Source organism: Lactuca sativa, chromosome 5 (genome assembly GCF_002870075.4).
Source record: "Lactuca sativa cultivar Salinas chromosome 5, Lsat_Salinas_v11, whole genome shotgun sequence".
Lineage (NCBI taxonomy): Eukaryota > Viridiplantae > Streptophyta > Magnoliopsida > Asterales > Asteraceae > Lactuca > Lactuca sativa.
In genome coordinates, this window is record NC_056627.2 from 134624996 (window position 1) to 134697084 (window position 72089).

The 72089-nt window shown below is 38.3% G+C and overlaps 1 protein-coding gene across 1 annotated transcript; it reads left to right on the top strand.

Annotated features, from left to right (window-relative positions):
- Positions 1-20088: 20088 nt before the first annotated feature.
- Positions 20089-45482, top strand: LOC111886727 (wall-associated receptor kinase 2). Its single transcript, XM_052764302.1, has 3 exons — positions 20089-21002; positions 21171-21347; positions 43937-45482. The coding sequence occupies exons 1-3, from the start codon at positions 20111-20113 to the stop codon at positions 45145-45147; spliced, it is 2280 nt and encodes a 759-aa protein (XP_052620262.1). The 5' UTR covers positions 20089-20110; the 3' UTR covers positions 45148-45482.
- Positions 45483-72089: the final 26607 nt, after the last annotated feature.

Consider the following 72089-nt stretch of genomic DNA (forward strand, 5'->3'; position numbering starts at 1 on the left):
GGACAGAATAAGGATGTGTTTGTGGAAAACTGATCCTTTTGTCATCATACCTAAAATAGGTCTGACACAAGGTTTTAGAAAAAGAGAATGTGACAGTTTCTTCAAAGAATGTTTTTATTTAATGTTTTATTTAATGAATGATCATTAAATAGCACACTATGTTTTTTTTAAAAAAATATTTTTTTTATAAAAGAAATGAACAATCTGAAAAACAATTAATGTGACTGCGGATGGACACATCATTGCGGATGGATCCTTTGCCATTGTGGATGACTATAGTGGAAGAAACCGAGAAGAGCACTTGTAAAATAGGTTAGTAATAACAAACAAGAGGGACCAATAAAAGATAAATATAATATATGGTTCCGGTACATGGACCGCTGTACACAGGATATGCCAAAATCATTTATTATAAATAACTTTTAGTTAGGACCGTAATGGAGACCATGGATGGTCTGCGGTACCTATCAATTCAAGAAGAATTGAGGGTCCGAATTCATCATTCCTAACATTTGTAAGAATGCGTTGAGTTTGGTAGAGTCAAGTCCTTTTGTAAATACATCAGCAATCTCTTCATGAGTAGGGACAAAGATGAGTTCAATGTTACCTTTCAGCATGTGGTCTTTGATGAAATGATATCGTAGTTCTATATGCTTGGTCTTCGAGTGATGGATAGGATTGTAGGAAATCGCTATAGCACTTTCAGAGTCATAGTAAATTGGTATCCGCATCATTTTGTATCCGTAGTCTAACAGTTGTGTTTTCATCCATACAACTTGAGAGCAACAGCTGGCTGCGGCCACATATTCAGCTTCTGCGGTAGACAATGAAACACAACTTTGTTTTCTTGAGGACCAACTGACGAGTCTTCCTCCCAGAAATTGACATCCACCAGAGGTACTCTTTCGATCAAGTTTGCATGCGGCATTATCCGCATCGGTAAACGCTTGAAGACTAAAATCGTTGCCTGCTGGATACCATAGGCCAAGAGACTTGCTTCCTTTCAGGTACCGTAGAATTTGTTTAGCTACGGTCATATGAGATATGTAAGGTCAAACCTTATAATATGATGATGTTTGAAACTTATCCATCAGCGTCAGCATCAGAATCAGCATCAGCATAAAAGTTGTTCAGTGTATATATTATCTTTTACGTAACAGATCTTGTATTTATCTTGTTTCCTTAGATAACATAGTTTAGTTAGCTGTATATCCCTGATTTGTAGGGATTGTCTAGAATAATAGTATATATTCTTTTGTATCGATTTGTGTAGTGTTACGCATCTTCACAAACCCTAATAGCCGCTTTGTGCATACGATAATCTCTTTGTGAGATTATCATTCTTAGTCAAAAGTTTTCTTTGTGAATCTTATCGTTCTTATTTTCTTTCATTGTTTGATAAGTTGTTTGATCTTTGGGTCGTTCAATTGGTATCAGAGCAGGTTTCTTTTATCAAACAAATGGCTTCATCTTCTTCTTCGTCAAACTCATCAAATCATCCTTTCGCTAAAATTCCTCCTTTTGATGAAACAAATTTTGCTATGTGGAAAATAAAGGCTCTATATGCTTTAGAGTCGGTAGATGAAGACATGTTGGACATCGTCGAAAAGGGTCCATATGTTCCGATGTATCAGCCTCTGAAAAACAACGTTCCTGATGGTGCCATGAAGAAAACACCTAGAGAAAACTGGACGGCAGATGACAAAAGAAAAAAATGGTCTAGATGTTCGTGCTCGGGCTGCAATCAGCTACGCTTTGCCATACAATATCTTTGGGCTGGTTCGGAATTGCATCTCAGCAAAAGAGATGATGGATACACTGACTGTATCTTTTGAAGGCACTGAAGAAGTCAAGGCTACAGAAATAAATGACCTAAACAGAAGGTATGAACATTTTTTTGCAAAGAAAGGTGAAACCTTGACTCAAACCTTTAACATGTTTAATACTCTTGTTAATGATATGCGGAGACTAGATCAGTTGAAGCATCGAACTGTTCTAGTGCAGAAGTTTTTGGATTCTCTGCGAGCAGGTTGGGAGAACCATGTTGATGTGCTGAAAAATAGTGAGAAGATCAATACTATGGACTTACAAAGTCTCTATGGAAACCTACGATACTACGAGGAATCCAAGCTTCAGAGAAAGGAGCTGATGAAGGATTCTTAGCGTGAGTCATTAGTAGCTTTATTCTCAAACAAAAAACAAGTTTCAGAGTCAGACACTGAAAACCATTCAGACACTGATTCTGCTAAAAGTTACACTGATGATCTCGAAAAGGTTGTGGCTAGTGCGGCTTTGATTGTGAAGACTTTTGAGAAATCAGGCTGTAATTTCTCAAAGTTTCAGAAGAAGATGAAAGGGAAATCTTTCAAAAGGTCAGATGCTGACAAGAAATCTACTACTGAAAAGAAAGGGAAAGCTCAGTGCTTTAACTGTGGTAGCACTGACCATTTTGCGAAAGAATGCAAGCAAAGAGCCCAAAGCTCGGACGAGTACTGGAAGCAGAAGTACAACAAGTTGGTTGAAAAACAGAAAGCAGAGAACTTGGAACATAAAGTTCTTGTTGCTGAAGAAGAAAAATGGAAGACTGATGAGGAGTCATCAGATGATGAAGTTAAATGTCTGATGGCTAAAACAAAAGATGTTGATGAATGTGAAAACAACACAAGTACATTTGATGTTGATATGTCTGATGCAGTTGAAAATTCCAGGAAGCACAACACTGACTCTCCTTCAACTCGTCGAGTCCGCTCACATCCTCAGAAGTCTCGTGAAGGTCCTACTCAGCTCGTCGAGTTGACACCCAACTCGTCGAGCTATCGCATGATCAAGCTCATCGAGACAAACCCTCACTGACTTGTCGAGTCAACCCATGGAATCGGCGGGTCCCCTCGGTTTGATTCCTCATTCAGACGTCCAAAGTCAGATCTATCATTCCAAACCATAGATCTAGCCCTTTAAGACACAAGAGATACATAAAGTCTAGACCTTTTTGATCATGCATGGCATAAATGCCTCAAAATGCCAATACAAATCCCCTATTAAGGTGTTAAGCACAACAAACCTTATATATAAAGTAGGGACCTTTGGACTCTAGGGACCTCACAAGGTCTAGATTTGAGGTCTAGGCTGCTAGTTAATCCATTTTGCTCAAAGTCCCAAACCAAAGGTGGTAAAAGTCCTAGAACTCCAAACACATGAGATCTAACCAATATAATGGGAAAGGTGCAGACTTTTTACCTTCCTTAGAAGATCTGGACGATCTATCACTGGATCCAACAACCCCCCTTTCTTGTTCCTTGCTTGATCTCCTTCTCTTCTTCTCAAATGATGCACTAAGAATCCCAAGATAGCTTCTCTATCACTTTCTAGCTCAAATGGTGGTTAGGGTATGCTCTCAGTGGTGTAGGGTGACGGTTGAGGCGTAAATGAGGGCATAAGTTCCCTTAAATAGGCCCCCAACCCCGGGAAATTAGGGTTTCTCTACCCAGCACCAACTCGACGAGTCTGCCTCCCGACTAGTCGAGTCCGTTCATTAAATCCCACACGCCACACTATGATCATTAACTCATGCCATGCAGACCAACCATAGATAGGTGCACACACACCCATCCAAAAATAAGCATCACTACTCCTGACAACAATTGACATGACAAACTCCTTTTCTTACTGTAATCCTTATTCTTAAATAATCTCGTTTAGCATCAATTAGCCGAAGTGCTCCCTCTGGAACCATAGATACTTGCTACACCACCTGCTAGCTCTCAACTCAAAACTCAAATTAATCTTGAAATAAGGACATCATACCCGGATACCTCGGTACACCCACATAGAATCTCATGATATTTTGCCCAAGCCACTGATCTCATAACCATGTCACCATACTTAAGTACCGCATTTCCCTTTCAGAATCTCTCAACCGATCTTCCTCTCTCATACCACTTGTGACCTCAGAGTATTCCAACTCCCAGTTAGAAACACAGAGGCATCGTCAATGGCTCAAAATACGTTGGCGAAGGCCCGAAGCTCCCCCTCTACTGATCGCTACCCATACGGAACTACTCATATCGTCCCTGAAAATGGTCGACATATTAACTGCTGCCCTTCCAGGGGTATAGATCACAATCTATACCTTCACTTAAAATCTCAGCTATTGCATCCGTAATTCAGCGACCTGTTCGCACTCGAACTCGACACATGCTAACCCCGAAAATCACATGCCACAATGAATTTTCCAATCCACGGTCACCTGCCGTGGATCCATTCATCCTTTCTTAAACACAAACTCTTACATCTTCCCATCTGGCACCTCGTCTCATCCTCGGGCTCATGCGTCCGCACCGCCAATTCCCATAATCGTTTCTCTGACCGCTCATGAATGGATCACTGATCCCCTAACTGGAAAACCAGTTCTCCCCCACACAGGGTTCGAACAATCACCAAATATCCCGTTCCTGACAAAATATTGGAATCCTCCCCACATGACTGTATCTAGTCACCTTGAAGCCTCAGACAGACACACCGCCGGAAACCCCTCTGTTCCGAATCCAATCTGTCTCTAATCCGGAAGTAGTGCCCTGACACACACTTCAACTCTAACTCCTCGACCCGCCTCCCAATCAGGAATAATCATAAAAACACAGACCTCATTCTCATTGTTGATACACAGTGTAGACCACGAGGGCCACTGCCCCGATATACTCCTTTTTAACCACCAGAAACTACAATAAAAGTACATTTTCTCCAACAAGGCACCTCTTTGTTCTCATCCATCTTAGTCCCACTAATGACTCTTTCCTGGTATAAGAATACCTCGCAGCCAACATACTGTCCAAATATTATGGTGAAAAAGTCACCACGCTTGCTACCCCACAGGGTTTACCGTCACTTCTGAAACAGAAACTCAATATCTCTCCTGCTTCCCGCAGAAAAATGAAATAGCACCTACTCAGGTTACAGAGAGTGACATCTCCACTATCAGCCGGTCGCTCAGCCCAGACCGTATTCTCCCATAACGCACCATCCCTACTCATCCCTGAGTCTTGCTACTCCAACTGGCATCTCACCGACAATCCCTTAGAGCTAACTCAATTCCCCTCTCAAGGGATGCTCCATTGAAACTCGTTCATCATGGCCCTATGGCCCCATACTCTTTCACATCCTATCTCAGTCTAGACAATCACCATAGAATAACCGGTAAAACCAGAAGCACTAACTCCACGTGTCATGCTACTCGAACCATGTCCTCTTCCTTCAATCCGCTACGAGTCATGATACTCGAACCATGAAATCACCTCTCGATCTGCTACTGATCATGGTGCTCGAACCATGTTCTCTCTTCTCGATTTGCTACGAACCATGGTACTCGAACCATGTTCTCTCTTCTCAATCCGCTACGAATCATCGTACTCGAACCATGACATCACCTCTCAATCTGCTACTTAGCATGGTACTCGAACCATGACATCATCTGTTAATCTGCTACTTAGCATGGTACTCGAACCATGACATCCCTGCATCGAGTATGGGTCCTCTGCTTTCAGTAGTATGGGCCTATACTACCTGCCGCATTTACCCATACTTTCTACGCGGATCATCCCAGAGCTCCTAAGTAGCTGCTCAACCTTCTCAATCACCAATCCTATCACACGTGCGCGCTCCCCATCGAAATTCTCTACTCTGTCAGCACACTCATCTGACCATGGTCACCCCCTAGGCTCCTCCTAGGTCCTCACACTTCTCCGCCATCAGCTGCTGAAGATCTCCTAATGATGCCAACCATCTACCTCCTGAATATCGTCATATTCACTTGGTAGCTGACTCCCATCATCGAGAGTTCCACAAAGCACGAAGCAAGCAACATTCGGGCATCGAATAATCTCTACTAGCACGTAAAACCCCTCTAGGCTATTATCCTACTTGCTTTCCTCATACTCGTAGGATATCACCGAACTCAAGCAACTTCAGCCAACGCGGGCATCTGACTACCCTCTCAGTAGAATCCACAAATGATCATATAGGTATCTCTCCTAGATTACTCCTCTACTCAAATCCTTCTCTAAGAAGCATTCCTGCTGGATACTCTTACTTAACACATACTCGAAAGCACATCACGGATAACAGCAACTCTTAGGCTAAGGCATCACAAATCAGGCCACTCTAGTCCTAAATATGAAATACCTAGCCTATCTCCAGCATGCATAATATCTCATAAATATTTCATAATACAAAAGTAAGGGTATTTTGGGAAATCATCGTTCGGGCTTTGGCTGATTGTACACACTGCTCATTCTCGTTTTCTCTTAGAAACTCTTGTTCGCTTTAGAAAAAATCATTTCTTAGAATTTTTTTCTCAAATCCTCAGAAGTCCAGATTTACCCGAAGGTGCATCCGAATCCTTCAAACCAAGGCTCTGATACCAACTTGTAACACCGTAAAATTTTCAAAACAAATTTTCATTTTTAATCATAAAATCTTCATAACACATTTCATAAAACATCATTTATCTAATTTACCAAACATAACTCCATGTTTAAAGAATCAATAATCCAGGATCCTCTAAACATAATTCTTTCTCTGGTGTGTACGATCAAGCCGGTGCCGTCCCACGATCCTGAGGAAAACCTGAAACACATAACACATAACACGGTAAGCACGAAGCTTAGTGAGTTCCCTAAAATACCACACACAACAAATTCGCCACTCGAGGCTATACTCTGTAAGGCCCTCTGGTCAATGTGTCTCAGCAGGACCCTCTAGTCCAGTAGCTCATTGGACCCTCTAGTCCGGTCTAGCTCGTTGGACCCTCTGGTCCGGTCTGGTTGAGGACCCTTTGGCCCCGTAAATCGTTGGACCCTCCGGTCCGGTCAGAATAGCACATAGCATACATAAATCAAAATACACATAATCTCAAGCAAACACGTATGACCTTCCGGTTCACACATAGATACCACCCTAGGTAATGTATAGTGAGAAGACTCACTCGACAAGCAGCAAGTAAATAACCTCGCACCCGAATCTTGAACTAGTCTCCGCCTAGCACAAAAGATGAACATCTCTAATCAATACTCTTTTACACGAACCTAATATTTGAGGGCTATTCTTTTCTCTCTCTAACTCTTGAATTGGGTAAAAGACCATTTTGCCCCTCCATGGTCTCCATTAGTCATGTTGACCAAACCCCAGAGTGAACAGAGGTTAAACTCGAGTCAACAGTCCATGTTTAACCCAACTCGTCGAGTGCACTCATGCAAATCGTCGAGTCCACTCACATCCTCAAAAGTCTCGTGAAGGTCCAGCTCAGCTCATCGAGTTGATCCCAAACTTGTCGAGTCAACCCATGGACTCGGCGAGTCCCCTCGGTTTGATTCCTCATTCAGAGTTTCAGACGTCCAAAGTCAGATCTATCATTCCAAACCCTACATCTAGCCCTTTAAGACACAAGAGATACATAAAGTCTCGACCTTTTTGATCATGCATGGCATAAATGCCTCAAAATGCCCATATAAAGCCCTTATTAAGGTGTTAAGCACAACAACCCTTATATGGATGGATAAAGTTGGGACCTTTGGACTCTAGGGACCTCACAAGGTCCAGATCTGAGGTCTAGGTTGTAACATCCCCCTCCGGCACGTATCACAACACTGTCCGCTTTGGGCCACTCGACACGAGGACTTCCCAAGGGGTCACCCATCCTGGTATTACTCCTGCCCGAGCACGCTTAATTGCAGAGTTCTTATGGGATCTGCTGCCCTCACGAATTTAAAACGCGTTGTGACAAGGATGGGTCACCCATCAGGCGTAGCTCACTACTCCCGCCCGAGCACAATACCTAGTTTTATTACCACTAGAATTTAGTCTATTATTCACCGAGACTAATTAATAGTCTAGCTATTATTACTATTATATAAGCGTTGAACAATACTTATATAAACCATAATAATAGCCTAAGTACTTATTATAAGTTCCTAATAATGTTACTATAATTAAATAAAAGCTATATTAAAAATAGTGTAGGCGTAACTCACTTACAAAGAGTTTTTATTAAAAACCGGGCTTCGCTGGAGCAATGTTTCTGAGCCGAAAGCTTTTCTCCTTAGAGCCTTCGGGCGCTCCGGGGCTTCCTTCTCGTGCTAGGGAGGTTCCCTAGGCTTTTCGGGGGCTTTCGGGGCTAGAGAGAGGTTCTAGAGAGAGGGAGTAAATAGAAGAAAGAATGGGAAAGATGTGAAGAAAATGAGGGTAGGAGAGGTTCTATTTATAGGGTGAAATATGGTTGAACTTGGTGCCACATGTCATGTAACGCCCCAATTATGGTGTAACAACGTAAAATTTTCAATTTAATTTTTCATTTTTAAACCAAAAAATGTATATCATTACATAGTCTCAAATCCATAACAACTGTGTTTTCAAAACAAATCCCAAGATCTTCCAAAGTAGACTCCATCGGTGTGTGTGTGTACGAGTCAAGCCGTCGCCTTCCCACGGTCCTTGCTGGTACCTGAGACATCAAACACAACAACTGTAAGCATAAATGCTTAGTGAGTTCCCCAAAATACCACATGCCACAAATGTGCCACTCAAGGCTAAACCCGACCCTCCGGTCAAGATGTCTCGGTGGGACCCTCCAGTCCCGCAGCTCGTCGGACCCTCCGGTCCAGTCATAGCTCATTAGGCCCTCAGGCTTGGTCTAAATCGTTGGACCCTCCGGTCCAGTCTACACAGTCATACAACATACATATAACACATAGCACGTAATCTTATACATAGCATATAATCTCATACACGGCTCATAAGACCCTCTGGTCAACTCATAATACCACTCAAGGTAACGTATAGTGAGAAGACTCACCTCGTGTATCGCAGTAACTCGTAAATCTCAGAAATCACTAGTGCTCGATCTCCCGAGCTATAGTCCTCCTACAACACGATACATCTCTAATTAACACTTTCCCAACTAAGGTTGACTAACCCTATTAAGTCAACACTGGTTAACTCTGGTCAACGGTCAACTAGACTCGCCGAGTCCGACGTGGACTCACCGAGTCTCTACGGGGACTCGATTCCTCTGAATCCCCGGGATCCTCTCTTGACACGTCGAGTATTTTCCTAACTCGACGACTTCCACCTGGAAGGAGTTGCGGGGCCACCACGACTCAACTCGCCGAGTCTCAAGAACAACTCCGCGAGTTCCAGTTTGACTCAGTCCACCCCTTGACTCTCCCTGACTCGCTGAGTCGACCCTGCAACTCGGCAAAACCACTCGCTGAGTGTCTACGGACAACCTTCATGCTACTCGCCGAGTCTGTTCTTCAGACTCGGCGAGTCCATGCCATGCATAAACTCAAACTCGCTTATGAGGTTAGATCCGTTCCATACAATCATATATCTGGACTCCCCTAACATGATAGTCACGTAAAGTCCAAACCTTGGGGTTCAAACAATGACTATTTGCTCATAAATGATGTTTTAGCCCCATATCTCATAACTCTAGGCCAATACTCTCATGAACCCTTATAAAGCTTAAGGAATGAAGCTCCTCTGGACCTCTATGGATCTCATTTCAAGCCTCATCACAAATAGGGTCGAAATGGACATCAAATCTACCAACAAAGGGGGTCAAGAAACCCTAAACCCCCATGTTCCTGATAAGAACAGAAAAGGGTGCCAAGATATACCTCCTAGATGATGCTCTGGGCTCCGAAATTGCAGGATGTCCACCTCCCTTGCCTTCTCTTAGCTGGAATCTCCTTTGCCTTGCCAAACAAAGCTTCAAATGTCAACAATGGCCTCTTCTCTTTCCTAAAACGCTCAAATCTCTTTAGGGTTTCTCTCTAGGGGTTGGTGGCCGCAAATGACGGCAATAAGCCCCTTTAAATAGGTCTCAAACCCCGGAAATTAGGGCTTCATTAAACAGCGTGGACTCGCCGAGTCCAGACGTGAACCTGCGCCCATAACCGCGTTCATACTCGGCGAGTTTGGGCTCCAACTCGCCGAGTCTCCTCACAAATCGCTAAAAGTAAAAGAATGAATAATACCTGGGAATCTAGGTTGTTACATCTGGTATGTTATTTAAATGAGTTTTTATTCCATTTTTGAGAGGAACTCGACGAGTCCGTTGCCCGACTCGTTGAGTAGAGAAGGGTTGATCACGTGTATTTAGCCGAAAACTCGGCGAGTCCATACGCTGGACTCGACGAGTTTGCCTGTCGGGAGGAAACCCTAATTTTAGGGTTTGCACCCTATTTAAACCCTTTTATGCACCCAAACTCGTCTCCTTCACCCCTAGAGCATCTTTTACTAAACCCTAGCCATTTTCTTAGATAGAGTGTGTGTGTTTATTGCTTTTGAAGGCACCTTTGGAGTAAGAAGGAGAAGGAGAAGGTTGAAGAGTTCAAGGAAGAGGAAGTAGATCCAGAATACACTCTCTTGTGGCCATCTTTTCTGGTATTAAATTCTCCATCTTGCTTATTGATCATGTAGATCTAGTTTGTCCCTAATTTGTGGCTTCTAAGCCCAAAAACCCCAAATCCTTTGTGATTAGGCCTTATGGTCGGGTTATACCTCAGATCTAGACCCTCATGGTATGCTAGAAGTATAAAGTTTTGGTTGTGGTCGTGATTGAAGTCCCTATTGAGCTTAGAACCCCATTAAGAGCTTAGTTTGGACATATGAAGCCTTTAAGCCATGCATGCACGTAAAGTTAGCAACTTTACGTGAAAAGCATGCCCTAGAAGCTTAGATCCATGATTTGGAACCACTGCGTGGCTCAGATCAGGCCTGTATGGAAAAAGGACTGAATGAACTCGGCGAGTCCCCAGAGCGACTCGGCGAGCCAATATGTAGATGGCCGTCGACTCAACGAGTTGGATGAGCAACTCGGCGAGTCCGATGAGGTTTTCCTTAGAACTCGACGAGTTGTATGAGTAACTCGGCGAGTCGGATGAGTTTTCCCGAGGAAAGTAGTGTTTGAGTGGAATAGCTCCATTCCTTCGTAGTTACATGTAAAGTTAGCAACTTTACGTGTTCAGATGGTTCCAAGGTTTCAGATCTACGAGTTAGGTACCTTGGAATGGATTAGAATGCAGTTGTATGGAGTCTGCATGACAAAACTCGGCGAGTAGTTCTTCGAACTCGGCGAGTAGTTCTTCGGACTCGGCGAGTCGAGTCGCGAGTCCCCGTATTCCTTCGAGTTAAGAGTTTAGGGTGAATCAGTGAGTGGGAAAGGGACTCGGTGAGTTAAGGTCAGAGTTAGTAAAGGAGGGAATCGGCGAGTCTGCGCCCTGACTCGGCGAGTCCGGTCAACTGGAAGTTGACTATGATTAGGAGGTTGACTTTGACCAGGGGTAAAACAGTCATTTTACCCTCGGTACAATTATCAGTATTTGATTGAGTGTATTTATGGAAATTGTAGCCGGGGAGATACTGGAGCAACAACAGACAGTTTCTAGAGCAGTTCATTCAGCAGCCAGTTTACGAGGTGAGTTTCCTTCCAGTAGGAACGGGTCTAAGGCCACAATGCCGGCCCGTTTAGTTAGCAGTAGATTCCGGACTTCGGTCCGATGCTGTAGTAGTCTGCCTGAGGTCTTTGTGATTCAGGCAGGGTTTTGTGCTAGGTGTTCCGGACTTCGGTTCGATGAGTATGTAGTATCAATGTTTATGCTATTTGCTATTTTAAGTTATGCTATGTTCAGTTAGTCAGTTTCCGGACTTTGGTCCGATGCAGGGGACAATGTCCTAGTTAGTTCCGGACTCCGGTCCGATGCAGCTTCCGGACTTCGGTTCGATGCAGGAGGCAAGGCCTCGGTTAGTTCAGAACTTCGGTCCGATGCCGAGGGCAAGGCCCTGGTTAGTTCCGGACTTCGGTCCGATGCAGTTTCCAGACTTCGGTCCGATGCAGTGGGCAAGGCCTAGTAGTTGTTATATGTTTGTATGGTATGTGGTAGTTTGGGGGAGCTCACTAAGCTTCGTGCTTACAGTTTCAGTTTTGGTTTCAGGCACTTCCGCTAATAAAGGGAAGAGCTCGGGATGATGGCATTGCACACACCACAGCTTCAGTTTGTCCTGGGAGTTTTGATTAGATATCATGTCTTGTTTTGATTCAGTTTGATACAGTTGTGTCATGAGATATTGTTATGATTTTCAGATATGGACGTATGGTTTTTATAAAATGGCTTTCAGTATATGATTTTTAGTATTATTAAATTAAAATTTTTGGGTCGTATTTTTGGATGTTACATGTCACCATCTGGTTGCAAGACTTGGGGAGAAAGCAATGGCCAAGATTGTGCCACATCATCCATTTTCGCACAACACACTTCCGACTTCTAAAATCCATAACTTTCACATACGAGCTCTGTTTTTGACGTTCTTTATATCCACGCGTAGGTAAAAATAAGATCTACAACTTTCATTTTGACTCCTTCGGCTAATTCTCTACCGATCTTAAATTTAACAGTACAAGAAGATTATACTGTTAAATGTCTGTGTAAAATTCAAAACTTCTACATACGGCCTCCGTTTTCGTCTTTCTTTTTATCGTTGACTTCCTATTAATGAGATCTTTAATTCTCATTTAGGTCGCATAGGCCAAAAACCGCTCGATCTAAAATTCGAGTTTGGGGTTGTGCACTGCTATGCCAAATCTTAGAAAATTCATAACTTCCTTATACGAAGTCAGATTTGTGCGTTCTTTCTTTGTATGTTGTCGGTTTAACGTACCTGCCGAGTGGCCCAAAGCGGAAAGTATTGTGATATGTACCTGATCCTACATCGGCTTGGAAGGAGAACAAAACACTTTCTTATAAAGGGGTGTGGATACCTTCCTTGTCACAACGCGTTTTAAAGCCGTAAGGGAAGCATATCCCATAAGAAATCTACAGTTAAGCGTGCTCGGGCGGGAGTAGTGACGGGATGGGTGATCCCCTGGGAAGTCCTCATGTCGAGTGGCCCAAAACGGACAATATTGTGATACGTGCCAGAGGGGGATGTTACAAATGGTATCAGAGCTAGGACACGGGTCGATGTGTTCGATGGGGACATCAAACCCTATAAAGGGGGGGGGGGTGAAGGTAGGTTGTACCTGATCCTACATCGGCTTGGAAGGAGAACTAAGCACTCCTTATAAGGGGTGTGGATACCTTCCTTGTCACAACGCATTTTAAAGTCGTGAGGGCAGCAGATCCCATAAGAACTCTGCAGTTAAGCGTGCTCGAGCGGGAGTAGTACCGGGATGGGTGACCCCCTGGGAAGTTCTCGTGCCGAGTGGCCCAATGCGGACAATATTATGATATGTGCTAGAAGGGGATGTTACAAATGGTATCAGAGCTAGGGCACGGGTTGATGTGTTCGACAGGGACGTCGAACCCAATAATGGGGGGGGGGGGTGGAGGTAGGTTGTACCTGATCCTACATCGGCTTGGAAGGAGAACGAAACACTTTCTTATAAAGGGGTGTGGATACCTTCCTTGTCACAACGCGTTTTAAAGCAGTGATCTTATAAGAACTCTGTAGTTAAGCATGCTCGGGCGGGAGTAGTACCGGGATGGGTGACCCCCTGGGAAGTTCTCATGCCGAGTGGCCCAAAGCAGACAATATTATGATACGTTCAAGAAGGGGATGTTGCATAGGCTTCTAGTTAATCCATTTTGCTCAAAGTCCCAAATCAAAGGTGGTAAAAGCCCCAGAACTCCAAACACATTAGATATAACCAATATAATGGGAAAGGTGCAAACTTTTTACCTTCCTCAGAAGTTCTGGACGATCTATCACTGGATCCAATAACCCCCTTTTCTCGTTCCTTTCTTGATCTCCTTCTCTTCTTCTCAAATGATGCACCAAGAATCCCAAGATAGCCTCTCTCTCTCTCTCTCTCTCTCTCTCTCTCTCACTTTCTAGCTCAAATGGGTGTTAGGGTATGATCTCATAGGTTTAGGGTGACGAGTGAGGCGTAAATGGGGGCATAAGTTCCCTTAAATAGGCCCTAACCCTGGGAAATTAGGGTTTCTCTGCCCAGCACCAACTCGGCGAGTCTACCTCCCGACTCGTCGAGTCACTCCATAAACCCCAAGAATTCAACTAAACAATAACATACTTGAAATTCCGGATGTTACACAAAACATTTATTGGGCCATGAATCATTTGTTGGGCCTAATGGCCCAATAAACTCTCGATGGAATTATTTTGGGCTAATAATCCTCATTTGGGGCCTAAATGGACCCACATTCATTAAACTATAGCATTTTGGGCCATAAGACTTTTATGGGCCTTATTGGGCCTAAAATGTCCCACCTTGTCTACATGGGACTTAATGGGCCATAAAAATCTTCTTGAATTTCATTGGGCCGAAAACCCATTGTATTTACCCTTTTTGGGCCGTGAAATTATAAGAGGGCCCCATGGGCCGAAGGCTTCCATACTGGGCCTTATAATTTTGAGTATAACCAAAACTAGCCCAAACATTTCTTTTCTTTTCCTTTTTCCTTCCTCTCATTCTCGGTTATATATATATATATATATATATATATATATATATATATATATATATATATATATATACATTGTAAAAAAAGGAAAAAAGAAAAGGGATATTATGTGGATAATTTGAGGATGGCACCTCATTAATATCTCCAATACATCTATGTTTAACCCTCCATGTATTAACCTAACTAAGCCTCCATCCCTCTTCTTATTAACCCTCGGCCAAGGTGCATCCCATCACCACCTTTATTTTTCACTACTAAGTCACTACACTCCTCCAAGAACTCCAAGCAAAATCCATCCATTCTACCAAAAAGTTCGTGTATGCTTGTGTGTGTGTACTCAAGAATACAACATCAAGGTTCATCATTTTGGTAAGATAGTTTCTATTATAGTGTTTAACTTCATCATATGAAAAATGTTTCACTCATTGACATTCTAAATCGTGATTCATGCTCCTAAAATCTCCTAGGATTCGAAGATCTCATCAAGGAAGTAAGCTACGCCAAAAACAACATCATCTCCTCATATCTCTTCATCAAAACCGATCCATCAACCCCAAAGTGAGTTCATACCCGCTATTTTCGGTTTTTAGTATGTTATATGTTGTGCTTATGTGTTGGAACTTCATAGATTTTGCTAGATCTACTAAAATATGGTGATATTGGTAAACTAAAACACTCTATGCAACTTATTATGAAGATGAAAGGATTAAAAACAAGTTAAGGATATTTAAAATTAAGTAAAATCGTGCAAAGGGCCAAAATTTACAAAGTAAACAAAAAGTGAGGATTTCTTATGTAACTCACGGCTTTAAGAGACCAAATGGGACATTTTTAAATAAAAATGGATTTTTATGAAGTTCATAGTTTTAAAAGGGGCAAAAGTGTAAATATTCACAAAATGGGCTTCAAATTGGGCCTTCACGGTTTCATGGGCTAAATTTGTAAATTTGACCTTTGTGGATTTAATTGTCATTCTAAACAAATTTGAGCCAAAAAATGTAAATTTTTGGTTAAAAGGGCTGGAAATGCCAATTTTATTAAACTTGGGTCGAAAAGGTAATTTATACACATTTGGGCCGAAAATGTCAATTTTCATAAAATTGAGCCGGAAATGTCATCTTATTTTGAAACAAGCCCTTAAATATAAACTTTTGGTCTTAAGGGACTTAAAATGTCATTTTTATCAAAAATGTGCCTTAATTGTAAATTTTCGGTTTTATGGACCAAAAATGTCATTATTACAAAAAGTAGGCCTTTTAAGTCATTTCCATAAACACCTGAGTTTAAATAATCAACAAAATAACAAACAGACTAAGTATGTCTATTACACTTCTAATTGGGCCGAAATATACCTTACATGCTCATTAGGCCTTAGTAGCCCATTTGCATGTTTAAGTGGGCTTGGAATACACACTACATGTCTATTGGGCCTTTGTTGTCCAATTACATGCTTATTGGGCCTAGGGTATACAATACGTGTTATTTGGGCCTTTGTGGCCCATCTACATGCTTGTTGGGCCTAGTAGACTTAAAACATACACGAAACATTATTCACTGCGTTACATAGTGTAATACAATATTCGCGTAAATTCAGTTAAGGCTCTTGTGAGACATTCATTCATTCGTACCTATCTAATGTACAACCGTAAGCCTGTAGTTATAACCAGCCTGGAGGGAGAGCGAGAGTTCGTGTATAGATGTATATGGGGTTGACTCCCCACACCTGAGCTGATCGCTACAACTAGACTAGGCCAGTCTAGGGTGACAAACCTTACCTTAAACAAGTCGGCATCTGAAAAACGTCATGACAGGCGGATCAGTCATCATTATGTATGGTTATAACGACTCATATACAGAATAACTCCATTATAAATTTACAGAATACATATACTAATTTGATGATACAAAAGCATACATACATACACTGGTATCCGGTCTTAGGGTTTTAAGACCACAACACTTTTATACACAGAAAATATCGGATTTTCGGGGAAAACATACACTTATACCATACCTTCTACTTACAACAGAAAATATAGTATTTTCTGGAATACTCTTTTTATACAAGTTCAAAACAAAAACACACATGCTTTACACAAGATTTGATACAAAACTTTCCAATCATTTTACAGAAGATATCGGTTTTTCTGGTGTTTACTAAATGATACAAAACTTTTCATTCAAACATGCTTATGAACTCACCAACAATATATATGTTGACGTTTTCAAAATAACTTGTATTATCAGGAAATCGTTAAGCAGGTGGGCATCGGGAACATGTGAAATTGTTGCATCTTGTCGCTATAATAAACCTTATATTTTTGGGATGTAACTTTGCATAACTTTTGCATACGAGCTCCGTTTTTGATGTTCTTTATATCCACGCGAAGATGGAGACGTACTCTAAAACTTTCATTTAGAACCCTAAGGCTAAAAAGTACTTTATCGTAAACTCACTTTTTACGATTTCCGTTGTCGTGCCGGTTTTGTCGCGAAACCTCGACAGGTCATAACTTATTCGTTATAACTCGGAGTTCGGCGTTCTTTATATGTACAAAAACCTTGTGACATATAATACAACTTAGTTAAGATTATTTATTCTAAATAATCCTCTATCAAAAAGTTATTTTTGACGCTTATCGTCTCTAAGTTGACTAGCCCGAATCTGCGGGCGTTACAAAATTCTAATCTAACCTGGTATGATCTCCTCTAATTCTCAGTTCATATAAGGATTGTACCTTCAATATCAGATGATCTCATGTCTCCATGCTTTTCTCAATACGACTTCTAAGATCTTCAATGTTTCATTTCACTTTTGATATCCATTAAATAATCTTTAATATTATTTGATTAATATCATGTATCCGAAGATGTTTTTTGTTTCTATGAAGTATCTTATGTCTTGTTTGCTTTTTCCTCTCAGATTATCTAAAACCGATGTAGTTCTTCAAAAATAGATGATTTTAAGTTTTTTTTTTCTTTCATTTAATCACCATTTTTCTCTCAAATCTGTCAACTTTAATTTCAAACAATTAAAGGTATTATCTATTAAAATCCTAATAAATATATACGATTACTACAATTATTATGATTATATATATATATATATATATATATATATATATATATATATATATATATATATATATATATATATATATATATAATTTAAGAGGACTTTGTTGATTTATTTTATGGAGCGCGCTTCTAAACCACACGCTACCTTTATTGTTGAATTTTTTAGGTTTTGGGTATAAAAAAAGAAACGTAAGTGTAATAATGTCAATGGTGGGAGTTTTTATGTTTTTAGAAATGACCAAATTAACTTTAAGTTGTTCTACAACACATAACTTAACTGCCAACGTGGTTAAATAGCTCCAAAGAACGTTATAAGAGCTATAATAGTTATAAAAATAAATGCTAAAAATGATATATAGTTATGATTTTATTTATGATATTTATTGAAGAAATCACAAAAAAAAACCCAAAAATGATATATAAATTATTATTATTGTGTTTTTTAATAAAAAAAATGAGTTTTTTAGTGAAAAAAATGTATATGGTATCTTTATTTTGAGAACGAAAAAGCCATATTTGATCGTCTATTTTTAGAAAAATCCTTAAAATTTCTAGAAAAGCCCGAAAAACCAGCACTAGCCGGGAACAAGAGTTTTTTTTTCAAGTATTTACAAGTTTTTTGGGCTTTATTGCAAAAAAAAAAATCAGGAATAACTTTTGTGTTAATAGAACCAAACTTGAGGGATCTTTCTTTTGGGAGATTTCCATATTTTATTTGGTAGGAACAAAAGTAATTGTCCCACATTGGCTGCTGGATAGAAACGTCAACTCTCTTCATTGCTTTAAATTCCATATCTCTTGATTGCCTTAAACTCTCATCCCACATCAGTTTTGTAAAAGAAGCATCCATCATACGAAGCCTCTATATATATTGATTTCTCAAGGTTTAGAAACTTTGGTTGGGAAGGGGTTTGGGTTTAAACCCGAAACATAATAGATACAAAACTAGAAACTAACAGATGAAACCGATCAACTTGGGTAGTGGGTTCCTGACAGATGAAACCGATCAGCTTGGGTAGTGGGTTCAGTTTGTATTATTTAAAAACCGATTATAACCAATTATAACAGATTGGGTTCAATTTTGGGTCAGAACCGACCCATGTTCATCCCTATGGTGATAGTCCATTATAGAATCCTAGAAATGGGATATCTTGTTAAAATCAAGTTATTTTCTATTTTATAAAATTTCCATGTGAAGTTTAAGCATTGATTTATGTATCTTTAAGGTGGCATGACGAGTTCTTTTATGTTTAGTGCACTTTCAGATTCCTCATAGCTTTTGTTTTTCTCCTTTAAATTTAAGAGATGCATCGTTTACTTTTCAAAGTCAATTCAAGAAGTATCTTTATAGAAATGCGTTTAATGACATCCACAAGCAAAAAAATCATCATTCTTCTTTTGAAGCTTGTTCTATTTCCATAAAATTTAAATATGGTCTCGGTCGTTAATATGTCTGTTTGCAGCCATTTGGCATATTAGAAGAATCAATGGTTGCATCTTATTTACGACACTCTCTTAACCAATGATATTTTTTATAGATTATCTTCAGAATTTATTCATGAGTGGCTAGCCATGAGTTTGATGTAGATGATCATTTGTTAGCTTCCTAATTCCTATGACAGTGAGAATCTTCTTTCGACATCAATCGTAAACCGGAACGGGGTTTAAAAGCTAGACCATACAATCAAAGTCCACGGTCAATGGAGTCGCTAAAATAGGAAAAGTTCTATATTATAATATGATTTTTGGTTAATCACCACAATGGACAAATATTAGTATTCATGTTTAAAAATACATCGTACTTAAATGTTCGAATATAACTTACAAAATATTTATTATTTATTTATTTATATACTAGGAGTAAAATCCATGTATTACATGGGTTCATTTAAAATTTTTTTTATATAAAAATTCTAAACATTTAAAAAAGTTTGAATTTATAAGAAAAATTTAAAAAAATATTGAATTATTAAAATTAAAGTGTTTTTTATCTTTTAAATTGAAACAAATAATTTAGAAAAATAAACAAAGGAAACTAATGAAGTTTTAATTTACATATGTTGAAATTAGAAGGAAAGTCAATTTTTGAAATTGATATGCATTTATTATTATATTTATTGTAATCATTATATTCTAAATATTATATGAAATTTAATAAAATAGAAAAAACCATAGAATGACACGTGAAAAACATTTAATGAAAATAACCACAAAATGACATGTGGCAAAAATATTTTATTTTTTAGGGTATATTATTATAATTTATTTATTTATTATTATTATTATTATGACGTATATTCCGTTTTATACTTTAGAGTTTATATGTTGAAAATTCAACTCAGTTATCATATTAATGAAAGAAGATTTTGTTTTCACAGGTGCATTTCATGCAAAATTTTCGTAAAATGTGGGGTACCTTATTACTGTTTGAAGTTGATGCGTATTACTCGACAAAACTAATGTTCCTTTGCAGTTTTGCATGCCCTATATAAGATGCTCTGATAAATCTTAGTAAACACAACAAAGAAATTGATCACACAAAAAACAAGAAAACAATGCTTCTTCTTTTCACACTAGTTCTATTTACTTTCGATTTCACAATATCGATGCCTTTGTTGCCTGAGGGAAACTTCGTAAGTGCCAACCTTACAGGCATTAGCAACATAGCAAAGCCAGGGTGCCAAACAAAATGCGGGAACTTGACCGTTAAATACCCTTTCGGCATAGGCAAAGGTTGTTACTTAGATGACGGATTTGAGTTGACATGCAATTCCACTCATTATGACCCCCCAAAGCTCTTTATTGGGTCAAGTAGCATCGCTATACATAATATTTCAGATTCGGAGATGAGAATTTTCAATACGATTGCTTACGCATGTTATGACGAAGCTGGTGTACCGGATATATCTGACGGGTGGATTCAGTTAAAGAAAAGCTATCGAACTTTTTCACAGAAGAACAAGTTTACTGTCATCGGATGCGATGACTTTGTTTTGATGAATGGGAAGCTGAATGAAATCGACTACGTTAGTGGTTGTTTGGGACTCTGTAGCATAGAAAGTGTTGTGCCCGATGGGAACTGCTCAGGAATCGGGTGTTGTCAAGCATCAATACCTAAGGGTCTTCGATATATCAATTCTTCATTCAAAACCTTTGGTAACCATACAAGTGTTATGTCACTCAATCCTTGCACTTTTGCATTTCTTGCTGAGGAAGGTAGCTTTGATTTTGGTGGTGTAAACGATTTGAAAGATAGAAATTTTAATACTAGGACAAATCCCATTGTCCCAATTGTTGTCGATTGGGTGGTTGGAGGCGAAGGGAGTTGCTCACAGGCTACGGCATGCAAGGGAAATAGCTCCTGCAACGACGTAGATACTGGTGGGTATCGCTGCAGCTGCAAGGAAGGTTACGAGGGCAATCCTTATCTCGATCAAGGCTGTCAAGGTCAGTTTCAAAATTAAAAGCCAAAGATAATCCCTCCATATTATGTACTTAATTAGCAATCACGTTGATCAATATGTTTTCTCGGTTGTTGGTATTGGTAATAATATAGAATATATCACTTTATGTACATCTTTGTTATAATATCATGTGAATATCTTTATTTCCCAGATATCAATGAGTGCGAGGACAAAACCAACTTCCCTTGTTATGGCTTTTGCACTAATACTCCAGGAAGTTACAATTGTACTTGTTTGCATGGATACGAGGGGACTGATGGAAAAAGTGCAGATGGATGTAGACATGTTGCTAAAGATTCAAAATTTTCAGAAGTGGTAATCTCGTTAGGTATATACACTTTCACATAAATATTGTTGGGTCAAATAAACTTTATATAATAACCATAACTAGGGTTGTTTAATATGTCTTTTCCTTGTGACTAGTTTAGATTCTGAATATTTGATGCCATAATTAGAAGTTAATTTGATCTTATAGCCTTTGATATGCCTCATACCGGTTTCATAAATCAGAAGTTATCAAACAGCCCTTTATGTGGCCATCAACTCTTTTTTACCGATCAAGTTTGAGTGTTGAGAAACCACTACTCCATTTGTCTTGATTATAGTAATCCATCTTACATTTTAAGATATAATCGAAGGCAACTTCCTAGAAGAGTCGTTCACAGTGTTAAGATAGGATTCATTTATAAGCAATTAACACAAAACACTATATCCGCTCATAATTTGATCGCTGTATCCTCTAAGAATGAGGCTATGTAAGAATAAATTCACTTGATTCTTTTATGAATGGAAAAACAAAAAAGAAGACTTAAGATGGGATAAAATAGGAACATGGGAAGAACGAAAAGCAGGGGAATAAATTTTTTTCTAGGAATTTGACTTGATCTGCAAGTATCTTATATTTTATTTTAATAAGACTAAAAAATGAAAATTTAGTCTTAAGATATAACATCCTATTTATATTAGACGTAACATAGTCTTTAGGGCATCCACAGTCCATTGAACTCTAGGGAGTTCAATGGATTGGCACATCATTGTCACATCAAACTTTCACTTTTTATTCAAATATACCTTTTAACATCCACACTTCATTAAACCCTACAAAGTTTAATGGATTTCTATATTTGGTTTTAAATTTAATTGAAAAAGAAAAGATTAAATCCATTGAACCACTCAATGATCATGCAACTCTCTCATTCAACTGTCATCCATGTCATCACTCACACTCCATTAAACTTTTATTCAATCCTAGTCATCATCTATTTAACTCTTATTAAACCCCCATTGTTGATGCCCTTATCCAATACAAAAGCATCAAAACAAGAAACTTTCTTAAAATACCCATGAGACTAAAATTGTCCTCGTTTCTGAATTATGCCAACATATTCTCCTTAATTAATAATTTTCGCTATCTTCACTCCTAACGACCTTTTCATCTCTTCAAACATGACTGCTCCCGTTGATTTTGTCAGAATGACACCCCGTTGCTCATTAGTTCCATCTAACAATTGAATTCTCTAAACACCTCCACAACCAACTCTGATAATACCCATTTGATCTACTCTTTATTTCTTGCACTCCAGTGACAAACCCTTGTTCAATTGATCACATACCATTTCTAGTATCAAAACCAAAATCATTCTGGAATGTTATGGTATACCTGTCATTCGATGCCATTCCATTGGTGGTGTTATAATCAATAAAATTTAAACTGAATATGGAATTAAAGTCTTACCCGCCAATGGATTTACATAATTAGAACCAATCTTACTTTGTATATAAGAGTCATCAACCTAATCAAATGACCCCATTCATCCAAAACTAGACCATCTATGATGTATATAAGCTTCTATACTCCAAGTGCTAAAGCACAAGCTGTAGCAACTTTATATGTGTTGCAATTTGATGAATAAATAGAGCTTGACTATCCAATGTTACTTAATATGACAATGAAACCATTATCCAACCTCTCACAAACGCGATTGACATTAATTTTTCTTTACTTCACGTGTTGCTCCATAATCAATTCCTTCAATAACTCTTCTTTTCTTGGCTGTAAGAAAAATTGCATTTGCAACACTAACACTTTCTTTCCAACACATTTTTTTTATCAATGTCTGCGTATTCTACAGAAGGATGGTTTATGAGAGAGCTTTGCCTCAATCATCAAACAGATTCTTCCAACTGAATCCTTTGTATTGAGAGAATCAGAGTCTATGATTTTGTATGTTTCAACATACTTAGGTTCACAACATTTTTCCGTTAATCATTGGTGTATCTATACATGTGTCCTTGGAACTGTTGGGTTTTGAGCATTCTAACACTCCTATGGTGTACATGCAACCCTAGAAACCTTGGATCTATGTTTTCTCTAAAATACATGCAAATTTGATTTCCAAGGTTTACAACCTAACTAGCATGTTATGGGGTACTTGTAATATAAAACTTTAAGTAGAATAACATACCTTTCTTTTGTGGTTGATTTCTTGGAGTTTTAGAGCCTAGCACCAATAGTCTGGATGCCTCAAGTGGTGTCACAAATCACCCAAAACAACATGGAAATACTTGAGAGAATATGATGCTCACTAGAATCGACCCACTCTTTGTTTCTCACACACACTAGTGCCAATTCTAGAACCAAGGGCCTCTTTATATAGTATGGAGGATTAGAGTTAAACCCTAATACCCATTACTCTTCATTTACCTAGGATCCATGGGTTAAAAGCTCCATGGACTTCCATATACTCTTAGCCCATCCCAAATAAATCTTAGCCCAATCCATATATATAAGAGTCCATATTTAATTAGCCTCTTTTGATCACTAAATTAATTCCAAAATCAATTTTGATCAACACTAATTAAATAATATGATTTCATATTAATATATTATAACTTATAATATATTAATAGATCATAAACATCTTATTCTAAAAAATATATCCATACAAATTGTTAGGTGAAGTGCAACCCAAAGGGACCATGCCAGGTCGGGTCAAGTTCATACCAAATATAGTTATGGACTTAGACACCTTATCCAACAGTCTCACACTTGGATAAGTTTGATAACTGTAGTTGCAAGTATAACTTCAGGAACCAACCAACAATCGTAGCTCTTTAAAACTCTGTTGAACTATGAAGCGCCATTTTAGATAAGTGATCATATAATCCTCTGTTCTCAAGATATCAGCCGGACAAATACATGGAACAATGTCGTACTTATTGTCCAGCAGTTGTTTCTTGATCTATGATTTGTTTGACATAGAACTAAATTGAACACATCAATTAGGTTCTCACCGGGCCCGACACATAAGTCAAAACCAAATCATCGAGGGGCCCAGATATCGCTTCTATTGCTAGAAGGAACAGATAAACTTCAACCCATATGCTTGTACTAACTACTTGTTGAATTATTCACAAAAGCTCGTTTTATGACATCAAGTTACTAATGCATTTTTGTACAATCAATGGATAACTAACTCATAGTTAACAACTCATATCTCTAGGTTTGAAGATATATATGATATTACCGTCTCACGATCACTCGAGATAAATCCCATGAAGTGATACAAGTGAGCATGGGTTTAATCCAATACTCAGACCTTATGAGCACTCATGAATGTTGTAGCAACCATTGCCATGTCTAATGCACCTTAGACAAATCTTACAAGTCAAATTCATGACAGTCTTAATTCAATACCTACTTCCAACGTATGACCGACTGCGGAGAATTTTGAATAAAATAATTATTCTGGAAGTCAAAACATGCAAAATTGAAACAATAGTAAACGATTAACATAAGATAGTAACACCTTACTTATAAATAAACAACTTTTATTCAATCATTAAATGTCAATTACATTTTACAAGTTTCAGAAATAACTATCTAATTATTAAAACTAATATCGTCTCTCAGGCCGATGCTCCTCGCATGCTGCAAATGCCTAACCCTAGTCAGTCCCTTCGTGAGGGGATCTGCGTGGTTCTCTTTTTAAGATACCCTCTTTGCCACGAGGAGTCCTTCTTCTATATTGTGTCTTATGAAGTGATATTTTCTGTCAATGTGTCTGGATCTATCATGATCTCTTGGTTCCTTGGCTAAGGCAACCACACTATTGCTATCATAGAAAATCTCCATAGGCTCCTGTATAGCTAGTACAACTCCAAGGTCTCCAATGAAGTTCTTTAGCCATATCGCCTCCTTTGCCACTTCACTTGTTGCTATGTACTCTGATTCACAAGTAGAATCAGCTACTGCCTCCTGCTTGGAACTTTTCCAAGTAATTGCTCATCCATTTAGGGTAAAGACCCAGCCTGACTGAGAGCAGAAATTATCCCTATCAGTCTGAAAACTAGCATCGTTATACCATACTACTCTCAAGTCATCACTCCCACCGAGGGTAAGAACCCAATCCTTAGTCCTCCGTAGGTACTTGAAAAGATTCTTTACCGTAGTCCAGTGAGCCTTGCCAGGGTTTCCCTGATATCTTATGACCATGCTCAAAGCAAAGGCCACATCGGGGCGAGTACAAGTCATAGCATACATGATCGAGCCAACAGCGGAAGCATATTGTAATCGACTCTTCTCTGCTATCTCAGCCTCTATACTCGGACTCTGACTCTTACTCAGTCTGGCATTGTGCTGGATTGGTAAGTCCCCTTTCTTGGAATTCTCCATGTTGAACCTCTACAACACTTTATCCAAGTAGGTACTCTGACTAAGTCTAATTAGTCTTTTACTCCTGTCTCTCAGTATCCTTATCCTTCATAGCGAAACACTTCCCAGGCCAAGACTTAACCTCCCTCAATGTTGGGATGTCATTTCCTATGAGTAGTATGTCATCCACATACAGTACCAAAAAACTAACTATACTCCCACTAGTCCTAACATATACACATGACTCATCCTTGCTCCTCGAAAATCCAAACTCTTTGACTTTTCATCAAATCAAAGATTCCATCTGCAAGATGCTTGTTTCAATCCATAAATGGATTTCTCAAGCTTACACACTCTATTAGGGTACTTTGCATCGACAAAGCCCTCCGGCTGATTCATGTAAACATCCTCAGCCAACTTTCCATTAAGGAAAGCAGTTTTGACATCTATTTGCCATATTTCATAATCTTGAAATGCAGTTATGGCTAGCAAAACCCTAATAGACTTAATCTTCGCTACTGGTGAGAAGGTCTCATCATAGTCAACTCCCGGAGTTTGAGTAAAGCCCTTCGCCACCAGTCGCGCTTTGTAAGTGTGTACCTTCCCATCCATGTCGGTCTTCTTCGTGAAGATCCATTTGCATCCAACTGTCTTACGACCTGGTACATTGTCAACCAAGTTCCAAACTTGATTGTCATACATGGACTGAATCTCGCTATCTATAGCCTCCTTCCATTTAGCAGACTCGTGGCCTACCATGGCTTCCCTGTAATTATTAGGTTCATCCAAATCTATCAGTGTACTGTCACTAATAAATGTATCACCTTCAGTAGTGATGTGTTAACCATAATAAAAATCAGGTGTGTTCCTAACTATAGTGGAATGCCTTGGAGGTACGAACTCATCTATCGGCTCAACAGGAGTTTCCTCCTCAGGTTGGTCGCTAGTGTTTGAGGTTCTTTCACCACTTGACTCTTGGAGTTCTTCAAGGTCAATTTGCATCCTTGGCTTATAAATTCTCTCTCACGAAAGACTCCTCTCCTTGCCACAAAGACCATATTTTCACTGGGTCTGTAGAAGAGGTAACCAAAGGATTTCTATGGCTAGCTGATGAAAATACACCTCTCACTTCGAGGTACGAGCTTGTCGTGAGACTCACGCCACAAGAAAGCCTCGAAACCCCAAATATTGATGTGGTCTAAATTAGGAACTTTCACAGTCCACATCTCGTGAGGTGTTTTGGCAACCTTTTTGGTAGGGACTAGATTAAGGATATGGGCGGCAGTCTTTAAGGCATACCCCCAGAATGAGATTGGTAACAAAGCTCGACTCATCATGGAACGAACCATGTCCAACAAGGTTTGATTGCGCCTCTCAGCCACACCATTCAGCTATGGTGTCCTAGGAGGTGTCAATTGTGAGACAATCCCACATTCCTTAAGATAATCAAGGAACTCAATACTAAGATACTATCCTCCCCGATCGGATTGGAGCATCTTGATGTTCTTGCCCAATTGATTCTCCACTTCCTGCTTAACCTCTTTGAACTTCTCAAAGGTTTCTGACTTATGCTTGATTAAGTAGATATATCCATATCTACTGTAATCATTAGTAAAAGTCACATAGTATCGATTAACATCTCTTTGTGGCAATTTTGAAGGGTCCACACACATCTGTGTGTATGAGGTCCAACAAACTTTCACCCCTCTTACAAGTACCAGTGAAGGGTGACTTTGTCATTTTTCCAAGTAAACAAGACTCGCAACTATCATCTGATTTTAGGTCAAATGATTCCAAAACTCCAGCCTTTTGGAGTCGGCTTATGCGCTTCTTGTTGACATGTCCAAAACGACAATGCCACAAGGATGCTTTATCCAAGGTAATTGAAGAATCAATATGAAATACATTATTTCCTAAGCTGTCTACAATCGACACGGTTTCATATACACCATCATAAGGTAATGCTTTTAAATAAAACACATCATTATAAAAAGCATCAATAGCACCAATAATTTTATTATCAAATGAAAATGTGAATCCTTGCTTGTACAAACTATGAAGGGAAATAATATTTCTCGCCATTTCTGACGAGTAACAACATTTATTCAAATCTAAAGTTAACTCATTATTAAGCAATAAAGAATAAACTCCAATCTTGGTCACAGGTGATGCTTTCCTATTGCCCATGATAATGTTTATCTTCCCATGCTCCACTTCTTCACTACTTCTTAGGCCCTGCAAATCAGTACAAATGTGAATACTACAACCTGTATCATGCACCCAAGAGTTAGTATGCAATAATTTATTAGACAATATGGTATAAGTACCTGCATGGTTGGTTTTAACTTTCCCATCCTTTACATCCTGCAAGTATTTAGGGCAACTTTGCTTCTAGTGCCCCTTTTCCTGGTAGTAGAAGCATTGTGCTTCCTTTGGGTTTGAAGAAGGAGGAATGGGACCTTTCTTGGTCCCACTTGAAGAGGAGCCATCAATAGACTTTCCCTTGGTACCCTTCGAAGGGGTCTTCCTCTTCTTCCCCTTTCCCCGACCAATTACCAGAATAGGGGCTGTTGTAGGAGTAGGAGTAGAAGTAACAACCGATTTACCTTCAAGGCCACTTTCAGCGGTCCTTAAAAGTCCTTGAAGTTTTCTAAGTGTGACTTCCTCCTTGTTCATATGATAAGTCATACGCAACTGATCATAACTTGGAGGTAAGGAATGGAGAATGATATCAATCGCCATGTCCTCAGGAAAGTCCACATTAAGATTTAGCAACCGGTCCACGAACCTTTGCATTTTCTGCAAGTGACCGGTGATGGGTTCACCATCCTTCATCCTGGCTGTTATCATGGAGGAGATAATTTCATACCTCTTTTGACGTGCACTCTGATGGTGCCTTTCCATCAGATCCAGGTGCATCTAATAGGGGTAGAAATCTTCATAGGATTTCTGGAGTTCGGGAGTCATAGTAGCCAACATAATGCAAGATACTTTAGTAGCATCCCTCTCATGTGCAGCGAACTCCACAATCTCCTCAGAAGTAGCAGTGGACTCATTGATAACCTTAAGCTCCTTGTCAAGGACATATTCCATGTCCTCATAGTGGGTAATCATTCTGATGTTCCTAATCCATTCATTGAAATTAGAACCATCAAAAGTGATTTTCCCACAGAAGTTCATGAGGGAAAAGGAGCCTGTAAGGTTTGAGCCAGCAATAGTGTTGGAAGACATCTGAAAGAAAAGAAGGACAAGTTTTAATTAGATAAAGAGTCCTTAATAAGTCACCCAAATGAAATATGAAGGCTAGGACCCTACAAACTATTTCATAACTTGGAAGAGGGATGCCGTAATCCAAGCTATAAAATATTTGAAGGTAGGTAAATGATGATTTACCAATTTCCACCATGAAAAACAAAATAAATTATTAAGTTTTAATTGGATTTGAAACTCCTAGATCTTTTGAGATTCATTGAAATTTCAATGGCATGTTTAAATCTCGATTGTGCCCTCTCAAGTTTGTGACTGGGATTCCGAGGATCACAAACAAGGTGTGAATAACCATGCAAATTGAGTTGGTACCATTTATTTTATCACCTAATCGATGTTCCGGTTAACCACACACGCTCCACCGATCTATGATATAACTTAAGTCATCCTTTGCCACTCTTACTAGTCCTTGTTAGTGTGCCGGTTAACCACACGCGCTCCACTAACGACTTGGTAAGGTGCAAAATGTAATTTCATGGGTTAGCACCTATTTCACATTTTTCTAAAGTAACTAAGGTTGGGAATTTATAAAGGTTTAGTTACTTTATAATTTCATTATACTTTTAATGAGGATTAAGGTCCTATCCTACCCGTTCTGCTAACGACCCTCCACCAGTCAAGGAAGCGGTGGGTGAGAGTGGACACCCATTAAATCGCCATTTTATAGGCAGTAACCTTATACCCCCTTATAGACCGACTTTGTGAATGAGGCCTACTAACGGTAATACTGACTTATTCTTATACATATATATATATATATATATATATATATATATATATATATATAATAATAATAATAATAATAATAATAATAATAATAATAATAATAATAATTAAAATTTTAATATTATAGAAGTATAAGGGACGGATTTTAAACTTTTAAAATTCTAAGGTTCAATTTGGAATTAAAGTATTAATGTGTGAGACTTTACAAATTCCAAACTTGAGGGCAAGTTTTAAAACTATTCAAGACTTTTCAGCTTCATAACTTATGACTTAATGGTTTATTAAAATGAGTGACTTTTCATTTTATGTAACCTATGTGTTTTAATACGGACTTTAAAAGAGTGACTTTTGGTAATCGATAAGTTGAGAACAAATTATGGATTCCATTAAAACTCATAATTGATCAAGAATTAATCATTAAACAATTCAGCAAATAATTCATATGATCTAACAATAACTCATAAGAACATGAACATTCATATCAAAATTTCAAGAATTATATTAACACATATAAAACATGGAATTTTGATATTAGCCATTGTAAATGGATTAGCATAACCATTACACCATCTAAAACAAGTTTTAAAACACTAAAACAGTTTAGGGTAATGTTTCTAGTCCATTTCCAGCAGCAAAACTCGAAAAACTACATTCAGGGGCTCCTACTTGTCGAGTACAAGAACCTACTCGACGAGTAGGATGAATTATCACATGGACTCGTCGAGTCCCCCCATGGACTCGGCGATTTCATGCTACATATAACAGATTTTTGAGCTTTTTCAACAAGTTTGCATCAAGTATCAAGAAAACAAGCCTAGGCTCTGATACCACTGTTAGGTTTTGAGCATTCTAACACTCCTATGGTGTACATGCAACCCTAGAAACCTTGGATCTATGTTTTCTCTAAAATACATGCAAAATTGATTTCCAAAGTTTACAAACTAGCATGTTATGGGGTACTTGTAATATAAAACTTTAAGTAGAATAACATACCTTTCTTTTGTGGTTGATGCCTCAAGTGGATGCCTCAAGTGGTGTCACAAACCACCCTAAACAACTTGAAAATACTTGAGAGAATATGGTGCTCACTAGAATCGGCCCACTCTTTGTTTCTCACACACACTAGTGCCAATTCTAGAACCAAGGGCCTCTTTATATAGTATGGAGGATTAAGGTTAAACCTTAATACCCATGACTCTTCATTTACCTAGGATCCATGGGTTAAAAGCTCCATGGACTATCCATGCACTTCCATATACTCTTAGCCCATCCCAAATAAATCTTAGCCCAATCCATATATATAACAGTCCATATTTAATTAGCCTCTTTGGATCACTAAATTAATTCCAAAATCAATTTTGATCAACACTAATTAAATAATATGATTTCATATTAATATATTATAACTTATAATATATTAATAGATCACAAACATCTTATTCTCAAAAATATATCCATACAAATTGTTAGGTGAAGTGCAACCGAAATGGACCATGCCGGGTCGGGTCAAGTTTATACCAAATATAGTTACGGACTTAGACACCTTATCCAAAAGGAACAATATCAATTTTGATTTGAAGACCATTAAGGAGTGATATATCCATTAAAATATGATCTAAAAAGGAGCTATCGATAACTTCTCTTAGCTTCAGAGAAGTGAAACTTATATGGCCCATTCTTGTATTTCATCACCATGTTGGTTCTTCAGTTTCACTAAGTAAGCAATGTTGTTCGATTTCGTTCAAATCAACTTTGTATAATCGTTTTTGGGATTGTTTTATATTCGTTAGTATCTTGTTTCTTTGATCATGTATCCACACTAACAAGTCATGCATAATGATCTGATGATCGTTTTCTGCGAGTTAACCAAAGCTAATAATGTTAGTATATTACTTTAGTATGTAATACACGTTTTAAAGTAATCGATTTTCACCATTCTTGAAAAGTATCAAGATCGATCCATTGGCCTTAATTTAAACCTTTGATCCATCTTTAAACTTTACATCACCTTATATTTCTTGATTGAGATTTCAAAACTTAGTCTTATCCCTCTTCATGTGATTACTTGCGTCATTATCAAGATACAAGGTCTGGTGTTGTTCTTTTACTTTCGTTTTTAGTTTTGGTTTCATGTTTTATTCATTTAAAAATACTTCATCATTATGCTTGCTATTGTGGACCATTTCTAATAGTAAAGTTGGTTCTTTAGAAATGTGACCTTAGGCTAAGTTAGCTTCTTGTAGCCTCTCTCGTCACGGGTTCTTACGTTTGCAAAATAGTGTCTAAATTATTGGCAATTGTCACACCAAATCTTACTCTTGTCTTGATTGGCATTTTTCCACGAGTGCCTTCATGAGACTGTTGGTTGTTACCTCTTCCACGACCTCCACAATTTGCATAGTTCCCAGATCCGCCATTATCCTTTCCCCAGCAATGTTGGTTTTGTTTGTTGATGTGATTGTTTTCCTACAAGGAACGAGCATGTTCTTAGTTTTGTTTTTAGACTTTCTGTCAATTCTTAATTGGTGAGTAGCTAGCACTTATTTTCATCTGTCTCACCAACGCCTCATATTCTCTCCTCATGCACCTTCGGCCTTCACTACCTATTCGATAGTCATGGTGTCTAGATCAATAAATTGTTTCTATTACTTATGCAATTTTCGAAATCTAAATGGTAATGCACATAAGATCCTCTTAATGACATAAGATTCTTCCATAACTTCTGCTAAGGATCTAACATTACTTATAATATTACTTATCTCTACTGTGAATTCATCAATTTTTCTGATTCATTAATGCATAAGATTTTAAACTCTGATTTTAGGGATTTAATCTTTGTTTTCTTCACACGATCGACAATAAGACCTCTTGAGGAATGGCTTGGTACATGGCAACCATTGCCAACTTATCTTTCTTTATTCCAACAAGGTTTTTGGTATTCATTGGCTCGAATATACATTACAGCCCCACCTAAGCTTAGGTACTAAACCTCCAAAATATGTCATTTTAACTTGCTAAATATACCCGGTTTGGTTTCACTTGACAAATATATCATCCTCCATAACATTTCTTTCTTTCATTATCCTCTTACCATCTCTGTTTTCTTTCCTCCATTATCGTTTATTACTTCACTCAAGTGAACATTACTAAACCCTAAACCTAAACCCTAAACCTAAACCCTAAACCCTAAACCTAAACCCTAAACCCAAAACCCTAAACCCAAAACCTAAACCCTAAACCCTAAACCCTAAACCCTAAATCTTAAACCCTATTGTGTCGATCTTGAATTTACATCTTCAAGTATTAATCGTGAATCCATTAACTCTAATCTTTTATAACAAAACAATGTATTTTCAAGAGGTTTAGTACCTAAGCTTAGGTGGGGCTATAATGTATATTCCCTTTTCCCATATATATATATATATATATATATATATATATATATATATATATATATATATATATATATATATATATATATATATAAAGTCAGGATCTTTTGCGAACCAATACTTTCCCGCGAACTTTTTTCGTGTGATTTTTTTTGAAAGTGACTTAAGACACTAAGTCGATCAGATAGAATTTCATTCACAAAAAAAAAAAAAAAAAAATCTCGAAAAAAATGTGCTTATGGAAAATGCATATATTACATCATGTTGTATCATATTTACATTTGTAATTGTCCAAAGCTCATAAACTTCAACACATTACTTGATTTACTTCAAAAGATTTATGATGTTCATCTACATCTTCCTCCTACGTTATGTCTTTTTGTTTTCGAACAACTACTGGGCTATGTAAACTACAGTTGAAAATGAAAAATGATGTAAGAGATACATAAATGAAATAATTCCAAATTTTTTAGAAAGAAATCAATCTATGGGTTGAAAATTAAAAACCTTGAATGATTACAAATGAAAATATGATGTAAAATGATGTAGTATACTAGGATTGAGTACCTAAGCTTATATCATGCTCTAAGGTATATATATATATATATATATATATATATATATATATATATATATATATATACACGTCTGCACAATAGTTGTCCATCCACATTATATCCTAGCCCTATATATATATATATATATATATATATATATATATATATATATATATATATATATATATATATATATATATATATATATAGGGCTAGGATATAATGTGGATGGACAACTATTGTGCAGACGTGTGAACAATGCTATTCTATCAGATTTACTAAGAGAATAAGTTGTTTAATAATATGAATACGTTCAACCTCACATAACTATCATCATTTTTATGCATTCTCACTAATTCTTATTCATTTTTGTTCTCACACATCGTTTTTCACTCACTTTTACTCTTACATAATACGACTCAATAAACATTCTGACTGAATGAGAATAATAATAAAAAGTCTATAATAACCTTATAGACGATTTAATTAGTGAGAATTTGTGATAATGATAATAGTTATGTAAGATTGAACGTATTCCTATTATCAACTAACATATTTTCTTTGTTATTTTTACAGAATGGCATTGTCCATATATCTGCACAATAGATATCAATCTATATTTAAACCTAGCCATCTCTCTCTCTCTCTCTCTCTCTCTCTCTCTATATATATATATATATATATATATATATATATATATATATATATATATATATATATATCATGAAGTTTTAATTTCATAGTTACTAAAAAAATAAGGATTTTCATAACTACCATAATATCAAACCAGGATAAAACTTTATGTTGTTTATTTTCAAAGAAGTCTTGAAATTTTTTTTTTTCCTTTCATTTTTATTGGAATATTCATTTTATATTAATATGTATTCATTCATAATAAATTATGATATATGGATAAAACTTAATGTTAGTTTTTTTACAAAGAAATATAAGAAAATTAATAATGACAAAGCGTACACCTTTTCTTTGTTATATGAACTAGATGTGAAACCCATATACTACAGGGGTTGATTTAAAAAAGTTATATATGGAGATATAAACTTTAAATATTTTTTAAAAGAAAATATTAAATATAAAAGTGTAAACATTAAGTATTTCTTAAAATAAAATTTCAAAATATATATACAAACAAAATGATGAATAAATAAATAATTCAATTTATATTAATAAAACAAACTACATAAAAATAATTATATTTTGACCATATAACATTTTATTTTAGTTTGTCAATAAAAAGCAACAAAGTTTGATTATTTTTTTATATAGACCATTTTGCCTAAAATGACAATGAACTTTAAAAGAAACATGTCAATTTTGAATTATATATATTGAAGGAAATATATTAAAATTTGAAAATATAAGGAAACAAATTAATGAAACATTAATTACTTTCTATAACCTAAAAATTAGATAGTTAATTAAGAAAATAAAAAATTACCACAAAATGACAAGTGAAAATTAATTTTTAAGAATTAACCATAAAATTACATGTGTCCAAATGCATAAGAAATTGAAAAGTGACAAAAAGTTTTTTATTTATTAGGGAGGATTGTTTCATACGGTTTCATTCATAAATGAACAAAAGAAAAAAAAGGAATTAAAAAATACAATGTAGTAATTAACTATTTTCCTATGATCATAAATAAATACTATGCAATAATAATATAGAATGCAATATTATTGCATTATTTTCACAAATTAATATAACTTTAATTATAATTGAATATACGTAATGTAAGTTGTATCTAAAAAAAATGAACAAGAGTATATGTTTCATTCTCATTTGTTGAGCAAAAGAGCAAACATCTCAAATCACTAATGAATGCACTTCAATCACAAATGAAAACACCTCTAATAATTTGAATACACTTCTATAATCAAAAAAATAATACCCATTTAATCATAAATGAATAAATCCGTATATGTTTTTATCATGATTTTCCTTGGATTAAATCATAAGTGAACAACAACTCCACAATCACCCAACACCACCTGCTACTACCCTAATCTTATCAAGATTGTCCCGACCACATTCAAACTACAATCAGTCCATCGTTTTCATTTGTTCATGCCGCCAACAACCACCATAATATCCCAACATCACACCCAAATCACCACCAAACTGTTACAAACCAAGTTATATACTATGCTAAAATAAGTTTCTTTTGAAAAACTCGACAAGAGAGTTTGTTGAAGCATTTAATCGCCTCTTCCCATTCTTGACTTACCTCTAAACCTACTTACCTTTTGATGTTTTTGTTTAACATATGTATGAATGAGATTTTACCATGGGATCAATGGGAATACCATTAAAAAGAACTTCAACAATACTCAGTAACATAAGAAGATCCTCTTTTAATTTCATTACGAAAAGAATTGTCAAGTTGTCATTATCTCATAAAATAAAAGAGGAATCCAAAAAAAATCTTGAAATTAAGCATGTTACCACTATGACACGCATATCCCATGCACAACAATTAAACAAAATAGGTATCGTTGTAGTAAGATGATATTAACGTGGGGGTGTTATTGATGAAAAAAGCCACCGACTTGTTTGATTTCAACAAAGATAGTACAATAGATAGACAATTAAATAGGTGTAAATTTAAGCCAACAAGGAAGTTGTATAATTAAAAATGCATAAGTGTCGGCTTCACAAGCCTTGTATTGAATTGAAAATGATAAATCGTTCAGGTTCCGTCTACTTTCTTACACTCATACAATGTATATAACATGAAGAAACACAAGAGTCATAAGTTATAAAAAATAATGGTCCTGGAGTATATGATATTCAGTCAAAATGTTCCTAAAAATCAACACAACTTGTTTCCAAAGAGACGTGAAGTTCGTTCGAGGAGGGGAGATGAAGGCGGAGGGAAGAACCACCGCAGGAGATGAAAGAAACAGTTCGGCGGGGATAGCCAAAAGCACCTATAGTTCTAGAACAGAAAGTAAGAGAGAGGGAGAGAGAGAGAGAGTGCGTAAATCCCATCAATCAGTTGTTGTTGTGCAGTAAAGGATCACAAAAGATGAAGGCCTCGTTCAGATGGTCGTTTGAACTGATGTTGGCAATGAATGTGCGTGAGGGTTTACATCCAGTCAGAAAAAAAGTGTAGAAGATTATCTTGATATGAGGCGTAATCGGTAGGTTAAGGTGGACGATGATGGTGTTTCTAGAACCATCCATGTCGAACCCTATTTTAAAGAGAGAGAGAGAGAGGGAGAGAGAGAGAGAGATGATTATATTCAATTAGTAGGGTGATTCACCGGTGGTCCAATGTTAGTCGATACGAAGGAACAGGTGGGAAGGGGTCATCAATTGTCCCCGAGAAAGAAAGAGAGGAGCGGTGGTGGCCACGATATTATCCAGATGAGAATTAACAGTTGTTGTAAGGCACTGATAACACTAGTAGAACACTATACAAATTTGTTTGGGGGTTGCTTCTTAAGATATGATAGGTAACGTAGAGAAAAGAAGATGGCTAGTTTTACGCCTAGTTCCTAAGTTCAAGAAAATAAAAGAAAAGAAGAGAAAAAAATCCAGGAGAGAAAATAAGAGAAAGGAAAGGTAAATAAAGTTTTCTTTTGTGTTTCGGAGTTGGAGAAAAATTAATCATTTTGTTATATCTTTCCAAATACTTCCAAATTGGAAGAAAAGTTAGGAGCGAAAATGATACTTCCATTTCTCTCTACTTCCTTCCACTTCATTCCTTTAATGAAACTCGAGAACACCAATTTGTTTTACTTTCTTCTCATTTCCACCCATTTCCTTTCTTTTCTTTCGTTAGGTTGAACTCGGGAAATGGGTGTTAAGGTAACAAATAAATTGATATCCCCAAAATACCCTTATCGTCTATTATCAATTTTCAATTTCATCATATAACTTTTTATATTTACATTAATGGCCCATGTATAATAGCCATCGGTCTTAATAATTGAAAGGTCCAGATTTATTCAAGTATTCTCAACCTTTTTGGTGTTCTTGATATATATATATATATATATATATATATATATATATATATATATATATATATATATATATATATATATATATATATATATACTCATCCTGATGGCCGATGCAACATAATGTGATCGTGACAACATTGGATACTGAAACGAGGGTTACTCTTTTTTGTTTGGCATTGCAACACTTCATAGTTGCTATACTAGATTCAGTCTGATACTAAATTGAAAATCAATTCACTCTATTCTTTAAGAATAAGGTTATATAAGAATCAATTCATTTGATTCTTTTATGAAAGGAAAAACAAAGAAGAAAACTTAAAAGGGGACATTAGTAGGAACAAGGGCGGAAGAAAAAAAATAGGAGAGAAAAACTTTTCTAGAAATATTACTTGATCTCTATGTATCTTATTGAATCAAAAGTAAAAACTGGAAATTTAATCATAATACATAACACCTTATTTATACTAGACTTGATGGAGTCCTCCAATGCAAAAACGTTAAAACAAAAAAGTTTCCTAAAATAAGGATAATTATTAAATTATAAAAATCTTATCAATATGGAATCTAAGTAAAATACTAAGACTTGATAATATTGCCATATGATTATTGAAAGATAGAAATGACAAGGTTCTTGATGAAAAGCATAAAAGATACAAACAAGAATAAGGTGAATAAATATTTGCTAAGACCAAACCCTAATGGGCTAAAGGCAAAAAGGCCCATAAACACATGGGCTAACAACATATAGGCTAACACCCCCTCAAACTCATAATGCCGCAACAATAAGCATTGAGAGTTGGTCACACAAAAAACAAAACCGAGACACTAATAGAGCCTTCGTAAAAATATCCGCATGCTGCAAGGTTGATGAAACAAACGAGAGCCTCTCTCTTCCGAGTTGTAAGTGATGACGTGTGAAGTGGCAATCAATCTATATGTGATTTGTCCGCCAATGGAAAATAGAATTCTTCGCAATTTGTATCACACTTTTGTTATTACAATTCAGGAGAGTAGGTGAAGAAATGTGAATCCCCATATCTGCAAGAAGCCATCGTAACCAAATAATCTCACGGGTTGTCACATCCATAGCACAATACTCAGCCTCCATGGACGATCTAGAGACGATGTCTTTTTTCTTGCTATTCCATGAAATGAGAGACTCTCCAAGAAACATGCAGAATCCGATGGTGGATGTACGATCATGACGATCACCATCCCAATCAACATCACTAAAGGCACGTAACGCAAGAGACTACGTTGAGGGAAACAAGAGGTTTTGAAACTGAGTGCCATGAAGATATCTCAGAAACTGAGTGCCATGCAGCAAACCCAAATCCTTCAAAGAGTCAATACCACTATGGTCATCACAAGTAACGATTGTGTCATCCAGATATAAGGACAAAAGAATCTGTCCTGTACTCGAGCATATAATAAACAAAGTCGAATCATGATCACTCTGAAAAAATCCAAGAGAGGTAATCATTGTGGAGAATTTCTCAAACCAAACACGAGGTGCTTGCTTGAGACCATACAAAGCTTTTGCGAAGCCGACAAGCCTCACCCGAATAATGCTGAATTCCTGGGGGAGGAGACATATAAACCTCCTCATGGAGGCCACCATTCAAAAAGGCATTCTTGACATCCATTTAAAAGATCTTCCACTATCGAACAAATGAAACTGCAGTCATAGTAAGAATTGTCGTCATCTTTGCCACTAGGGCAAAGGTCTCCTCATATTCCAAACCATACTGTTGGGAATACCCGTTTTCTACAATTCTATCCTTGTACCGCTCAACAGACCCTTCAGATTTTGTTTTTATCTTGTACTCCAGCGACAACCAATCCTATATTTACTAGGAGGAAGGGAAACCAAATCCCATGTATGAATTCAAGGAAGAGAAGTGAGTTCCTTAGCTATAGCATTCTATCAAAGAGAATCTAATACAACCTCTTTATACGCTTCAGGTTTATACAAAATGGTGGATGCTATCTATAAAGGAAGCAAATGATCATGAGTACGAAGAATAAGTAAAATTTAGAAGCTTGGTGGACTTGATAGGACGAGTAGACCTCCTGAAGGGTGGTGGTGGAAGTGGATCTTCAATCTCAACAGTCGAAGGGGCATACTCAGGAGGAGGAGAAGTCGATGAAATCTCTGAAGAAGTGGGAGTGTCATGAGCTGAAGGATTAGACGACATAGATGGATATCGAGTCTCTATCTCCTCACCGAAAGGATCAATATGTAGAAGATTTAACTTCGTTATATTGTGGGTTGTATCAATAATCGAGTAGAAAAGAATATGTTCCAACAAAGTGGCATGTCGAGAAACATATAACTGTAGACTCCCAGGATCATAGCAACAATATCCTTTCTTTCCAACAACATACCCCAAAATACACAAATAGCAGATTCCAGCCCCAACTTGTTCCCCTCAACACGAGGCCGAAGAAAAAAACAAGTACATCCAAAACTTATAAGGCAAAGTAGTCTGGTAGGTGATCATATAGCTTCTTAAAAGGAGACATTCTTGAATTCAATGAAGTAGGGATACAATTAATCACATAAAAATAGTTAGTACTGTTTCTCCCTAAAACGCACTAGGAACCTGTGTAGACAGGAGCAATGAGCGGTCTGTCTCAACAATATGACAGTGTTTTCGTTCTGCCACATTGTTTTGCTGAGGAGTGTCAATACACGATGGCTGGTGTATGGTACCATCCGAAGCAAGAAACCAAGTAAAATTGTTAGAGGTATATTCACCCCCTAAGTCGCACCTGAATCACTTGATCATAGCCGGATTTTGATTTTTAACAAGAGCTCTAAAACTACTGTAAATGCCAAGGAAATCAGATCTACATTTCATAAGATAAACCTAAGTATATCAAGTATAATCATCTGTAAAAGATGCATAATAGGTCGACCCACCCTTTGTGGATACTAGTGTAGGACCCCATACATCAGAATGAATAATATCAAAAGGAACAGTAGAATAAAACATACTTTTAATAAAAGGTAAAGCAGAGAATTTTTCCAGTTTACAACCACTACAATTAAAAATCTCACCAGTGTTCAAATGACCCAAAACACCACTAGATGCTAGAAAACTCAAATGCGATACATACACATGTCCCAAACGAGAAATCCAAAGATAAAACTTAGACGCCAAAGGACTCAAATGAAAAGAAGACAAATCAATGTTGGAGGCAGAAACATCAGACACTTTGAGAACCTCCAAGACATACAGTTACCCCACCCTGCGGCTGATCCCAATCACATTTTGGGTGTGTTGATCCTATATAACAGAATCATAAAAGAATACCCAATTACTAGACTTACACAACTGACTGACTGAAGCAAGATTCAAAGTAAGTTTTGGAATGTAATAAACATCAAGGATAGTGATATGAGAAATAGAAACATACCTAATACCCTCGAATGGCATAAATGTATCACTAGCAGACATAACAGAGATAGATGACACATATGACAAAGAAGTAAATGATGACAAATGAGGAGTCATGTGATGGGTTGCACCCGAATTTAAAATCCACAAAGATGAGGGAATACCTGAGGTACCGGATGAAGTAGGACCAGAGTGAGACATAGATGCAGACATGGTAGTGGGATTAGAGGCCAAATACTGTTTGAAACTCTCAAAAACCTTTTGATTCAATGTAGATTGTGACACGTTTCCAACAGATTCTGTGTCAACTGGTGGTGTAGCAGCAACATCAAACTATGGAGGACGAGGTGTCCATGGACGAGTACTAGAGGAACGTGGCTGAAACATCTGCTGACCAGACCTATTCTGTTGTCCCGACTGAGGCTGACCAGATTTACACTTGTTGACTAACAATGGACACTGAGCTTTCCAATGATTTTTCTGTTTTCAGAATGCATACTCATCATAAGTAACCCTTGGAGTTTGTCGAGATTGATTAGAGGAAACAGCAAGCAAAGCAGGACTGGAAGTTGGAATGGAGGTTGCTTTAAATAATTTATCCGCGTAAGACTTGATACGAGTCTCTTCAGCAATCAACTCATGAAAAATAGAATCCACCGAGGGAAGGGGGGATCGATGAAGAATCATTCCACATAGGCCTTCAAAATCAGAACACAACGACATTAAAAACTGGTCCAAACGTTGTTCTTCCCTCCTAGAAATATAAGACTTAAAATCGTTTAACTCTTTAGATTCAGTAAGAGCCAATTGATCCCACAAATTAGACATAGTAACATATAAATCTTGAATACTCATATTATTTTATTGAAGAACACGGATATCATATCTTAATTGATATTATTTAGCAAAGTTAGACTAAGTATACAGTTTCTCTAAATGATTCAAAACTTCCTTTATTTTGTCATATTTAGTCAAATGCATACCACTAGATTATGTAAGAGAATTGTTAATCCAAGTAATGACCTTGGAGTTATCAGTCTCCCAAGTAGACTTAGCAATTTGAAACACAAATACACGACTTTGTGAGAGACATGACACGACATGAATACACGACATGAATACATCTTTAAAATTGAGAAAACGCTTATTTCTCTTCGTGTATTTGTATCGTATCAAATTCGTGGCTAACATGTTTTCATGACATGAATACACGAATTGTCAGGTCTACTCCCAAACATCAACCAACAAATCGAAATTCTCAGCTTGAGGCATTGAAGGTTTGTCTTTAGTCCTAGTGACATATCCCCACATATTCTTCCCTCAAAGGAAGTTCTTCATAACATAACTCCAATAAGTATAATACTTTCCATCTAATCAAATACCAATTGCCTGAAGGGAATCATCATTTCCAGTCATGTTGGCAATATATTAATAACCACAACAACATATAACCAATCATAGTGTGTGTTTGACACGAAGCTTTTGGAAGCGTCTGGGAGCTTCTAGCTTTTAGCTTTTGATAAAACGCTCTAGTTTATATAAAAATCTTCATTTGGCGGTACGGGCATTTAATTTTTAGTTTAAACAAAACACTCCAAATCTAAAAGCTACTTCACGTAGTGTTTAACAAAATGCTATTGAGCTTTTGAAATCAATTTCCATAATTACCCTTATATATATATATATATATATATATATATATATATATATATATATATATATATATATATTAATTGTCCTTTTATGTAATTTTATATATTTTAAAAGCTTCCAACTATTTTTGCCTAACTTTCATATAACAAAGTAAAAGCCACAACTTCCCACTACCAGCTACCCGCCACCCGCTACTCGCTTCCAGCTAACAACGACTTTTGCTAAACAAGTACATAGAATGAGAACAGTAACAAACCAACGGAAGCAACTAATCGAACAATAAGAGATCGAACAACAACAACAAACTAACAACAACAACAATCAAATACCAACAAGCAAACGAACACTAGCAATGAAGAAGCATCAAACAGATTGGAAACGAAACGACTACAACAACCTTAGCTAAGACCACAGATGACTGCTACAAAACCTTCTAACAACGTATCAAACATCCGTTCTGATATCATATGATAATATTACTATCTGATTATTGAAAGAGAGAAATTACAAGGTTCTTGATGAAAAACATAAAAGCTACAAACAAGAAAAGAGAGAATAAATATTAGTTAAGATCAAACCTAATGAGCTAAAGGCTAAAATGCTCGTAAACATGTAGGCTAACAAGATATATGCTAAGAAGACCATGTTAATATTTTTAGTTCATTTTTTCTTCTATGAGGCCGTATTCATTAATTTTGCAATTCCTTACCAAACTTCTTCTCTTCTCTCAGCCTCCATATTTCTTCCCTTTGGTTCTTTTAAAATCACCTGCGCATACGATATCTGCATCAACTACTCCTGCGCAATAGTTGTCAGATAACATCTTTTGTTCTCTTATTACCTGGACAAAGGCAAAAATAGATTAATCGTACTCAGATTCCCAACGATCAATGAGCATGCCAGGGTTTTGAACTTTAAGCATTAAGTCCATGCATCAAGTCAAGAGCGACTGCTGGCATCAAACAATATTCATTTTTAGCCAATTGACAACAGGTTCAACAATAGTCGTAAGATCTAGTACCAGTTAAGATGTGCATTGCAACAGTCGTCGCTGCATCTTGCTCAATTAGTTTATGCATTGCTTCTGTCTTTTAATCTAGCTTGGTCACAATGCTTTTATATTTTAATGTATACAAAAAACAAACTCTCAAACAAACAAACATTCCGTGCATTGTTACCTAATGGATCTTTTTTAACACATGCTTTTATATTTTAATTTATACAAAAAACAAATATTTATTGTAGAGCTTTATTTGTTTTCCTTTCGCATGTAGTTCTGGTGTTTGGCTTTCTAGCCATATTATCTGGCATAACTGGCATTTGCTTTGGCATAAGGAAGAGGAAACTGAACAAGCTACGAGAAAAGTTTTTTGAGAAAAACGGGGGTGAGTTTCTGAAACAAAAGCTCAAGGCACCAGGGGCTAGTGATGCCGTGACTATGTTTAGTAGTGAACAGCTCCGAAAAGCTACTGATAACTATTCCGAGGAGCAAATTATTGGCCGAGGTGGTTCTGGTATAGTGTACAAAGGAATCTTGTTGGATAAACGTGTTGTTGCAATAAAAAAGTCTAAACTAGTTGATGGGACCCAAGCAGAGCAATTCATCAATGAAGTCTTGATCCTTACACAAATCATCCACCGCAATGTGGTTAAGCTATTAGGTTGTTGTTTGGAAGAGGAGGTACCAGTACTAGTCTATGAATTCATCTCGAATAACACGCTTTTCTATCACATTCATAATAGATTGGGCGGAATGAGTTGGTTATCATGGGAGAATCGGCTAAGAGTTGCTACTGAAGCTGCAACTGCATTTGCATACCTTCACTCACAAGCTGCTATGCCTATCATACACAGAGATGTCAAGTCTGCAAATATATTATTAGATGAAAACTACACCACAAAAGTATCAGATTTTGGTGCTTCGAGGTTGGTCCCTTTAGATCACGATCAAGTAACTACTCTTATTCAGGGCACACTTGGGTACTTGGATCCTGAATACTACCATACAAGTCAGTTAACCGATAAGAGTGATGTTTATAGCTTCGGTGTGGTCGTTGCAGAACTCTTAACCGGGAGAAAACCCATTTGTGCAGGTAGAACCAATGAGGAAAAGAATTTGGCAACATACTTTGTCAAGTCAATGAACGAAAATCGTTTATTCCAAATTGTTGAACCACGGTTGCTACATGAAGGGACTATTGAGCAGTTACAAGCAGTAGCTGAGATCGCAAAGAAATGCCTTAACTTATTAGGAGAAAATAGACCTACCATGACAGAGGTGGCAATGGAGTTAGAGGGTTTAAGAAAGTTTTCAACTCATCCATGGGTTCAACGTCAAGAAACACGTGATGAAACCAAAAGCCTAATTCTAGAAGTAGAGCAATCTGATCTTTATGCTGTCCCGTTAATCCCACATAGTACTAACGAGCGGGAATCTTACTCGGGTTCGACAGGAATTGTTGATCAAGAAAACATACCACGCTAAGTTTGTATGGTGCTTGTAATATATAGACTAGTCCCGGTTGTTGGAGAATCAGCATGACCATGCTTTTTTCAAAACATTGTTATTGTCGTCTTCACTGAGTTGTGTCGAGTCGTCTATGCTTATATGCTTTTACTTCTTTGTTTGTCGTCAAGAGTACCTCGTGGGTAATTTGAGTGATTTTGTTAGGTGTTTCCTTTTAACTACCATATGATCCTTTGTTATTCGCATGAGTTCGAGATACATATGTAACATAAAAAGCGTTCGTCATTTTTATAGTTTGTTAAAATTTGGTTCATGACTTCTTAGTTAATAAAAAAATTTGCACCATGCTTCTTTTATCTTTCTAACCATGCTGATTTTCCATGATCATGGAGCTTTTCTTACTAGATGGTCATGCATGGTGAAGCACGTCAAGCAAATCCTTCACATGTTGAGCGACAGGCACCATTTAACTTATTTTTTACAAGCCTCTAATTTTTCTAGTATTTGACTCTTAATATATATCTCTTTTTGTTGATTGTTATATTAAATAAGCTTTCCTTCGTAATTGTCAAATTTAGTAGATAAAACTGCAAAAATAATCCATGTGGTTTATATTTTTTTCGGGTTTTAATCTAAACCCTGACAATTTTGGATGCATAATCCTTTTGAATAGGTTTTTCTATAGAATTGGTCATAGAAGTTCAAATGTCTATTTTAGCCTTTTTTTTTTTTTTTTTTTTTTTTTTTTTTCATTTGTCATTATTATTTTTAAAAAAATAAACCCCCCTCGCCCACCGGTTTTTAATCATTTTTAACATTTTATTATTAAGAAAAGAAATATAATAGAAACCAACCCCTCCCCACTTCCACCATAATCTTTCCCACAACCCTCCTCCTTTTCTCTTGTCAGGCGGCCAATGCAACTCCTCCAATCACCATCTACTTGCAATTCCAATAATAAGCATTACTCTTTTTGTATTTAATCCCAAATAATTTTCTATCTACAAATATACCTTCAAACAATTTTGATTCAAAACAAGTTGATGACACATATGAACTTCAATCCAATACCTCCGTCAACAACATCCCCTTTCCCATTTCTCTTTTTTCAAAAAATAGATTAAAGAAATCGATCTGTTTCCATCCTCCAAACCCATGTTTCAATTTATACTTTGTTCATCCCTAGTTTCAAACAATTTTGGCTTAATCCGGTTTTTAGAATGGTTATCAAAATGATTTTTAATAAGAACCCAATTACATGTACTACCCATTATGATATGCAATCTTCACCATTCACGTTTATTGCTCTTCCTATTCTTTCCCAGTATTAAGAATTAATGAAACCCAAATGATGAGAGAAAAACTTTGAGACACACTTGAACAAAAGTTAGAACAAGTATATTGCAGAATAGTTAATCTCGAAGGATCTAAGAGCTCAACAGTAATATTTAAGTTAGATGGTTAGAGAGTTAGTTGCGGAAAATAAAGAAATAAAAATGACAACAATTGTTATATCAAGTATACACATAAGTTGATTCATAACGAGGAATGCATTCAAGTCAAGTTAATAAGTGAGATCAAACTTAGTGATTAAGTCACAAAGGACTTGCTCCAAAGAGAGATTGTAATCAGCTATGAAAGAGTAAGTAATATGAGTAAGTAAGAGAGAGATAGAAATGATAAATCCAGAGATGTGTATTAGAAAATGGTAGATGTGTATGAATTACAAAGAGAATGAGCTCTATTTATAGAGACTCATGAGTTACATCAGATTCACTCTCTAAGAGTAGCCATGCAAGGCATACTGGACAATAGAGAAGATTGTAGTAAGACAAAACAAATTGAATAATAGAGAGAGACTGCGGTTCGTCCAGACTTCGGCTGCGGTGGCTAGGAAGAGATCTTGACTGTGGGTGCACTGATGACTGCGGTAGCTAAATGTAACATCCGGATTCCCAGGTATATTATTTTTGGAGTTTGTGGAAGAACTCGGCGAGTTGGAGCTTAGACTCGCCGAGTAGGGCCGCGGATCTCATCCAGGTCACGACTGGACTCGGCGAGTCCATGAGTGGACTCGGCGAGTCCATGCTGTTTAATGAAACCCTAATTTCCAGGGTTTGGGACCTATTTAAAAGCCCTTATGTCCATCATTAGCGGCTACCACACCCCAGAGCGAGACCCTAAGAGATCTGGATTGATTGAGAGAAAAGAGAGGCCATTTTTGATCATTTTGTTGGTGTGATTTGAAGAAGAAGGTGACCAAGGCAAGAGGTGACTGAAGGAGGTGCGAATCTAGTGACTTTAGAGTTCAGAGGCTTCATATTGAGGTATTCCTTCGGATCTTCTCCAGTGTTGGATATTGATTCACAGAGTTAGGGTTTTCTAACCCTTTGGAAGATGGTTATGTAGAGCATTTGGTCCCTTCTTGAGTTTGTGCTTTGGATCTGGACTCAAAGAGGTCCAGAGACCTTAACCCTAAGAGCTTTATGAGTCATTTTGGGGTTATTGGACTTAGGTTGTCATTTTTGGGGCTAAATCACCAATTGATGCCATCTAATTGATATATGAGCATCAAGATTCGAACTTTACGTGACTTTCATGCTTGGGAAGGCCAGATCTATGGATTAGGGGCACAGATCTGACCTCAGGAGGTCAATAGAGTTTGTGCATGGCATGAACTCGCGGAGTTGTTCTTGAGACTCGGCGAGTAGGGTCAGGGTTTCACGAAAATCACTCAGGGAGTAGACTTGCCGAGTTAGGGAATAACTCTGTGAGTCAGAAGGGGATTAGAGGACTGGGATTCGAGGCGGTACTCGCCGAGTTGTTCTTGAGACTCGGCGAGTTGAGTCGGGGTGGCCCCGCGATTCATGCCAGGTGTGACTCGTCGAGCATGGGGAGGGACTCGACGTACCAAATGGGAATAAAAGAGTTAGTGGACACGTGTATACTCGGCGAGTCGCCCTAGTGCAATCGACGAGTCGGGTCAAAGTTTGACCGTTGACTTTTGTTGACTTTTAGGGTTTGGTCAGCAATGTGGCCTTTGGGCCAAGAGGGGGGTAAAATGGTCTTTTACCCTTAAGAGGGTGCTAAGAGAGGGTTGAGTCTAGTCTCGAGAGTTATGTTCATGAGAGTATTTGCCTTATGTGATAGACGGTGGCGAGTTCGAGATGTAAGTGTGAGGATATTTACTTTCTGCTCGCCAGGTGAGTCTTCTCACTATACTTTACCTAGTGTGGTAACAGAGTTATGTGACAGAGTTATTGTATGCTATCTATGTAATGCGTAGCACCACATTATTTCTATGTGATTTATGATGTGTGTATATCAGAGATAGGACCAGAAGGTCCACTGTGACAACCCAAGTTGTCCCGTTACATTTCTCCGTTACCGTTAACGGAATATTCCACTGTATAAAAGTTCCGTTAAATAGAGGGCATCAATTTAATAAGCATTCCATTTGGTTACCTTTAACATGCCGTTAAGTCGTGATAAAAGGGAATAAAAACACAAGACACACATTTTCATTCATTTAGAAAATGCCAAGTTTTATTATTGCGACCACTAAATCGGGTGCGACCAAAAGCCCCGTTTAGCGGCAGTATCGGGTAAAATTCCACTGAGCCCCGACTGTGAAACCTATATATGGGTGAGTGGAGTCCATTGGAGACTTTTTACACTCTCTCTCTATACTCTCTCTCTAGACCCGTTTTCGCCCCGAATTCGCAACCAAACGCTTCCAAATTGTAAGTCCGCTTACCCTAACTTATTCTAAGCGTATTGATTTATGTTTATAGCCCAAAAATCATCCAAGAAGGCATAAGATAAGGAGTTTACGGCCCAGGAACATTCTAGGGCCGTAAACCCCTAAAAAGGTGTTAAAAATGCCTTTAAACTTGACCATGAGCTTAGAAACTATTAGGGGATATAGCCTAGGGGTGTTTAAACACTAAAATGCATGGATTTAGGACTCAAAGAAGAGTTTACGGCCCAAGCACATGCTTAGGCCGTAAACTCCACAAGTTAGGGTCCCAAATGTGCACCAAACTCATCCTAGGGCTTATTACATATTTTAGGGACTTATTCCTTTGAGTTTAGGACACTAGAACACTCCAAAATGAATTAAAGAAAGGAGTTTACGGCCCATGAATAGTCAAGGCCGTAAACTCCCTAAATCATGCCCAAAAGTGTGATTTCTGCCCCCCTAATGGCCTTAGACATTTACCATAAAATGCTAGAATGGAATTAAAGGCTTAAACACAAGAAAAATGAGACATTTCTTGGAGTTTACGGCCCAAGCATTATCTAGGCCGTAAACTCCCCAAAAACCCCCTCAAATGTTAGTTTTAATCCTCCAAAATAGCATCACACTTCATTTGAAATCACTAGAAAGGCATTAAAGGCTTGAAACTTCACTAAACTCAAAGATTGAGAGTTTACGGCCGTAAACTCCCTTGGGAGAGTTCTTAGGCCGTAAACTCCTATAAAATACCTTTAGAAGCCTCAAATCCAATCATGCCTTTGATGAAAAGTGCTTAGAATAAATCAAGGAACAAGCTAGAAGCATCAAAACCCCAAGAAATTGACCTTGGGAGTTTACGGCCGTAAACTCCCTTAGGTTGGGCCGTAAACTCCTTGTTTGGTCCATATTGATGCTTTAAACCCCTTTACACCCTTGATACTTGAGCATAGCAAAGTCCCACAGCTGATAGGAGACCCTTAGCACCCTTAAACGCTACCCGGGACCCCAAACACTCAACCAAAAGTGTTTTCCACTCCTTTGAGTGTGTATCATTGTTTAATTAGTATATTATATGCTAATTGTATGTGAACATATGTTATCATATGTTAAAATAGGTCCTTGTGTGTGTTCAAGTCCTTGCGTGACCCCGAACACCCAAACGGCACTTCCGTCGGACCTACTTACACCAGGTGAGTTCATACCCCTGAATGAACCTTTATAATGCTTTTAAATGTTTTCATAGGGGGGGATTACAAGTTAAACATGGCAGTTATCATATCAATCACATGTGATTGATAACCCGCATGCACAAGATTTTACCACTGTACACTGTTTTACCGAGTAGGACACTATAAATGGCTTTCAAAAAGGGTTTTTAAATTGTTCAAGTTCTTACTTTCATAGCTTATCAAAGACTCATTTCAACTGATTTATAAAAGATTCTCAAAGATTTCTAAAGATTTTCACACCTATTTTATCAAAGAATACAAATGCGATTTTCTTGAGTAACAAGATCTTTAAGGGTTTTCATGAATACTTATAATTGTTAGATACCACTGCTTCGCTTATACTTATTTTATGCTCCTACTCTGTAATGTTTTTGCTTGTACCTGAAGTCACTTATACCTGATAACTCTTATACTTATTTACCCTCTTACTTAGTGATACGATTCTACTTCGCTTGTATTTGAGATCGACTTTACTTCACTTATACTTGATACGCTCTTACTTCACTTGTGGTCATATCTACTTCGCGATGCGCCTATACTTATTCGACACTTATACTTCACTTGCGACCGCTCTTGCTTCACTTATTAGACACTCCTACTTCACGAGAATCACTTTCACTTGATACCCACTTAGTCATAGTTAGATGCATGTCCGTATTTCCTTTTCTTCGTTGAGATGTGGTCTGGTGGGATCGGGTAGCCGTCCGAAGGTCGTTTGGTCCATTAGTTAAATACTATGTATATGAGTATGGACATATAGGGAATCCTCTAGTCAAGTCAATTAAGAGTCTCTTCTTCTATTCTACACTCACTTTAGAAACACACTACCCACTGCTTGGAAGTCTCCACCGCTAGAATATCACTTGTGTTAGAAACCCACTCCTCTCAAGAAACACACTATTCTCTATTTGGGATGCATCTTCGGGACGCGGCCTTCTCCGTCGTCTAGTTGGTAACCAGAGTCTCCTGTAGGGAGAGCGGACATTGTGTGTATAGGCCTATACAGGATTGACAACCCCGCACCCTGACTGCTAGCTACAGTCCACGGCCCACCAAGCCAAGGGGTGACAAATGTCATATTATATAGATGCTGTAGGGTGTCTGGAACTCTAGTCAGTATGGTTACGAGTATCCTGGGTTGCCTTATAATTCATGGCTTTAAGGTAAAGGTATTTTCGTCAGCAATTTACACTGTATGCTGATGTCACTCTTCAGAGTCACTCTGTTTCGACCTTGCTAGCTGTATCTTTCATTTGATACTGTCTGGGGTCTATAGTCTCTGTTTCGACCTTGCTAGCTGTATCTTTCATTTGATACTGTCTGGGGTCTATAGTCTCTGTTTCGACCTTGCTAGCTGTATCTTTCATTTGATACTGTCTGGGGTCTATAGTCTCTGTTTCGACCTTGCTAGTTGTATCTTTCATTTGATACTGTCTGGGGTCTATAGTCTCTGTTTCGACCTTGCTAGCTGTATCTTTCATTTGATACTGTCTGGGGTCTATAGTCTCTGTTTCGACCTTGCTAGCTGTATCTTTCATTTGATACTGTCTGGGGTCTATAGTCTCTGTTTCGACCTTGCTAGCTGTATCTTTCAATTGATACTGTCTGGGGTCCGTAGTCTTTGTTCTGACCTTGTGAGAGATACCTTTCATTTGGTATCGTCTTCGGTATATATTTACTGTTTTAGACCTTACCAGCTGTACCTTTCGTTTGGTACCTTCTGGGGTCTATGTCTCCCCTTAGTTAGACTGAACCAGGCGTGTCGTCAGTTCGATACCCTCCTGGAGTCTATGATTCTTTGCCTTAGTCAGCAGTCCCCACTGCTGAGGCATATGTTATTCCCTGATGTCTCCTGCTTTCTTAAATAATCAAATTCAGTATTTTGATAACAATGTCAATTAAGGGAAAACTACCTCTTACCACAATGCACTGAAACAGTCTTGGTAGAAGGCTGTTTTATTTAAAGAAAATATAGGATTTTCTGGAAAGGACACTGAAGCACTGAAAGCACTTACACTACTACTTATTAAAGTTATTTGATTAAATAACACTAAATGCTTATGAACTCACCAGCATTTGTAAAAATGCTGATACTCGCTTTTCAAATAACTTGTAATCTCAGGTAAGCAATTAGACAGGTACATCCCCGGAGCTGCTGATGAAGATGGCCTAAGTACCTTGCTGCACTTTATATATGTTGCTTGTATTACTTTGATATTATGTAATGTAACCATGTAAAATTATTACTATTAATGCAATGTTTTGTTGTACTTTGATTACTATATGCATGTGTTGTGATACTTGACATGACGTCATCCACCCCAGAACGTTTCCGCCGTTCCGGTTTTGGGGTGTGACATCCACAGAGCTAGGACCAGAGGGTCCGCAGAGTTAGGGCCCAAGGGCCCACATAGTTATAGCCTCGAGTGGCTAATATGTGCTATATGTGGTGTTTTTAGTATTATGTGCCAGTATATTTGTATGCTAATTATATGTTGAAATTTATTGTGATATGTGACATGCATGATTCAGAGTTAGGACCCTTGGGTCTATAGAGTTAGGGCCAAAGGGCCCACAGAGAGCTGGGACTGGAGGGTCCCACTGAGACACATTGACCGAAGGGTCAACAAAGATTATAGCCTCGAGTGGCTAATATGTGTTAGAGTGGTATTTTGGGGAACTCACTAAGCTTCGTGCTTACAGTGTTTTGTGTTATGTGTTTCAGGTTATCACAGGATCACGGGACGATACTGGCTCGATTATACACACCAGAGGAAGCGTTTATTTTGAGGATCCTGGTTTATTAATTGATTGAACAAAAGATTCATGTATTGTAAATTAAACAAAATGGAGATTTTTGTGAAAAGTGTTAAAGAGATAAACGATTTTAAATGAAAATTTTGTTTTGAAAATTTCGGTGTTACAAGTTGGTATCAGAGCCTTGGTTTGAGGGATTCAGATGCACCTTCGGGTACTGAGGAACAACGAGAGATTCGATCTCATAGAGCTCCATTCCCGTTCTCAACCCATGACCAATATGAGCTCGAAGCTTCCTTCATATCTCCTGGAACTTCTTCGTAGTGGCTCCCTTCCATGCCTCATTTCATAGGGAACCCCAAAGTGGCTCTATTTCATTATATTCCATCCATATCCCAATTCCATTCATTTAATATCCTTTTAGTGTCATTAACAAACTGAGGAAGCAAGAAAAGTTTTCAAATAAATGATTTTCTAAAGCGAATAAGAGTTCAAAGAGAAAGCGAGAAAGAGCAGTGTGTACAATCAGCCAGAGCCTGAACGGTGATTTCCCAAAATACCCTTACTTTTGTGTTATGAGATATTTATGATGCACTTTATGAGATATTATGCATGCTAGAGACAGGCTAGGTACTTCATATCTTAGGATTAGAGTGGCCTGATTTGTGATGCCTTAGCCTAGGAGTTGCTGTTATATGTGATGTGCTTTTGAGTATGTGATGAATGAGAATATTTAGTTGGAATCCTTTAGGGGATTTGAGTAGAGGAGTAATCTAGGGGAGATGCCTAGATGAGTACCGTGGTGCTTAGCGAAAGAATAGTTAGAACCCACGAGGGGTAGAGTTGCAGAGTTCGGTGGTACTTTCGAGGATGAGCAGAGCAAGCGGAGTTATCACCCAGAGTGAGTCCTATGTATTCTTCGATGCCCGAATGCTGCTTGCTGTTGGATTAGTGTCTAAGTCCATAACTATTTTGGTATGTACTTGACCCGATGGTGCATGGTCCTTTTGGGTTGCCTTCACCAAAGCAACTTGATAGGATGAATTATGGAGAGAAAGGATTAATTATGATTTATTAATATATTATGAGAATAATATATTAAAGGAGAAATCATATTGTTTAATTAATATTAGTCAAATATTAATTGATAATTAATTTTGTGGCTAAAAGAGATTAATTAAACTTAGGGGATTGGAATTGTAATTATAAGATAATTGCAATTGGGCTGTGGATTACCTTATAATATATGGGTGGACGAATTCTATGGAGAAACCCATTAGAAATCGTCCAAGGCTTGTTAAGGAAGGAGTCCATGGGTTGCTTAGGGCTTAAGAATCCAAATTAGGGTTTCCTTGTTAGATAACCCTAATAGCCTCACTATTTAAGGACCCCTTGGGCACCAAAAACGTGGGCAACTGAATCCTTAGGTTTTCTACACGTTTTTTGGGTGTCTCCTTCTCTTATCTTCTTCATCCTCTTGCTCTTGGTGTTTGTGAACCATTAGAGGAGTGACATTTGTGACTGTAAGCTTTCTAAAGTCATTACAAAGAGGATTTGAGATTGTTATTGCTACATAACAATCAAGGTAATATCTTAAACCCATTCTTATGTTAATATTGATTATCATATGCTAGATCTAGGGTTTAAAGTCTTGGATGAATTGCATGTACAATAGAGAAACCAAGATCCAAGCATTAGGGTTTGCATGAGCACATAGGATGTTCTTATGGTTAAAACCCATCAGTGATATCAGAGCCTTGATTGGATTCTATTGTATTGATGCCTTTTATGTTTGTTCAAGATGTAAAATCGATTTTTGACCCCCTGCTTGCTGTACTTGGGGAGTTCCAATGTGGACTCGGCGAGTTGGCTCCTACTCGGCGAGTTCGAGCGTCAGAAGGAGGCAGTTTCGGGATTTCTTGCTGTTGTACTCAAATATACTTGCCTTAACTATTATGGGTCATTAAAATTCGAATTTTAATCATATTTTGAGTGTATCCTTGATTAAACAAAAGATAATTACCAATTGATTAGATACTAACTTCCTTATTTGATTAAAGTTTGATTATTTGTATTAATTGGGTAACTTATCTTGCAAGAAATTGAAATTAGGTAAAATATGGATAATGACAAAATTAATTGTTTAATTTATATTATTTGTTATTTGATCCTTGTGTTGTGAAAAAGTTTCTATTTTCCCCTTTAGGTTTTATAGTTTAAATTTGAACTCAAAAGTTTTTGTTTTGGAATTTAAATAGTTGAAACCCTAATGTTTTGAAATGTTTCAAAACTTGCCCTCAAGTTTTGGAATTTAGAAGTTGATTAAAGGTTTAATTTAGGAATGTTAAATTCTAAAACCCTAGTATTGTTTTGAAAAGTTCATATCACACCCTTATGGTTTTATTAATTAATTAAGGTGTATAATTAAAAGAGATTTAATAAATCCATAAAGTTTTGGTTCAGAATTTAATTGAATTAAAAGTATAATTGTTAATTTTGACCACCTAGTATTGTAAAAGTGTAAAATACACCCTATACTATATATAACATTAAAAGTCTAACATTATATATATGTATGAGTAAAAGTCAGTCTTACCGTTAGTAGGCCTCATTCACGAAGCTGGTCTATAAGGGGTGTTTAAGGAAATTGCCTATAAAATGGCGATTGAATGGGTATCCACTCTTACCCACCGCACTCTTGACTAGTGGAGGGTCGTTAGCCGAACGGGTAGGATAAGACAGAAACCTTTCATTATAAGTATAATGAAGTACAAAAGTAACTAAATGCTTTTACGAATTCCCAAATCTTAGTTCCTTTAGGCAAAAGTGAATTGATGCAGTTCCATGAAATTACACTTTGTACCCATGCGAAGACGTTAGTGGAGAGTGTGTGGTTAAACGGCACACTAAATGGTTCTAAGCAAAGGTAGAAAATGGTGACTCAATGTTTGTCATAGTTCGGTGGAGCATGTGTGGTTAACCGGCACATCGAATAGGTGACTGTAACATGTGAGGGCACCATATAGATTTGCATGGTTATTCACACCAACTTTGTGATCCTCAGTATCCTAGTCACAAACTAGAGGGGCATATCGAGATTTAAACATGCCATTGAAAGGTTCAATGAATCTCAAAGGATCTAGGAGTTTTCAAAGCATTTAAAACTTAATCGGTTTTTTATTTTTCATGGTGGAAAATTAGTGAATCATCATTCACTTACCTTCAAATGTTCTGCAATTTGGGTTACGACATCCCTCTCCCGAGTTGTGGAATATTGTGCTGGGTCCTAGCCTTAGTATCTCATTTGGGTGATTTACTAAGGACTCAATCAATCAACTAACTTGAATTTATTTTCTCCCGTTTTGTAGATGTCAAAGTACGACAACTATGGTCTTCCCAAGTCCCGTGGAACAAACATTCCACATGAAGATGATATTCCACGATTCGATCGAGGAACAAGAAATCATGCTTCACTTCCTCCACCTCCTCCAATTATTCTCCCTAACCCACAAGATCGAAGAATTGAAAGGTTCAATGTCACTAAAGCCCTATTGGAAATGAAACATGAAGATGGTAAACCCGTGTGTGCCCATGTTCTAGGAATGAAATCACACATCGATAGGTTGATAATGTTGGGTGCATCATTCCCTGATAAGTTGGCTGTGGACTGGGTTCTGTAGTCACTCCTTGAATCCTATAATGAGTTCAAAAGAATGTATCATATGATGTATCATGACGCAAGCCTCATTGACTTAACTTACATGCTCATTGCTGCTGAATCAGAAATGATTTGGCAAGGAAATGAAGCATATTTGTTGAGAAAGTCAACCAACCATGCTTTAGAGGACGTTCTAGGAGAACCGACCTGCGTTTGCTGCCAAGTGAAAGGGCGTTGGATACAAGTCTGCCCTAAGAGCCTGAAGAGTCCAGAAGATGGGAGAGTCAAAGAGTATGGCTGTGCTTCAGGTAAAATCCCCTATCTAACTCCATTAAGTTCCTATTCGTTGATTCTTAATACATAATGTGATAAGATTGCATTTGAATGTTTTGCAGGATCAGTGAAAAGAGAGGAAGCTTGATGAAAGAGCAAGATGAGTCTAATCACGAAGAAATGGATCTCGATTACATGGATTCGAAGATTAGATTTTGAGCTTAGAAAAATTATGATAGAGTTGTTAGGAGTATTTGATTACATAGTTTTTCAGTTGATTTTGCATTGTAAGGACAAATGTTTTCCGCTGCTTTTATGAATAAAATAAATTTTGTTTGACTTATTTATTTATTTATTTATTTCTTTGCAATGAAATCGTTATGAAAAATTGATGTTCGTATATTTCTACAATGAGTGGATGTGATTCTTAATTATGTTGTTTGTGGAAATGTCGAGAATTTACCAAATAGGGAGAGTTTCTCATCGCCCAAATTTCAATTGGACAGAAACTTGGAATCATGCAACTTGGTTGCACGATGAATGAGACATTTCATATTTGGAAATTAGATAATTCGATGACAAAGTGTCAAGTGAAGGACTAGGAGATCGAGTACACAAAGTTGTGTGTTGATTAAGTCCACCACAATAGTAACAAAGATATTCGTCATGATTTACTAAAAATTTAGTAAATGTGATTATACTTACAAGATTAAGTGTAATTCTGAATTGATTGAAAAGGTTTAAGTCAATAGCAGAACAAATAAGAAGAATCAAGTAGGCAGAAAGATAAAAGTTTCTTTATTCTAAGAAGAAGGGAGAGTACCTTTTATGCTTTATGATAGGTCTTAATGATTAAGAACCATATCTCAATTGATCCTCTAAGTGAGTCTTAGTGCAATTGTATGTCTGAGAAGAGGAATCAAGAATTGAAGAAATGGATAAATCAAGAAGTCAATCATACTTCGTTCCAAAACAAGTCTTAGAGTTAAGATTGTGACATTGAGTGACAAGTCTTAAGAAGGTTTATAACATTCATCAAATGAAGAATTTGGAAAAAGGTTTTCTTATTCTCGCACATTTGAAATTGGTAAGTTGTGATGTCTTGGATTAGACAAAGACCAACATGGACCAATTTAAGAAATGTTTTATCTTGATAAAAGCTACACTAACTCTTGAATATTTGTTTATCAAGAAATGTTTATTGACAAAAGAATCTTATATGTCAAGGAGTCAGTGGGAGTCTTAATGGTCTTGAAAGGTTTCAAGAACAAATCAAGAATAAACCTTATCGATCATCACTAGCACACGAGTTGAGGTTTACAACCTATCGTGTTGACACTATATTGTTTATGTGCCGTTCCAATTGAGTTAATTATGCATGTGAGACCTATGAGTTCTCATTTGAATGCATAAAAGGCAAGGACTTTGATCAATGAAAGGTACATTGATAGGAAAGGGTAAGCTGCTTAACTACTTGGAAGACATGGTGGGCAGCTGTGTTACCATAAGGCAAGAAATCAAGATTAAGAGTTCGGTCCATATGAGTTTGGATTTGTCACAAACTTTGGTTTTGACAAATTTGAATGGATAGGAACACATACACCATTAAAATCTAAGTGTCATAAGATTCCCTCCTTCATGAAAATGATTGTGAGGAAATGCTTGAGAGATTTTAAGAAAATAGTGATTATAAAATTTGCATTCTTAAATTCGATTATGGTTACAATATCCCTTTCAATAATTCGAATTGTGAGATTTGGCAATTAGTCTGAATTGTTTAGACACACATATGAGCTATCTAAGGAAAAGGTGTATAAGACTAAGAAGCTTAGATAAAAGATTATTAAAGCATTAGGTATTAGAAATATGAACTTAAGAAATTCAATACATATTGTTTTTCTGAAAGTTATGTTGTTTTCTGAATACATGTCAAAGCTAGTGGGAGCATAAGTGTTATGCTTATATGATAATAATCATCATGATAGTGGGAGCATAAAATGTTGTGCTTGTATGATTATTAAGGCAAGTATTGCAAGTTAGCAATATTAATTATAGAAAACAAGAGTCATACTTTGCAAAGTTGTAAGGGTTGAATGGTTGTTTTGCTATAATTAAGGGAGAGAATATTATGCTTCATTTCAAATCTAAAGGCTTAGGTTGTGGAATGTTAATAAATTTAGTCAAGGATACATAGTGTGTTCTCAAATTTTGATTATGATTATGGCATCCCTCTTTATAGTTCGAATTGTGAGAACGTGGCACATAAAATATTATGACAAAAGATTGATAAAGTATCAAATCTTTATGTAAGACATTATGCATCGTGTCCCATACGCTTCGGGTATAGGATCGATTGCAAATTCTATAATATTTGACCATTCTAAAATTTTCCAAATGTCTAGCGCATTAAGAGGGAAAAAGGACAAGAATCAGTTTGACTAAGATAATTAAATAACTATCAAAGGACGATCCAAAGCTTGCTAAGGATTGGTCGCTTGTGAGTAGTTGGAAGTATGATATTGGATGGAGCATATCGACATTATTATGAATAGATAAGATTCTATTAAGAATGAGTTGTCATATGGCAAATATGGAAATGTTTCTATATTGGGAGTTGGATATTGAGAATCAATGTCTAGATTAGAAACTTTTATGCAAAAGGATGTTCAAAGGAATGTACTTTGAGTGAGAGACATCACATCTAAGGAATTGTATTGTAACAATCTACGATAGAGGATTTTGTAATTTCATTGGCAATAGTCATTGTGACTTTAGTGCAGTAACATTACGAAAGGATCATTGCATAAAATGTTAGAATCTAGCATATTCTATAAGTGGCAAGAATTTGGTATTCTTTCATTTGTGAAAAGGATTAGGAGTTGTGAAATGAGTATGATTGGAAATGTGTTCATTTGATCTATTTCACAAAGTAAGAACCATAGGTAAACATTGTGTGCATGCTAAGAGCATGAGACAAGTGTTGTAATAATTCAAGTAAGAAGTTGATTACCCAAAACACAAATAATGAGTAATCAATATGGTGATAAGTAAAAGGTGTTTTTATTTATACTCAAAGGTTTGAGGCCATATGGGATTAGTATTATTCTTGTGTTTCACTTTGCATGTTTTGACTTCCTGAATAGTTTAATTGGTTTAGAATAGTCAAATTATTCAAACGGACCACAATCGTTCATATGTTGGAAGTAGGTATGAACGAAGACTGTCATGAATTGATGTATAGATTGTCTAAAGGGTAGTAGACATAAGCAAATGTTTGCTGCAACCTTCATGAGTGCTTATGAATATGATTTGAGCATTGGATTAAACCCACACTCACTTGGATCACTTCGTGGATTTCATCACGAGTGGTTGGTGAGACGATAACATCTTATATTCTTGAAACCGAGATGTGTGAGTTGTATCTTGCGAATCGGTTGCACATTGATAATATGTTAACGTACTAGTAACTTGGTGTTATAAAACATATTGTTGTGTGTGATTCGGTAAGTGAGTGCAAGCAAGCATTGAATCAATGTTTATCCGTTCCTTTTATCCAAAGTAGGGTAAAAGTGATATATGTGGGTCCCTCGATGATTTAGTAATGGCACCTAAGCGTTTGGCCAAGCCGAGACTAAATTGATGTGTTCAATTGTAGTCTGTTGTAAGTCGTCATAAATCGGAAATCGGGAAACAACACATAGATAGAGAGAATGAGTTAAATCCATGTCTCAGTCTATACGATATCTAGAATGGAGGAATATATGATCCCTTATCTAAAGGACACGCGTATCTGATAAGATCAGAGTTGACAGCGGCTTTAGAAAGCTACGATTGCAGATCTGGATCTGAACTCATACGCAAAATAGTTGTTAGACTTATCCAAGTGGGAGACTGTTGGATTAGTGTCTAAATCCATAACTATTTTGGTATGTACTTGACCCGATGGTGCATGGTCCTTTTGGGTTGCCTTCACCAAAGCAACTTAATAGGATGAATTATGGAGAGAAAGGATTAATTATGATTTATTAATATATTATGAGAATAATATATTAAAGGAGAAATCATATTGTTTAATTAATATGAGTCAAGAATTAATTGATAATTAATTTTGTGGCTAAAAGAGATTAATTAAACTTAAGGGATTGGAATTGTAATTATAAGATAATTGCAATTGGGCTATGTATTACCTTATAATATAAGGGTGGACGAATTCTATGGGGAAACCCATTAGAAATCGTCCAAGGCTTGTTAAGGAAGGAGTCCATGGGTTGCTTAGGGCTTAAGCATCCAAATTAGGGTTTCCTTGTTAGATAACCCTAATAGCCTCACAATTTAAGGACCCCTTGGGCACCTAAAACGTGGGCAACTAAATCCTTAGGGTTTCTACACGTTTTTTTGGGTGTCTCCTTCTCTTCTCTTCTTCATCCTCTTGCTCTTGGTGTTTGTGAACCATTAGAGGAGTGACATTTGTGACCGTAAGCTTTCTAAAGTCATTACAAAGAGGATTTGAGATTGTTATTGCTACATAACAATCAAGGTAATATCTTAAACCCATTCTTATGTTAATATTGATTATCATATGCTAGATCTAGGGTTTAAAGTCTTGGATGAATTGCATGTACAATAGAGAAACCTACATCCAAGCATTAGGGTTTGCATGAGCACATAGGATGTTCTTATGGTTAAAACCCATCACTTGCTTTGTGCTTTGTGGAACTCTCGATGATGGGAGTCAGCTACCAAGTGAATATGACGATATTCAGGAGGTAGACGGCGGGCATCATTAGGAGCTCTTCAACAGCTGATGGCAGAGAAGTGGGAGGACCAAGGAAGAGCCTAGAGAGTAACCTTAGTCAGATGAGTACGCTGACGGAGTAGAGCATTTTACTGAGGAGCGAGCACACGTGGTGGAATTAGTGAACGAGAAGGTTGAGCAGCTACTTAGGACCTTTGGGATGGTCCGTGTGGAAAGTATGGGTAGATGTGGCAGGTAGTATGGGCCCTTACTACCGAAAGCAGAGGACCCATACTCGATACAGGGAGTATTATGAAGGTTCTAAGTAGAAGATTGAGGAGTAATGTAATGGTTCGTGTACCATACATCGGATCAGATTGAGGAGTGATGTTATGGTTCGTGTACCATACATTGGAGCAGATTGAGGAGTGATGTTATGGTTCGTGTACCATACATCGGAGCAGATTGAAGAGTGATGTTATGGTTCGTGTACCATGCATCGGAGCAGATTGAGGAGTGATGTTATTGTTCATGTACCATACATCGGAGCAGATTGAGGAGTGATGTTGTGGTTCGAGTACCATATGATGAGGTATCTGTGGGTAATCCAGTCGAGTATATCAGAGCGGTGGCTCTTCTGTATATAATGAGTATTGAGTATGGTAGTGGAGTCCCTATTCTTGTGATGATTCATGTGTTGGAACGGAGGCTGAGAAGTCGAGGATGGAGAGTAGGATGATTTATTGTTTCACTCTAAGAGTTAGTGATAGTACTGGACAGTTGGGGTGTTCAGTATTGGGATGGTATGAGACTCCGAATGGCCAGAGGCAGTCGTAATGAGGAGTTTCTGAGGATCTCTTCGGAGATTTAGGGAAATTGAGGGTTCTTGATCTCTTTGTGGGGAGGACATTGGGCGTTGTGTGGCACCTTCCAAGCGTAATTGCGATGTTTCTGGTGTAAACTGTCTGTGGGGTAGATTGTTTATGTGTTAGTTGGTGACGGTTCGAATTCTAAGTGGGGGAGAACCGGGTATTTTATTGAGGGGACCAGAGATTTGTGCAAGAGCGGTTAGGGGTTGGATACAGGAACCTACGGCTTGAGTTCATGAGATTAGAGTCATTGGTGAGCAAGGATAGGTGCAGGGCGATTTATGGCAAGTGATGTATGTATGAGAGAGGGGTGGGTGTCTCCACGGCAGGTGGTCAATGGTCATGAATCTGGTGATGGTCAGGGTCGTTTCAAGTGGAAGGCTCGTAATGATGGTATGGGCAGTTGAGAACTTCTGGGTCGAAGTATGGGTAGAAGATTGTCGAGTAGCCAACTCCCGGGCTGGTATGTGTATTCTTGCTTGGATTTTGAGCAGTAGAGGAAAGGGTTTCGGAGGATCATCAGTGTGTTCTGAAGCGTTAACGCCTTCCTTGTATTCCAATTGAGTGTTTGGATGCACTGAAGTTGTGCATTGAGTGAAATGAGAAATTATTTATGGGGTTCCGAGGAAATTTATTGTTATATATGTATGATGCTGGGAGTAGGAGAATCAGTGGTAGAGGCAGGACATTGTGATGCTCTGTAATGGTGTTCCGTGGTTTCCGCGTATAGCGCCCCGATTTCGGAGTTATTTAGAGTCTTGAGTATGAGAACACTAGTGATGTATCATGTATCTACGGTTCCAGTGGGAGCTCTTCGCGTATTGACATCAAGAGGGATTATTTAAGGAAGTGGATCTCCGCAGAGGTAGGTTCTGTGTTATAGCGGTTGGCGCCAGAGTCTGTGATGCATATTGGGGCAAGTGTGTGTAACTATCTATGATAGTCTTCGGTGTAGTGTGGTGTTGTAATGAGAATGAAAGTATAGGGTGATGCTACGGGGAGTCGTAGTATTCACTAGTCAGAGGGTGTTGTGATGCTACGGAGAGCCGTAGTACTCACAAGTCAGAGAGAGAGAGAGAGAGAGTCGTGATGCTACGGAGAGCCGTAGTATTCACTAGTTAGAGGGTGTTGTGATGATACGGGGAGCTGTAGTAATCACAAGTTAGAGAGAGGGAGTCGTGGTACTGCGGGGAGCCGTAGTACTCACTAGTCAGTTGGTGTTGTGGTGCTACGGGGAGTCGTAGTACTCGCTAGTTAGAGGCTGTCGTGATGTTGCAGGAAGCCATAACACTCACTAGATGGCAAGAGATTGTGATGATGGAGTGTTCTTCGATCAGTGTATGATGCAGAAGAGTTTTAAGCTTGAGTAGCCCTAGTATTGAGTTTATGGAGCCTAGTGGTTAAACCGGGGCGAGACTGGGGTCTCCGTCTCTGTCAGGAGAGTCAGCGAGATGCGCAGGAGATATGCGCAGCAGACACCAGAAGTCAGAGTTGAGTCGATCTTCGATTGGATTGTATTTTTCGTATGAGGAGAAGAGAATTTCGTGACTTGCGTGTCACTAGGCCGGGATAGTGGTCACAGGGAGGAAGTTAGTGAGATATTTTGGGTCATGTTATGTGTGACCTTTGAAGGTTCAGTTGTGGAGCCAAAAGCTAACTTGATGCTCAGTATCGATGAGGGATATGAGAAATGAGCTAGAGTTTACCATGGTGATGTCTGAGGACACTTCAGAGCGAGCGAACGATTCAGGCGCTCGAGGACATGCTTCGGGCATGTGTATTAGATTTCAGAGGGAGTTGTGTCACGAAATTGCGCTTGGCAGAGTTTTCCTACAACAACAACCATCATTAGTGCATCGGTATGCCACCCTTTGAGTTGTTGTATGGGAGGAGGTATCAGACCCCATTTGCTGGGGAGAGGTAGGGCAACGTGTGATGGGTAGTACCGAGACCGTGCTTCAGACGACAGAGCAGATACAACAGGTCAGACATAGGTTTTTGACCGCTCAGAGTCGCCAGAAGAGTTATGCGGAAAGGCGCCGGTCCGAGCTCGAATTTTGGTCGGTGACTTCGTGCTCCTGAAGGTCTCTCCTTGGAAAGGAGTGATCCAATTCAGGAAGAGAGGCAAGCTGGGGCCACGATGTATTGCGATTGCGAGAGTAGGCAGGATAGCCTACCGTTTGGAGCTACCTGCAGAGTTAGGTCAGATTCATGACACCTTCCACGTGTTGCAGCTGAGAAAGTGTATAGTCGACGAGTCGACAGTGGTTCCATTAGAGGATATTCAGGTGGATGTGGGCCTGAACTACGTTGAGAGGCTGGTGGCGATTAGGGATCGAAAGATCAAGGTTCTGAGGAACAAGGAAGTGCCTCTGGTGCAGGACCAGTGGCAACATCGGAAGGGGTCAGAGCTTACTTGGGAGCCGGAGCGAGAGATGCGTGAGCAGCATCCGGAGTTATTTGTAGAGTGAGACTTCGAGGGCGAAGTATGATTCTAGTGGGGGAGAATTGTTACATCTGGATTCCCAGGTATATTATTTTTGGAGTTTGTGGAAGAACTCGGCGAGTTGGAGCTTAGACTCGCCGAGTACGGTCGCGGATCTTATCCAGGTCACGACTGGACTCGGCGAGTCCATGCTGTTTAATGAAACCCTAATTTCCAGGGTTTGGGACCTATTTAAAGGCCCTTATGGCCGTCATTAGCGGCTACCACACCCCTGAGCGAGACCCTAAGAGATCTGGATCGATTGAGAGAAAAGAGAGGCCATTTTTAATCATTTTGTTGGTGTGACTTGAAGAAGAAGGTGACCAAGGCGAGAGGAGACTGAAGGAGGTGCGAATCTAGTGACTTCAGAGTTCAGAGGCTTCATATTGAGGTATTCCTTCGGACCTTCTCCAGTTTTGGGTGTTGATTCATAGAGTTAGGGTTTTCTAACCCTTTGGAAGATGGTTATGTAGAGCATTTGGTCCCTTCTCGAGTTTGTGCTTTGGATCTAGACTCAAAGAGGTCTAAAGACCTTAACCCTTGGAGCTTTATGAGTCATTTTGAGGTTATTGGACTTAGGTTGTCATTTTTGGGGCTAAATCACCAATCGATGCCATCTAATTGATATATGAGCATCAAGATTCGAACTTTACTTTACTTTCATGCTTGGGAAGGCTAGATCTATGGATTAGGGGCACATATCTGACCTCAGGAGGTCAATAGAGTTTGTGCATGGCATGAACTCGCGGAGTTGTTCTTGAGACTCGGCGAGTAGGGTCAGGGTTTCACAAAAATCACTCAGGGAGTAGACTTCCCGAGTTGGGGGATAACCAAGTGAGTCAGAAGGGGATTAGAGGACTGGGATTCTAGGCGGTACTCGCCGAGTTGTTCTTAAGACTCGGCGAGTTGAGTCGGGGTGGCCCCACGATTCATGCCAGGTGTGACTCGTCGAGCATGGGGAGGGACTCAACGTACCAAACGGGACTAAAAGAGTTAGTGGACACGTGTATACTCGCCGAGTCGCCCAAGTGCACTCGAAGAGTCGGGTCAAAGTTTGACCGTTGACTTTTGTTGACTTTTAGGGTTTGGTCAGCAATGTGGCCTTTGGGCCAAGAGAGGGTTGAGTCTAGTGTCGAGAGTTATGTTCATGAGAGTATTTGCCTTATGTGATAGACGGTGGCGAGTTCGAGATGCAAGTGTGAGGATATCTGCTTTCTGCTTGCCAGGTGACTCTTCTCACTATACTTTACCTAGAGTGGTAACAGAGCTATGTTATAGAGTTACTGTATGCTATCTATGTAATGCGTAGCACCGCATTATTTCTATGTGATTTATGTTGTGTGTATATCAGAGATAGGACCAGAAGGTCTACAGAGCTAGGACCAGAGGGTCCGTAGAGTTAGGGCCCAAGGGCCCACATAGTTATAGCCTCGAGTGGCTAATATGTGCTATATGTGGTGTTTTTAGTATTATGTGCCAGTATATTTGTATGCTCATTATATGTTGAGATTTATTGTGATATGTGACATGCATGATTCAGAGTTAGGACCCTTGGGTCCATAGAGTTAGGGCCAGAGGGCCCACAGAGAGCTGGGACTGGAGGGTCCCACTAAGACACACTGACCGGAGGGTCAACAAAGATTATAGCCTCGAGTGGCTAATATGTGTTAGAGTGGTATTTTGGGGAACTCACTAAGCTTCGTGCTTACAGTGTTTTGTGTTATGTGTTTCAGGTTATCATAGGATCACGGGACGACACCGGCTCGATTGTACACACCAGAGGAAGCGTTTATTTTGAGGATTCTGGTTTATTAATTGATTGAAGAAAAGAGTCATGTATTGTAAATTAAAAAAAATGGAGATTTTTGTGAAAAGTGTTAAAGAGATAAACGGTTTTAAATGAAAATTTTGTTTTGAAAATTTCGGTGTCACACTAAAGTTCAAGAGGGTCACTTTCCCCCTAAGTGACCTCTTTAACTTTTGATTAGCTATGAAGTTTAAGAAACTTGATCAGGATCCACCAAAACTTCCTAATGTTCTCTAACCAGTTGATTCTTCTAAGGATCTCGAACTTGACCTCTACAGTAGTGTGCTTTGATTTTTCAACTGCGATTCGGTAGATGTCAAACTGCTTCTAAGGATAGTTGGTTGCACCTAAGGATCTTTCTTCGTAGCCTTCGGTAGGCATTGGTGCGGGATCAAGAGGTGGCAGATTGAATTTCTTGGAAATAGTAGGGTGGATGTCTGCGTCGATCTTGCAAAGTCACAGACTGTTTCCTTCAAGAAGGTGTTAGCCCTTTTGAGTGCAATCTTCATCTTCGGATGCTTCTCAGACTTATGTTGAAACACCTTAGCGATGAGAAAGACTTCTTCCGGATTCATACAGGGAAAATCATCCTGGGTGCGGACATAATCATGTTCCCTTCTGGTCAGAGTGTACTGGATGAAGTCAGCCTTCATGAACTTCCGGATTTTGTAGTTCTTGACTGCGGATGGTCTACCGTTAACCATATGTTTTCAACGGGAGAGGCATGCTTAGCATAGAATTGACTAAGTTTCTCAAACTCCATTAGCTGCCTTTTGGCATCGGGAAGGCTGCGGTCGAACTGCTGAAATATAGTGAAGTATCTGGCATTGGGAGAGATTGGGACATCCCAGTATCCATCTGAAGGAGGTTCCGCATAAGTGAGGTGGGGAGTGTAGTCATCATCAAGCAGTCTTTGGTGGGGATTGACCCAAGAATTTATCAAGGACTCATCCATGATAGTGTTAAAACCACATAGTCTCCATACTTCTTCAGCGAGTTTGGCTTCCTTCCAATCTCTTTTCCTTTGGGAGGTGGCAGGTGAGTCATTTGAACTCGGAGAAGACATGTACTCTGCAAGGTTTTTGAAATGAGGGGGAGTCTCTGGTTTTTCTGGAGTGTTTTCTACTTGGAGTGGAGAGTTGTGAGGTGGAGTGTGATAAGATGGTTGAGGTGAGGGTTGTGGTGTATGAATTTTTTCAGTAGGGATAGGGGGAGTTTGATGTTGTGAGATGGAATGGTTGGAGTGTTGGACTTCTTTTTCACTTCCCACTCTTGAGGAGTTCAGACCCGGAGACTCCTCAAGCCATTGACGAAGGCCATCAACTTTGGCAAATACTTCTTGGAATTTAGCATTAACAGCTCGGCCAGTTGTTGATTGTTGGGGATAGTGGGGTTGAAGAGTAGCTTGTGGATCTCCTTTGTGAGATGAAGAATTTCTGGACCATGGAAATTTGCAGACAAAGAATGCTGCAGACGGTTGATTGTAGAATGAAGAACGGAGATTGCGGATTCATAAGCAGTGTGAGTCTCATCGATTAGCTTTTTAGAGCGGGAGGCTTGATCTGCAATGGCTGCCTGAAGGTCTGTCTTGACTGCGACTACCTCAGAGATGAGGCGTTCCACAGCAACCATAAATTCTTTGTGGTCAGCTTGACGATTATTGTCAAGGGACCGGATCCCCATTTCAACCTTTAGAGAGATACGCTCCACAACCATTCTCTCACGGGCTTCTAGGCGCTCAATCCTTTCAATCAGTGACTGCGGTCCAGGAATATCTTCTGGTTGCGGTTGAGTTGGCTTGACCACAGCAAGGATTTGATCGACCTTGGCTTTAAGATTTAGAAATTCTTTCCTGGTAACAACATTCTTCTTCTTCTTCTTCTTTTTGGGTTTTGAAGTCGAATGATGAGAACCACTGGATTCTTCGCCTTCATCGAACATCATGAGGTCGTCATCAAAAGGAGAGGGTTTGTTTACCTCTTGAAGTTCAGCATCGTCAAAACCGAATGTGGGAGCAGAGCTTATTTCGATTTCGGGTCCTTCGTCTTGTGATCCTTCAACATTGGGAGTGGGAGGAACTTTGGAAGTATGTTGGTCAGCAGTGGCTTCCTGAGTCTTGTGGAAGGTTTCGACAATTTGAGTCATCCAGTCTTGAACTTTAAGAATGGTGGCTACGGTATTGGCATTGCTGATAGCATCTGCCCAATACATAGCCACTGCTTGTATTTCTTGTTCCTCCAGCTGCTGTTGTTTGACTTGTTGATCCTTGCAAGCTTGGAATGCCCTGCAAAAAGCGGCATATTTCTTGGCTTCTACTTCGTTTGTGGGTTGATACTTGCTCCAAGAATCACTAGAGTTATCATCGTCAATTCCTTGAAATTGCACCATGGTGTCCCTTGGGTTCATGGATCCTTGCACAGTTGTGCTCACCGTGCCTAAACCACCTGTTACTGTTGTAAGCATAGTAGGATTTCCTGAGCGTCCTTGGTCTCCTTGACCCGTGGTCAAGTTTGGCCTCAGATCAGTTCTGGCATGGGTAGAAGAAGTACCCTGCGGTTGGGAAGGTGTTTGTAGTGTTTAGGTGACATTCAATAGGATGGAGTTCAACTCCTCAGATGAAAAAATATGCAGTCGGGAGGCCCTGGAGACTTTAGGGCGAGAACCAGTATTATCCTCTTGGGATAAAACTGGGGGGGGGGAGTCTCCTCTTTGTTGTGAATCAGACTCACTTTTTGAGTCTGAAAGGAAAAGGATGGTAGCGTCGAATGGATGTGTAGGCATCCCAAGGACTACCGGTGCCTGTAGAGAGGCTGAGGTATCGGTCCGGTCATGCATTTGGCTAGAAGTATCAGGTTTGCGTTTCTTGAGGATTGATATGGGTTGGTTATCTTCTTTAGAAGCACTGCTAGAGTCATGATGACTTGGTTCCATAGTTGTGATTATGGGTGGTGTTTTCCTTTTCTTGGAAGGTTTGGAGGTTTTGGAAGCATCCTTTTTAGGAGTTCTTGATTTCTTTATGTTGCGGGGACCATGGAGAGTAGAAAATTTGTGCTTACACCTTTGAGAAACATTAGAGAGAGTTGTAGAGGAAGGGATTACGGTACCTTCAGGGTTTACGACTACGGATGGAAGAGGCGGGGTAGGAAGGTACGGGTCAATACCTTCCGTAGCCTCAATGTGGTCTGAGACATCAGCAGTCTCAAGATCGAGGGTATAAAGAATATGGGTAGGAAGTCTGCGGATTGGGCCAAAGATGTTTTGATCAGAAGAAGGATTGTACCTTTTGAGGTCCTTGGTGACGAAGAAGCTGATGTCACTGCCCATGTCTATTCCTGCGTCCGCATGTAGGTCTGAAATGCAGAGAGACCAGAACCTAGCAAAGGTAAGTTCAGTTGGGTTCTGCCTTGGACTTCCTTTGGGAATGTATTGTAGAAAATCATACAAAAGGATCTGTCCATCGTTCACATCGCGGCCTGTGAAGATGCTCCAAACCAGTTCCAATAGCTTGAGTCCCATGTTATCCGTTCCTCCGGTTCTACCGGATAGACTGTAGATGAAAAAGTGGCACACAAATTCCCAGACCACAGGTAATTGGTTCTTTTTGAATTCACCAATTCCTTTGATCCTTTTCTGATAACCCATCTGATATAGTGCCGTAGTGATGTCTTCCATTGATGGAGAGAAAAACTTGATGGAGGGATGAACAAGAAGGTTGATGGCGTTGAGGAATTTTTCTTTGGACAAAATAACCAAAGACTCATAGATTAGGTCCAGATGAACTTCTTGGGGGTTATCGATTGGACAGAATAAGGATGTGTTTGTGGAAAACTGATCCTTTTGTCATCATACCTAAAATAGGTCTGACACAAGGTTTTAGAAAAAGAGAATGTGACAGTTTCTTCAAAGAATGTTTTTATTTAATGTTTTATTTAATGAATGATCATTAAATAGCACACTATGTTTTTTTTAAAAAAATATTTTTTTTATAAAAGAAATGAACAATCTGAAAAACAATTAATGTGACTGCGGATGGACACATCATTGCGGATGGATCCTTTGCCATTGTGGATGACTATAGTGGAAGAAACCGAGAAGAGCACTTGTAAAATAGGTTAGTAATAACAAACAAGAGGGACCAATAAAAGATAAATATAATATATGGTTCCGGTACATGGACCGCTGTACACAGGATATGCCAAAATCATTTATTATAAATAACTTTTAGTTAGGACCGTAATGGAGACCATGGATGGTCTGCGGTACCTATCAATTCAAGAAGAATTGAGGGTCCGAATTCATCATTCCTAACATTTGTAAGAATGCGTTGAGTTTGGTAGAGTCAAGTCCTTTTGTAAATACATCAGCAATCTCTTCATGAGTAGGGACAAAGATGAGTTCAATGTTACCTTTCAGCATGTGGTCTTTGATGAAATGATATCGTAGTTCTATATGCTTGGTCTTCGAGTGATGGATAGGATTGTAGGAAATCGCTATAGCACTTTCAGAGTCATAGTAAATTGGTATCCGCATCATTTTGTATCCGTAGTCTAACAGTTGTGTTTTCATCCATACAACTTGAGAGCAACAGCTGGCTGCGGCCACATATTCAGCTTCTGCGGTAGACAATGAAACACAACTTTGTTTTCTTGAGGACCAACTGACGAGTCTTCCTCCCAGAAATTGACATCCACCAGAGGTACTCTTTCGATCAAGTTTGCATGCGGCATTATCCGCATCGGTAAACGCTTGAAGACTAAAATCGTTGCCTGCTGGATACCATAGGCCAAGAGACTTGCTTCCTTTCAGGTACCGTAGAATTTGTTTAGCTACGGTCATATGAGATATGTAAGGTCAAACCTTATAATATGATGATGTTTGAAACTTATCCATCAGCGTCAGCATCAGAATCAGCATCAGCATAAAAGTTGTTCAGTGTATATATTATCTTTTACGTAACAGATCTTGTATTTATCTTGTTTCCTTAGATAACATAGTTTAGTTAGCTGTATATCCCTGATTTGTAGGGATTGTCTAGAATAATAGTATATATTCTTTTGTATCGATTTGTGTAGTGTTACGCATCTTCACAAACCCTAATAGCCGCTTTGTGCATACGATAATCTCTTTGTGAGATTATCATTCTTAGTCAAAAGTTTTCTTTGTGAATCTTATCGTTCTTATTTTCTTTCATTGTTTGATAAGTTGTTTGATCTTTGGGTCGTTCAATTGGTATCAGAGCAGGTTTCTTTTATCAAACAAATGGCTTCATCTTCTTCTTCGTCAAACTCATCAAATCATCCTTTCGCTAAAATTCCTCCTTTTGATGAAACAAATTTTGCTATGTGGAAAATAAAGGCTCTATATGCTTTAGAGTCGGTAGATGAAGACATGTTGGACATCGTCGAAAA

Bases quoted from the DNA above. Each gene is read 5' to 3' on its own strand.
- LOC111886727 (XM_052764302.1), top strand. From the start codon at position 20,111: ATGCTTCTTCTTTTCACACTAGTTCTATTTACTTTCGATTTCACAATA. The intron at 21,003-21,170 runs GTCAGTTTCAAA...TTTATTTCCCAG, and splicing joins TCTCGATCAAGGCTGTCAAG to ATATCAATGAGTGCGAGGAC. The intron at 21,348-43,936 runs GTATATACACTT...TTTCGCATGTAG, and splicing joins AGAAGTGGTAATCTCGTTAG to TTCTGGTGTTTGGCTTTCTA.